The sequence below is a fragment of the Chenopodium album genome, chromosome 27 (assembly GCF_948465745.1).
Source record: "Chenopodium album chromosome 27, dcCheAlbu1.1, whole genome shotgun sequence".
NCBI classification, from domain to species: domain Eukaryota; kingdom Viridiplantae; phylum Streptophyta; class Magnoliopsida; order Caryophyllales; family Amaranthaceae; genus Chenopodium; species Chenopodium album.
The window spans coordinates 30,560,641-30,630,885 of record NC_137860.1 but is presented as its reverse complement, the minus strand read 5'-3'; the positions used below and the strand labels follow the sequence as shown (position 1 = coordinate 30,630,885).

General features: G+C 33.6%; 7 protein-coding genes and 1 non-coding gene across 9 annotated transcripts in view; 4 read left to right on the top strand and 4 right to left on the bottom strand.

The window, feature by feature from the left end:
• Positions 1-10,465, top strand: part of LOC145621477 (phosphatidylinositol 4-kinase alpha 1-like) — a 20,262-nt gene extending 9,797 nt beyond the window's left edge. The window contains exons 12-26 of one of the 2 annotated variants that reach the window (XM_081676212.1): positions 927-1,454; positions 1,550-1,909; positions 2,218-2,432; positions 3,098-3,278; positions 3,400-3,536; positions 3,654-3,804; positions 5,070-5,336; positions 6,483-6,560; positions 6,678-6,725; positions 7,683-7,855; positions 7,935-8,130; positions 8,730-8,870; positions 9,116-9,324; positions 9,738-9,899; positions 9,977-10,465. In XM_081676212.1, the coding sequence (XP_081532338.1) occupies positions 927-1,454; positions 1,550-1,909; positions 2,218-2,432; positions 3,098-3,278; positions 3,400-3,536; positions 3,654-3,804; positions 5,070-5,336; positions 6,483-6,560; positions 6,678-6,725; positions 7,683-7,855; positions 7,935-8,130; positions 8,730-8,870; positions 9,116-9,324; positions 9,738-9,899; positions 9,977-10,235 (3,105 nt within the window). In that variant the 3' untranslated portion in view covers positions 10,236-10,465. Of the gene's footprint in view, positions 1-926; positions 1,455-1,549; positions 1,910-2,217; positions 2,433-3,097; positions 3,282-3,399; positions 3,537-3,653; positions 3,805-5,069; positions 5,337-6,482; positions 6,561-6,677; positions 6,726-7,682; positions 7,856-7,934; positions 8,131-8,729; positions 8,871-9,115; positions 9,325-9,737; positions 9,900-9,976 lie in introns of both variants that reach the window. The other variant, XM_081676211.1, reaches the window with a different exon arrangement.
• A 3,961-nt stretch (positions 10,466-14,426) lies between these two features.
• Positions 14,427-18,235, bottom strand: LOC145620377 (polyol transporter 5-like). The gene is made up of 3 exons (XM_081675046.1): positions 18,059-18,235; positions 15,815-16,406; positions 14,427-15,533 (listed from the first exon to the last, which is right to left on the bottom strand). The coding sequence occupies exons 1-3, from the start codon at positions 18,186-18,188 to the stop codon at positions 14,654-14,656; spliced, it is 1,602 nt and encodes a 533-aa protein (XP_081531172.1). The 5' UTR covers positions 18,189-18,235; the 3' UTR covers positions 14,427-14,653.
• Positions 18,236-29,945: 11,710 nt separating this feature from the next.
• Positions 29,946-34,678, bottom strand: LOC145620984 (thioredoxin M3, chloroplastic-like). Its single transcript, XM_081675723.1, has 3 exons — positions 34,559-34,678; positions 32,069-32,311; positions 29,946-30,621 (listed from the first exon to the last, which is right to left on the bottom strand). Exons 2-3 carry the CDS (start codon positions 32,289-32,291, stop codon positions 30,302-30,304), a joined length of 543 nt encoding a protein of 180 aa, XP_081531849.1. The 5' UTR covers positions 32,292-32,311; positions 34,559-34,678; the 3' UTR covers positions 29,946-30,301.
• A 1,042-nt stretch (positions 34,679-35,720) lies between these two features.
• LOC145620036 (pseudouridine kinase-like) lies at positions 35,721-46,965 on the top strand. Its single transcript, XM_081674691.1, has 16 exons — positions 35,721-35,835; positions 36,495-36,597; positions 36,964-37,011; positions 37,422-37,519; positions 37,689-37,803; positions 38,013-38,095; positions 38,551-39,109; positions 39,803-39,857; positions 41,557-41,608; positions 41,743-41,801; positions 41,956-42,053; positions 44,270-44,321; positions 45,311-45,374; positions 45,652-45,747; positions 45,872-45,944; positions 46,179-46,965. The coding sequence occupies exons 1-16, from the start codon at positions 35,731-35,733 to the stop codon at positions 46,289-46,291; spliced, it is 1,773 nt and encodes a 590-aa protein (XP_081530817.1). The 5' UTR covers positions 35,721-35,730; the 3' UTR covers positions 46,292-46,965.
• Positions 46,966-47,322: 357 nt separating this feature from the next.
• Positions 47,323-49,126, top strand: LOC145618982 (phenylacetaldehyde reductase-like). Its single transcript, XM_081673587.1, has 6 exons — positions 47,323-47,452; positions 47,568-47,737; positions 48,051-48,248; positions 48,344-48,509; positions 48,641-48,827; positions 48,948-49,126. The coding sequence occupies exons 1-6, from the start codon at positions 47,323-47,325 to the stop codon at positions 49,090-49,092; spliced, it is 996 nt and encodes a 331-aa protein (XP_081529713.1). The 3' UTR covers positions 49,093-49,126.
• A 3,044-nt stretch (positions 49,127-52,170) lies between these two features.
• Positions 52,171-55,289, top strand: LOC145618983 (deSI-like protein At4g17486). The gene is made up of 4 exons (XM_081673588.1): positions 52,171-52,438; positions 53,273-53,540; positions 54,059-54,346; positions 54,752-55,289. Exons 2-4 carry the CDS (start codon positions 53,330-53,332, stop codon positions 54,991-54,993), a joined length of 741 nt encoding a protein of 246 aa, XP_081529714.1. The 5' UTR covers positions 52,171-52,438; positions 53,273-53,329; the 3' UTR covers positions 54,994-55,289.
• A 550-nt stretch (positions 55,290-55,839) lies between these two features.
• On the bottom strand, positions 55,840-61,063 carry LOC145618981 (dolichyl-diphosphooligosaccharide--protein glycosyltransferase 48 kDa subunit-like). The gene is made up of 13 exons (XM_081673586.1): positions 60,752-61,063; positions 60,528-60,664; positions 59,727-59,852; positions 59,003-59,056; positions 58,774-58,887; positions 58,588-58,643; positions 58,451-58,492; positions 57,465-57,540; positions 57,250-57,321; positions 57,025-57,150; positions 56,836-56,940; positions 56,366-56,449; positions 55,840-56,151 (listed from the first exon to the last, which is right to left on the bottom strand). The coding sequence occupies exons 1-13, from the start codon at positions 61,017-61,019 to the stop codon at positions 56,104-56,106; spliced, it is 1,308 nt and encodes a 435-aa protein (XP_081529712.1). The 5' UTR covers positions 61,020-61,063; the 3' UTR covers positions 55,840-56,103.
• Positions 61,064-64,535: 3,472 nt separating this feature from the next.
• Positions 64,536-64,691, bottom strand: LOC145621781 (small nucleolar RNA snoR83). The gene has a single exon (XR_014108578.1). It is a non-coding gene; the product is annotated as a small nucleolar RNA snoR83 (small nucleolar RNA).
• Between the last annotated feature and the right edge of the window lie 5,554 nt (positions 64,692-70,245).

Here is a 70,245-nt window from a genome sequence, read left to right as displayed (position 1 = left end):
CTGTCAGATAGGTGTTAATATAAAGTTTTATAAAACAATGTTTAAAATAATTTTCATTAATATTTAATTTTATAAAAATAAAGTGAAAGTAGTGCATTTGCATGTGTGCAATGTTGACAGTGTCAGATTTTCTGGGATGGATGGAGTATAAATTAGGGATCACATTACAACAAAGAAAGGAATAATAATATAGAAAGTCCGACTTGACATTTGGTTTGGTCCATCACTAAAAGCCGAAGCAATTCCCTCTAAAATTAGTGCCCCTTTTAACTTTGTCAAAAATGGGCTACATATTGTTTTTAATTTTTAATTTTTTTTCCAGCTAATAAACTTATGAAGTTCTGCTGGTTTCCTGGACATCTAATTTCCACCTATCCTCCACCCTTACAAAGGGAAAATTTATGCCAGCCCTAAGAGAGAAATAGGCAAACTATGGATTGGGTTTTGATGTTGTAAGACATCGTTGGACTGTCTTGCCATTTGAAACTCAACCTTGGGTACAATCAATTACTGTATATTTTTTCAATACCTTTTTCCTTCTCATGAGGCTTTGGCTTTGTGTGGGAAGGTGACCCTACAGTTGCGACAATGCTCTTACAATATAAAAGAACTGTTGTGGTGACATTGCTAGAGATAAATATCTTAATTAATCTAAAAATTATGCTCTTCTTGTCCTTGTAGCTTAAACCTTTTGTATATCTTTGCACAGGCAATGAGGCAAACATATGCATTATTGAATTGGTTAATCCTTTTTTAGTTTTTCTGAATGTTCTAAGCCCGTCGTATCTTTTAGCGCTGTGTTATTTTTCTGCTGTAGGTCAAGAGGGATTCAAGTCTCTATAATGCATCTTTGCTGATTCTTCTGTATTTGCTGAAAGGTCTTAATTCCAGATAACCTTTTGTTAAATTATTCCATAAATTTACAGGAAAAGCTTTGCAAACCAAATTCAGCTGAGAGAGCACAGCCTACTACGGATGTTGTTTCCTTATTAACCGAGATACGCATAGGCACTGGTAAAAACAACTGTTGGACTGGCGCAAGAACTGCAAATATTCCAGCAGTCATGGCTGCTGCAGCTGCAGCTTCTGGGGAAAATTTCATCTTGACAGAAGCCATTAGCCTGGAGGTGCTTAGTACTGGGGTTACCAGTGCTGCTGTGAAGTCCAAATTTGCTGGAGAAATTGCTGGAATGAGAAGACTATATAATAGCATTGGTGGATTTCAATCCGGTGCACAAACAGGCTTTGGTATAGGTTTTGGACTTCAAAGGTTGCGATCCAGTGTTTCTTCTCAGCCATCAGCTGAGAATGATTCATTCAATGAAATCCTGCTCCAAAAGTTTGTGCATCTGCTTCAGCAATTTGTCAACATTGCAGAGAAAGGTGGAACAGTGGAGAAAACAGCATTTCGTGAAGCATGTTCACAAGCAACTGCTTTGCTCCTCTCAAATTTGGTATGCTTGATACATTCATCATTTTGAGATGTTTACTGATTCTTTATGTGCTTAAGTAGTCCTCATTCTTCGTATATTGTGGGTCATCTCTTCAGGGTTCTGATTCAAAAACTAGTGCAGAGTACTTCTCGCAACTATTACGACTTCTATGCTGGTGTCCAGCCTACATTTGTACCCCTGATGCTATGGAAACTGCAGTTTTTGTGTGGACATGGTTGGTTTCAGCTGCGCCGCAATTAGGCTGTTTAGTCCTCGCAGAACTTGTGGATGCATGGTTATGGACAATTGATACAAAAAGAGGCCTTTTTGCATCTGATGCCAAGTGTTCTGGGCCGTCTGCTAGATTGCGACCTCACCTTTCTGCAGGAGAGCCAGAAGCTGCTCCTGAAAAAGATCCTGTGGAACAAATAATGGCTCATAGACTATGGCTTGGATTTTTAATTGATCGATTTGAGGTTGGAGTTTTTGCTTGACTTTGAAGTTTTTTTTTTTCCCTTTTTTTTGGGCATTTTAAAACTGCTTTATAGCTTTTTCCTGCACAAAGCATATACTGTTTGTGCCTTGCAGTGTAACAATCGTTGCACACATTGGTACTGTATTATTTTTTGTTGTGGTCAACCTTTGGAAACCTAGTGTTTTCTCCTGCGTATTACTTAGCAATGTCATTAAGTAGAAGATTCTGCAGCTTGGTCTGTACTGCCTGTATCAGTTTGATAAAGTTGGATACTCACAAATTTTCTTTGATACTTTATGAATCATGTAGGTAGTTCGACATAATAGTGTCGAACAGATGCTTCTCTTTGGTAGGATGTTTCAAGGAACTACCAAACTTCCCTGGAGGTTTTCACGGCATCCTGTTGCTATGGGTACATTTTTCACTCTAATGCTTCTTGGGCTAAAGTATTGTTCTTGCCAATCACAAGGTAATTTGCAGAACTTCAGAACAGGCCTTCAGCTGCTGGAAGATCGGATATATAGGTGATTTCCTTTCAGTGAATTTTCTCTTATGGTATTACTGAAGACAATTGTCTAAATTCCAGTTCATGTATTTGCCTATTTGGCTGTTTGAAAAGAAACCCCCGGTGTAGTTTTTTTGTACAAAGCAATCTTACTTCATACTTTTGGTCTTGTTGGCCCAAGCTTTAATTTTTTCTTTAATATTGTTTCTAAGGCCTAGAATTTCCAAAGGATCTTCATTTAGTCATGTGTTTTTACTGATTCTTGCACATCCCTGATATTTTTGAAACTATGCCTTAGTTGCTACACATAATGCCTGAAGTCATCAGATTTCTAGTGGAATAATTCTTGAAAGAAAAATGAAATGTCATGATGTGCCCAAAACTTCAGATGTAATTTAGTCATTAATCATCATTTCGTTTCTACGGTTATCAAGTCTTAAATGCATTACAAAAAGGGTAAAAATATGTTGGGGGGCTTTTTTCTTAAATGTCTAATATTGATGGTTGTTTGGTACAAATGTTTGGAGTGCTTTTATTGGAAGAATGTAGGTCAGGGTATTTGCAGGTGTATTTCGTCATTGAGTATCATTATTGCTTCTATATACGAGATTTCAATTTGCTTACAATAAGCTTTCTTCATTTGCAACAGAAATCATTCTTATACTTGAGAACATTTATGTGCAGGGCTTGTTTGGGCTGGTTTTCTTATGAGCCAGAATGGTACGACACGAAAAGTAAAAATTTTGCTCAAAGTGAGGCACAATCTGTTACTTCATTCGCCCAATTTCTTATGAATGAACGAATGGATAGTGTTCCATCAGATCCAAAAGGACAGGCACGTGAAAATGGGGGCTCTTTGGGTGAGGTGGTATGATTGCTGTTCTTAGCATATATTTCACTGAAAAGCTACTTATATGTTCTATGTAATATACATCATTGTGTATTCCATGTAATTTGAAATCTCATTTATTTTTTATTCCTTGCAGAGGGATCATTTTCATCCTGTTTGGGGTAGCCTGGAAAACTACGTTGTTGGGAGAGAAAAACGGAAGCATTTACTTCTGATGTTGTGCCAGCATGAAGCTGACAGACTTGAAGTTTGGGCGCAACCCACTAATTCAAAGTATTGTTTTTTTCTTAAGTTGTTCCATTTTGTTTGTAAGTTGCTTACTACGTTGATAGTTGAAGATCTGTTATTGCTTTCTGAATGGTTTTCTGTTGGTTTCATATGCATTTTTAGGGATTACACAACCCGGCCTAAAATTAGCTCCGAAAAATGGGTTGAGTATGCCCGGACTGCATTTTCAGTGGATCCTCGAATTGCTTTGTCACTAGCGTCACGGTTCCCTGCAAATCTCTCTTTGAAAGCTGAGATAAGTCAGCTGGTTCAGGTGTGTTCTTGTTTATTTAGTCATGTTTATTGCTCTGGATTTGAACTAGATTTTGAACCTTTGTCTTGCTAGTTGAGCGACATCTATATTTGGGTTACAGCATGGTCTAAGCATATTGAATGGTGGCTGCTTGATTGCTTTAGAAAGTGTTGATATAGCTGTATTGGCGGTTTCTGTGTAATGTACTTCCTCTGTTTTTTTTAATTGCACCATTTATGTGGGGCGCGGGATTTAAGAATAAGGGTAAAAGATGGACTATGTCAAAAATGCCCATGTGAAAAAAGACAATTGAGAGAGAGAAAAAGTGGGGTAATATTGGTTGTTATCACGTGTGAAAAAGGGTAGGTAAGGAATTTTGTGTGTGAATGCAATCAAAAAGTGGAAAAACATACCATATAGCCATATAGGGAAATGGTGCAATTAATATGCAACTTCCTGAAAAGGAATATGGTGCTATACTGCTATAAAAAAAACAGAGGAAGTAAAAGTTTTTGGTTCATGCGGCTTGACATTGGCATCTGTCCTATCAGTTGGTTTGGCCTTTATTGGCCTGTAACATATGCTTTACAATCTATTACAATTCAGTGACAAGCTAAATGCCAAATGGGCAAATGGTGTTATGGTATGGAAATTGTGTCACATATTGGCTGACTACAAAAATTATTGGTCTTCCAAGTTTGAAGCATATCTACGCTTCTAGTTCTATTTTACAAACACACATTATTTCAATGTTATATCTTCAATGAGATTATACATTAAGTTCTAGATTTTGCCAAAAACAGGATCCCCATCATGGGCTGTGTTTTTGGTTTTGTTTTGATAAGATGAGGTAAGTGAGGTCCTGTTTGGCACGCAATGGAATTGCTAAGGGAACTTTGATGTCTATGCACTGTATGGTAAAATTATAACCATGGGCTCTATGGTCTTGAGCTTTTGAGTCAATGATCGTGGTTTAAATTCTTTTACTGTATCAAAAAAAATGTTTGAACATGCTGAAATGGTATCATTTCAATTTTTCATCCCATATTTATTTGCACGATTTCCAATTTTGAATAGCATTTCCTCTGTTTCAAAAAAAAAAAAAACACTAAATTGTCACATTTTGACTAAAAATGTGAGCTTTTTGGATAAAGAGTTGCAATTTTTTTATGAAATTGAGGAAGTAGTAGGTTTTTTTTTTTGTTTTTTTTTTCTCCGTCTCTTTGTTTCTTTTTATGAGCTTTTTTGAGCTTGTTATTCATTGATTGTTGTGTATTCTGTTTCAGGCACATATATTGGAGCTCCGATGTATACCTGAAGCACTTTCATATTTTGTCACCCCAAAGGCAGTTGATGACAATTCGATGTTGCTACAACAATTGCCTCATTGGGCTGCTTGCTCAGTAACAAAAGCTCTCGACTTCCTAACCCCTGCATATAAGGGTCATCCACGTGTGATGGCCTATGTGCTGAGGGTTTTAGAATCTTATCCTCCTCAATGTGTGACATTTTTCATGCCTCAGCTAGTGCAGTCTCTCCGTTATGATGAGGGGGTGAGTTTTCTGTTCACCTTTATGCTGTCATACCCTCTATGTAAAATTGATCACTACCCATGTAAATGTGGCCTTTTATATCCAGTGCTCAACTATAATGTAGTTGTAAGTTCTACGGGACTTGGATTATTTGCTGCTGTGGGCCGTGTGAGCTTTGGTCTTAAGACATATTAAAGCGTCTGATGTCAGCGAAGAATCATATCTACACAAAGCCACTTCATGGACTATTGTTTAAATGAGCTATAACAAAAACAATAACAAAATCATAGCCTTATTTCCAAAACGATGGGTTTTGCTGCATAGATCTACAAATAATCATTCAGGATTATCCTCAAAGATCCTTGTTCTCCATTCAGTTTTGTGTAGTGCTACATTCTCCTGCTAACCTACTTTCATTGTCATTTTTAATTGATTGGATAGAGGAAGCTAAGAGTAAATATTGCATTACTGGTGTAGTATTTAGTCCACCTACATGCCTTCTTTTCTTTATAGACTGTAGAGCATAACTCGTAAGAGCAACTCCAATGGTTGTAGGTAGAATTTGCTTGCAATATTAAATAATTCTAATCTACTAGCTTGACCATTGGAGCTAAAAAATGCAATTAGCTTGGCCAAGCCTTTGCCAAGCTAATTGCTTGGGAAAAAAAAAAACTTGCCATTATTTTTTTAAATAAAATAAATAAAATGAAATATAAAAACTTAATTAAGGAGGTGGGGTTTATTTATGTACTAAGCTAATAGCTAGCCATTAAAGATCAAAGTAGCTAAAATGATAATTAGCTTATATCCTTATGTGGCATGGCAAGCTTATTGTCCAATTAGCTTGCCATTGGAATTGCTCTAATGTTTAAACTGGATTCATTTTTTTTTTTTTTTTCCTGGAATTTATAGCTAAACATTTGATTAAATTACAGCTTTGAACGATAATACCTTTCCAGACTCTTTGTGTTTTCGTTTTGTGTTGCATCTCTTTGGCTAATTGTGTGGCAAAGTTTTTCTGTTGGGTTTGATTTTGTTGTACCTTCTGTATTCTGTAATTCAGCCCTAAGTTTCCTGTGGTGAAATTGCTTGGTTATTCCTTTTATTCATTTGCTTAATATGTGTCTTTATTTATTTTATTAACTATTAAAAAATTATGCCTTGTAGAGGTTAGTTGAAGGATACTTGCTCAGAGCTGCTCAACGAAGTGATATTTTTGCTCACATCCTCATATGGCATTTACAGGTACTGGAAGTTGGAATATATGTGCCTGCAATAAACTTTGTACTTATTCTCTCCTATTATGAACACTAACTGTGTTTATGATGTTATGTTAACTAACTGAAGTATGCAATAATGTAGGGTGAGACGTGTGAACCAGAAGGGGGTAAAGAGGCTGACAGTCAGAAGGTTTTCCTGCTTCCTTCACCTTCTTTTTCCCATCATTTTATGATTTATAATCTTATGTATAGGCCTTTATACGGAGTATGTGTTAGTGTGTTTCTTACTGTATACTTACATTGGATAGGGCTTTTATCTCATCCCCTTTCCAATTACCTTAGTACTTTCTCAGCACCAACCACCAAGTATCAAGTGTTAGGTGTGTTGCCCTTTGACTATAGCTTTCTAGATTGCTTGATGCCCAAATTTTCTCTTAAGGTTTAGGCCTTGTTTAGTTCACCTTTAAAAGTAATTATTTACTTCGTATTATTCAGTATAAATAAGTTTGAATCAGAAAAATAAGTTTAATCATTATATGTAAGGTTTAGTCAGTTAAATTCAGTCTTAATTTGTAATCATTAGTTACATTAGGTGTAGAGAGAGGTAGAGAGGTTACATTAGTTGTATCATATTGGTTTTTACGGACTCCTAGTTAATTTTTGGAGTTGAGAGAGGTAGAGAGAAATAGATAAATGGGGCTTGGTGATACGAGAGAGATTGAGAGAATTAATTAGTTAATAAGGAAAGTGATGCATCTAAATTGAAACTTTCTTATTTATCAAGTGATGCTTCTAAAAAGAAATGAAGTATGTATATTGATTACTTATTTTTATTGGCTATGATGCTTCTTCATTGAGTGGAAAAATGTGTCATTGCTTAGGTATTCAACTCTTTGCCGTTTCTCTTTTTGATGCATTGTGTTTCACCATGTAGATACAATCTGTCTTGCTTATTTCTATCATTTGAACATGTCTCAACTGTTTTATTTCTTCTTCTTAATTGGAAAATCCTGTTCCCGTCATTGATTTTACAGCTCTCCTTTAATCATTCATTTTTTATTCGTAAGCATAGACATCTGATTAATTGGAGTTTAATTTTCTGATGGTTGCTAAGTTCAAGCTGACACATTTCTTGTCCTGTCGGCAGAATAGTGCATTTCTGGCCCTACTGCCACAAGTCAGGGAGAGAATTGTTGATAGTTTCAGCCCAAAAGCCCTAGATATTTTTAAGAGAGAATTTGATTTCTTTGATAAAGTCACATCTATATCTGGTAAACTCTTTCCACTTCCAAAGGAGGAGCGTCGTGCTGGTATACGAAGGTACTTGTGCATTGGCATTGATTAATTTGTGTTGAAAATTGTTGTCTGTTTTTATAACTGTTCTGTATTCTTGTAACAGGGAACTAGAATTAATTGAGATGCAGGGAGATGACCTCTACCTGCCTACTGCTCCCAACAAGCTTGTTAGGGGCATTCAGGTTGACAGTGGTATACCTTTGCAGTCAGCAGCAAAGGTGCCTATCATGATCACATTTAATGTGGTAGATAGAGAAGGGAGTCCAAATGACGTGAAGCCTCAAGCTTGTATTTTTAAGGTATGCTACCATTTTGTGGTTATCTTGGCTATTGGTTGGGTCCTGTTACCTATTCTTTCCTATATACGGGTTTAATTAGTCATCTAGATGAGTCTGAGTACTTCCTGTCATTAGAAGATGGAACGTGTGGATTTTTGAAATGAGCTGTGTCATTATTGGTATAAGTGCTTGTCACAAGAGCATTTGAGATCTTTTGGTTATTATGCATCAAGAAGTTGAGCCTGCCAAAAAAATAAGAATCATTCGTGTTTTCCAAAGGATCGTGGAAATATCATGGTTGCTGAATACAGAATATATTTAGATGCACTGTGCAGAAAATTTACAGTTTCCACCTGGTCTGATGATCTGAATTAGTAAATATAAATTTTCCCAGTAAAATAGTTCAAACGTTCATTTGCTAGTTTACATTTTTAGTTGTAAAACATCAAAATTTACTACTACTGATTTTTTTTTTTTTTGCAGTAAATAATCAGATTGTTAATGTGCCCAGACATTTGCTATTCAGTCATTCTTGATTATGATTGCTGTAGCTATTTTGCTCTTCCTGTATGTAGATTGAACGTTTGTGATAAATTTGTAAAATGGGCATTTTGTTTTAGGTTGGGGATGATTGCCGGCAAGATGTTCTTGCTTTACAAGTGATTGCTCTTCTTAAAGACATTTTCCAGGCTGCTGGACTGAATCTTTATCTTTTCCCCTATGGAGTTCTCCCAACTGGTCCTGAGAGAGGAATAATAGAGGTAAACTTGTCAGCACTGGTGCTTTACATTACTATATGGATTCCCATATAGTAGGTGGCATTTATTTTGATGCAAAAATATTGCTGTTCAATGTTGGCTCAAGTATCTTTTATTTTAATTTGTATAGATTTGACTGGTATAGATTTGCTCTTTCAATACATAGTTTTATACTTTGCTAGGACTTTCTTGAGCTATTCTATCAATTTGCTTGTTAAAACTATAATTGCAATTCGCAATCCTCGCAGGTTGTGCCTAATACGCGGAGTAGAAGCCAGATGGGTGAAATTAATGATGGTGGTTTGTATGAGATATTTCAGCAAGATTATGGGCCAGTTGGATCTCCCAGCTTTGAGGCTGCTCGGGAGAACTTCCTTGTTAGCAGTGCTGGTTATGCTGTAGCCAGTCTTCTACTTCAACCCAAAGATAGGCATAATGGAAACCTACTTTTTGACAGGTGTGTTCACTAGGCTTGATTAATAGTAGTTGTTTTTACTGCTTCCTCATTTACTGTTTATTGTTTGACTGTGGCCTTTTGGTTCCATTTAAGGTAATTCTCTTAAACTTATTGCCTTGTTGGCGTGAGCTGGGGGAAAGTATTTTACTTCTCAGATATTTGGACATCTTAAATGTTATGGAGTAAATTATGTTTTGAGAACTGAGAACTAGTCCGAACTCTCATACTCTTTCAAATAGGGTATATTCATTATGGAAAATGATATTGGTTGCTGTTGAGATTAGTTGAATTTTATCTTGCAAGTTTTCTACAAAATCATGCTACTACTGTGATGACTAGTTTTGCTCGGATATATGCGTATTATGTACCATAAGTAGCAATATTAATGCTAATTTCTGATTTTGCTGTCACAGTGCTGGAAGGCTTGTTCACATTGATTTTGGTTTCATCCTTGAAACGTCTCCTGGAGGGAACATGCGCTTTGAGAGTGCTCATTTTAAGCTTAGTCATGAGATGACTCAATTGCTTGATCCTTCAGGGACTATGAGAAGTGAAACTTGGCATACTTTTGTAGGGTAAGTAAACAGACAATCTTCCTAGTTAATTAATTTATCATCTGAACATTACTAACCTTGCATTGTTTTTGTTACAGATTGTGTGTTAAGGGCTATCTTGCTGCTCGTCGCCATATGGATGGGATTATAAGCACTGTAGCTATGATGGCAGACAGTGGATTACCTTGCTTCAGCAGGGGTGAGCCCATTGGAAATCTACGGAAAAGATTTCATCCTGAGATGAGTGAACGTGAAGCAGCGAATTTCATGATCCGTGTATGTACCGATGCGTATAACAAGTGGACAACTGCAGGCTATGATCTGATACAATATTTGCAGCAGGGTATAGAAAAGTAGTACTCCCACTGTATATTAAAGGTAAAAGGTGTATATTATTTATTTGAGGCATTGTCACCTAATGTGGCATATCTGCAATTTTTTTTCGAGGTATTGTAATGTGAGAATAGGGGTTTGTTTAATTAGCAAATATAGAAGTTTTTAGTGTGAGGTTCGGTTCGGTTCCTGTGGATGTATGTAAAGGAATAGCATAATTTTGCAAATATCAATGAAAATGCCCATTATTTTGTGTAACATGACTTTCCTATTTTCTTCACATCAAATAATTTGTCACATGAGCTGTGTGATTTTGGCTCCTTACAAGTTTGTTTATTTTGCCTTCCCGTTTTTTTTTTTTTTTTTTTTTTTTTTTTTTTTTTTTTTTTTTTTTTTTGAGCACATTTATGATCCTCAACTTAGTAATTGACGTCGTTTGTAAAGGAATGTGTTTCAGTCACATTAGCAGAATTGTTACAGTGATGCACTTCATATTATTGCCTATAACCACATTGACATAGCGCCATATGCACCCCTAGAGAGTACTCATTAGCCACACCGCCCGCACCACTCCAATTCTCTGCATTCTTATAGCTTCTCCGCCGTTTTATCTATACATATATGCTTACGTACTTGATAATGGTCATGTCAAAGGTAAGCCCCATTGCCCCAATTTCTGGCTCACACTACGCCGTCGGTTTGTGTTTATCCGCATTCAACCAAAAACAGAAGGATCCCCGTTACCACAGTAACACAAATAAAGGTGTGAGGCCCTCATCATTTGCACCACAAAATAAACCTAAATCATTAAATCCTTAACTTCGCATTCAAAGAACACAACTATAACCACATAACATGCGTTAGAAAATGACTACTAAAAATACACATAATTTTCACACTTTATCTTTATGAACTTGTCCATTTTCTCTTGTTCTTCACTCGTGGCAAGACTTCTGTAAGTTATTTGTCATCAAAATAATAACTTTTTTAAAAGCCCAAATAATTTGGGATGTCCTTACTCTCTTCAACTTTGGCCTGCCATATCTTTCCCTAATTAGTGGTGGGCTCATAATATCGGGATAGTGAAGTGAAGTGTGTTGGTTGATAGTGATTGAAAATGTAGTACTACCTTTGATTAACGTTACGTGAATTACTTGGTGATAAAACTTTAAAATCTCGATTGAAAATTACTCCCAAAGCATGCGAATGTGATCTCTTATGTACATGTGGTGTAACGGTAACCTTGCTATTATTTTCATGTGTTCCTTATTTCATGGAGCTTTTTGATCCCACCACTATTGTTGGTTTGAATTGAATTTTATATGAAGAGGAATGAAAGGAATTGCTGTTTTTGATTTGTTTTATTTTGTAAACATTAGGTGTGTAAACATTAGGTTGGATGTGGAATCATGTAAAACTCATGGTATATCCGGATGTATCTAAAAGAAAACAAGTCAGATGATGTACAAAGAATATATTGGACGCCACATGAAAATTCTCAAACTATCTTGGTGAACAATTGCGACAAGTTACTTAAAAAGTAGAAGTGCAAATAATGTTTGGTGTTAAGGACTTAGACTGCAATGTATTCTAATATTTCGTCATAATGGTCAGCAATAATTTCCACATGAATAGGGCAGCAAACAATATGAGTCAATTTAAGGTTGATAGTTTGAGGATTTAATTAAGCTATCTCGAGCCTTTAAAATTTTGTGCTCATTTGCATTTTGAGAATAAATTAGAGCTTTGATCGAACTTTAATTTGTCAGGGATTATCTAAATAAACGAGTCTTGATTTGCTTAAAATTAATGACGAAATCTTTATGCTTATACATAACGAAATAATTTGTACACTTCACAAACATGTATGAGTATAGGATGAACAACAATATGTACTAAATAATTTTTAATTTGGTAGAAGTTTGTTCGAGTTTAAAAGAGCTTCGATTAAGTCATGACTAGACATGAACAAGCTCGTATAAACAAAATTAAACGAGTTTTTCACGAACATTATTGAGTCGAACGTAATTATGATGTACGAACTTTGCTATTTTACTTAACATACTTAAAATTGTTGTTTTAGCTTGCTTATGCACTTAAAAAACGAGTTTTGACCAAATTTGTTCACTAGTAATTTGTGAACATATCATTTCTTTTACATCCCTACATAAGAATTAATTAGCTTGTGTATATTATGTCAACTTTTGGCTGCCAAAAAACCCATACATAATTAACAACTGTTTCAAGACCGATAGTTAAACGTCCTTTTTTTTACTCACAAATTGTTAATAAAAACGCATTTTTATAAACTTTGATCAGTGTTTGAGTTGATTTAACTAATTTTTCCTTCATATCCCCTATAATCTTCTCCTTAAATTAATGTCTTGAGACATGAAAGTGTCAAAATTCAAACATATGTCTAATAATCTTTCTTGAAACATATAGAAATATCGATTGGAGATGAAATTCATACAGTATTTATAAAACATCAAGTTAACTAGAAGTATACATTAATCAAATGATTTTATTATGAATTGACCAAATCTATTTTTAAGTTAAACTAGTCACAATAGAAATTTTTTATGTATCAATCCAAGTTGGAAGATACCTAGTACTTTGAAATCTTCCCATTCTAGTTGCTTTCAATAATTATAATACATGGCTTATGGAGTGATGACCTAGTATTAGACCAAAAATAAATACTTCGTATACCATTTCCGCTTTATATTATTTGCAACGATTAGACTTTTGTTCTTTACTATATGTCAAATCGTTACAAATAATGTGAAACAAAGGTAATATAAATAAATAGATAAAATTAAAAATAAAAATAAATAATTGAGGATGGTAGCCCCATGTGCAATGTGCATACACCGACTAGTCGACTACTACATGGCTACACCAAAACGCATCGTTACGATGATGATATGAGGAAATGGAGTCAATTCATGATGCCAATTTCATCCCCAATTATTGGAGTTGTTTACTTTTAAATTGCACCTATTTTTGTCATCTACTATCAACTACCACTATTCTATATATTAACCGCTGTATCATTATTGCATCAGTGAATCTTCTTGGCTCATGCAGTCAGACTTCACAGCTGGCTACACCCATCATTCTTCATTTCTTAGTCTTCCTTGCCAAAACAAATTAATTCATGAGTAAATGGTCAAAACTCGGAATATATAATACTCCATCAGTTTCAATCATTAATATCTCCATATAATTATACATTTTTTATTTTTTTTTATGAAAAAAGTCTTAATGGACATTAAATTTCATTAAAAATAGTCATACGGCATCTACAATTGACAATTAACGACAATAAAAACGAATTTAATAAAACCAAATAAGAATTAATCGGAGAAAGACTAAGAATCCAAATACATAAATATAACAATTCGGCACATTCTTGGTTCGTGAGAAAGTGTATCCGTTGAGTGGATCTGTTGCCGCTTCGCAATTTTGTGAGAAAGTGTATTCTTGTGTTGATTCCGTAACCCGAATTCGAGCAATAATCAATAGTAGCCTCGCACAATCAGAGACCAAATTAAACACAAATAAAACCTTGTCTTTCGGAGGAGTGCGAAGATTCTTGTCTTTCGAAGGAGATCGAAAAACCTTTGTCTTTCGAAGGAGATAAACCTTTTCTTTCGAGGAAGACATTATTATAACCTAACAAACAAAAACTTAAAAGAATTAAATATTGAGGCTTTCAACCGGTAAAATCCGATGGAAGCCCCTTCAAACTTGACAATAGGGGCTAAAGTTTAGGAGAGAGAAGAGAGAGAGGAGGCTAGGGTTTTTTTTTTAACTTCAATGAGAAACTTCATTTCTTCTTATAATTATACATTTATGAGAAGTTACATTAAGTTAAAATTTTGAATATATATAATGGAATGGATTTAAGTATTTAACAAGTTTAAATATAGTTACACGTTATCTTCGTTTTATATTATTTGTAATGATTGGACTGTTTTTACTCACATTTTTTTATCAAATCGTTGTAAATAATACGGAGTATAGAACAGAGGTAGCATTTCTTATGTACATATCAGACATATTATAATGATTGTCAAAGTAAATTTCGTACATAGTGCCAACATTTAAGGTGTAATCATAATATTGAAACTATAGAAGTACGGAGTACAAAATATATCAATAATGCATTTTTGCTTTGTGACCTTTTGGCCCCATTTCATGTTACAAGTATTTTTTCAAATACATTGTGCTCTTGGTGGCATAGAGAATCATACTCTCAAGGGTATATGCTACATGTGACACACTTTATGTATACATAATAGCTTAATTCCATGCACTCTTGGAGCAATATGAAAATTAAGACTAATTACTCAATAAAGCCGAAAAGGTTGTTACATGACATACTTTAATTACTTCAACTATACTTGTACAATTTTTCGTAAAACTAAAATCTAATTTTATTGACTGTTAGCTGATTTGGTAGTAGTCTCTCCCATTTGTAATTGACTCTTGCTATTCTCATCTTGTGTGGAATTTTCATCATCTGATGACTTCTTACCATGCAACGAGTCTCTCCAACTAAAACCCTCAAACAACACATGCATATCTTCGAGTGTACGCCCTTGAGTCTCAGGAAGAAACGTGAAAAAGAATAGCCAAGCAATGGTAGCAAACCCTCCGAAAAGGAAGAACGCGCCACCTGTCGTAATTGCCTTGGTCAAGGACAAAAATGTCATTGAAATTACACCACTCACAACCCTATTAACAGCCACACCCATACTTGTACCTTGAGCCCTTAACCTCAATGGGAAAATCTCTGAGCTATAGACCCATGTAATTGGGCCTAACCCAATTGAAAACGACGCGACAAAGGCACAAACCATGGTTATACACAAGGCTATAGCCCATGTAATCTTCTCGTGTGAGCGGTCAATAATGGTTAAAGACCCGGCTAAGGTTATTAGGGACAAGACCATACCCCCAACACTAGTCAATAATAAGGGCCTTCTTCCGTACTTGTCTAAGTTAAATGTTGAAACTAATATGAATAAGGTCTTAACAACTCCAACTGCTACTGTAGCACGTAACTTGTTAATATCACTTGTAATTCCAGCCTTCTCAAAGATTCTTGGGCTGTACAACACGACGGCGTCTATGCCTGACGCTTGCTGGAAGAAATGGATTCCGACACCGGCAATTAACACACGCCTCACCGCGGGTGTGGCATGAATCAAGAGCTCTTTCCAAACTCCTTGACCAGAATTGTTCTTTGACTTATCTACCGTAACAATGTCTTGGTCACACTCTGGTGGGATCCCTGCTGCCTCCTTAATTTCACTGAATTACAAACAAAAATGTATTATAATATATTATAAATTATAAATACGTTAAAAGAATAATTCTTACTATAAAATTAAATTCAATGTTCAATGTTTTAAATTAATAATTCACTTTTAATCAGCGAGTTACTTTAATTTGAAAAATAGACCATATTACATTTGATTAAACCTTTTAGAGAGGACTGAAGTCGTGACAAAAAATATTTATTTTTTAAGTAAATACAAAATAAATACTGTATGACTTTTGGTTTTGTAAAACAAATACTTGTATATATTTACCTGAGCCTTAGTTGAGCCTCTTCGGGCGAGTCCGAAGTACGGTTAAGCACCTTCTTAGCCTCACCAAGCCTACCTTGCATAACAAGCCACCTCGGCGACTCAGGCATAGCAAGCACACCAACAGCCAAGAAAATACTCGGGATCGCCCCGATCCCAAGCATAAACCTCCAGCTCAAATGAGTAGGAAGCTTAGCAAAGGCGAGGTTAGAAACATACCCAAGCAAAATGCCACCATTAATAAACACTTCAGGAAAAGACGTTAAAAACCCTCTACAAGAAGCAGGTGAAACCTCGGCAGTGTAAACAGGTGCAATCATAAGTGCATAACCAACACCGATACCGGCCACGAACCGGCCTACCATAAGGAAGGCGTAGTTGGTGGCGAAACCCATGAGTAGGGCACCGGCAAAGAAGATGGTACCGGCGAAGACGATGGTGTATCGACGGCCTATGTAGTCGGAGGTTCGGCCCGCGGCGAAGGAGCCGAAGAGGCAGTAGATGTTTAAGGTTCCTATAAGGACTTCAATTTGTACGTCGGTAATTTTCCAGTCTTTTTGGATGTAGAGTGCTGCTCCACTCATTACTCCAATGTCTGTTTAGGAAGTTATTCATGCAAAATGAGAGATTAATTAGTTTATTAATGAAATAAGTAATTAATTAATACGGTAAATGGAAATAGTAAGTAACTCGCTACTCGTCTTAGCCTTAGTTGAGATCTCCGAATTGTAATTAGTTTGTTTTATTGTATAGTGGTGGAGGTGATGTCAAATTTCAATAGCTAAACTCAAGATATTTACCTAGAATTTTAATAATTTAGACCATATCACGTCTCACTTCAATCGACATATATGATGTACATATAAGAATAATGAAATTTGAATTGACTAATTGTATCCATTGTCTAATTCTTATTATTGATCTAAACTTATTTTTACTTATCGAAACTAATACAACTAATAATCTTTATTAAGAGGAAAATCGACAAAAAAAAAAAAAAAAAAATTGGATTTATGAAGTAAGCATAAAGAGTGCTTAGAAATAATTTAATGCTTACAAATATTGATGGGTAAAGTTATAACTTCTAAGGATAACAAAGCAAATATATAAGTATTTTAATATAAAAAAAGGTAACTTTTTACTTTTATATAATGGAAATTGTAATGCTTTTTATTTTTAATAACCTTATACTACTCCATCCAGTTGGGGATTATTTATTTATTATATATTTGCAAGAAAAGGTCAAATTGAGGAAGATCTCAAATATCATGAAGTAATGGGCAAACTCAAAATATCAACCAAGTTGTGAATACTACGTGCCACCCTTAATAAATTTTATCTTATAAAATAATAATTGAGTAGTCGTGTTTTGTATAGTAAGTAGGACTAACTAGCAAGAAATCAGGAAACATACGACGGTCCACACTTCATAAATATGCCATATCCACTTTGAAAATTTTATTATGTCACCAAAAAAAAAGAAAATTTAAAGACTTGTTCATTGTATGTATGGTACGCTAGCTAGCTAGATCATAATATCATTATCAATTATCAATGTATATGCAGTTATTGACCATACATATTGTCGGAATCTTTGTAATATTATTATAAACAGTTGTAATTGTCGATCGTGGATGACAACTAGAGTAGTTTAGTTGGTTAAACTTTACAATTTTATATAAAAATGACTTTTAAAGTAAAATTAAAGTAAAAGTAAAATTATTTAAACAGTTTTAAGGATGAAGACTATAATCTTTTCATAAAATTAGTGTGAATGTATAAATGATTTCACTCAAAAGTTACTCACGCTTTAAGTTAATTAATAACATTAAAATATTCGACACAAAGAAAATAACAATATAATACATGTACGTTAGGATGGATAATATACAAAATGTCTTCTTTGTTTTTAGTGTTTTACTAAAGGTGAAATCCAAGATTATTATATCAAATAAAGTAATTTATATACTTCATAGCTTCTTTTAATTGAGATTATTTTCTAATTGGTTATTTCAATGTTTAGGATGAACACCATTTCCAAATTATACCTTTATGCTATAAGGCTGCTTAAGAGAGTTTGTTACATGTTATTACATACGTAATTCAAAAACAAAACCCGAGTACTAGCTACTAATAGGGAATACTCTATCTCCATTTTGACGAGAACACATTATTATTATTATTATTACCATCGGTTATTTAAAAGAAAACGGAAAAAGTAAAGAAGAAAGAAAGAAAAATGATTACCATAGCCAAGTAAAACAGAAGTCATAGAAGCCAAAGTAGCACAAGCAAATGCAAACTTGTTTCTCTTAGGAGGCTTCTTAATAGGATCAAACTCAGCTATTACTTTACTTCCTTCCATCATGTCTTTCATTTTTTTTTTCCTCAAACTTAGAGAGAGAAAGAAGAGAGAGAAAAGAAAGAAAGAGTTATTCTTTTTTTGGTTGAAATTGTATAAGAGAGTTTGAGGAAACTTCACTTAAATAGAAGAAATAATTATTGATGAGTAGACCACCTGGTTTTGCTTACATCACAACTAAGCTAGCTAAGACCAAATGGTCCAACTATAACGTAAACTGATGAACCATTACGCTATTAAGACATGTCAGTGACTCACTGATGAGTTGTGAGACTTGTGACAATGCAAGAGTCTTATATAATTAAGATAACTCAATTATTAACCTAATGCAAGTTGACCATTGGCTTGCAATTCCAAATTTTGTGTAATAATTTTCGGAATATGGCTATTTTTATGATTATAAAATGGTATAATGATGTGTACATGTATGGATACCAAATTTTGATTATGTATACAACATTTGCTTTTGAAAGTTCGACTCAATTAACATTTACATTAAAATTTATTTTAGCTGCAATTTGAACTTCATTAATTTAATTTGTCAAAGTATTGAATAATTTATCAGTACTTATAATATGAACCCTTTATCCCGATTTACTTATCTAGAACTCATTAAAACTTATAAACTCCTATCCGAGATATTTATTACGAGTATAAAACAAATTAAATATGAATAAGATGATGAGCAAAACTAGATCTCATTTATTACTCATAAAAAATAGATACAAAATACGGATATTACTTAGCATAACCGACCTTCTTTAGATAAGATTTTTTTTTATCTTACACTCGAGTGTAATTTGCATTATCTAACTCGAACACTTAAATAGAGAAAACAACGTGAGCACGAGGGTATAGAAAAACCACCCCTATATATGACAAAACGTTTCTCTAGGGACATTAAACCTTATTAGGTGACCTGCAACAACATATTTAAGGGTGATAATTCACTGAATTCTGTGTCAATTACGCCAATACTAATTCAATATTAGGTTAATTTAATCTTTGTGCATTGTTTGACTTGCTTTCATCTTACTAAAATTACTCCAATTAGTATAATTAATTTGATGCTTAATAAAGTTAAAAGTTGTCATTTATACTAAGATTTAAGCATAACTTGTTTGTATTTGTCCTAAGATTCTATATAGATTGGTCACATGCACATCGATCTACTATCTCTGAATCTTTCGGTCCTATAGTGCTGTTTATGCTTCGACAAGTTTTTGTTGCCAGCCATGCTTAAAATTAAATTTATTACGGAGTACACAATCTTATAACTTTATACGACTACACGAGTATGTATCAACGCTTGCTTAGATGTGGTATAATTACAATATTGCATTAAATTGAATATTATCTACATTATTTATATAAATTTAATTCTTTGTAAATATAGAAAAATAAAATATTAATAAATATTCGCAAGTTGGATATTATAAGAGGACCTAAAAATTGAATTTTAATTTAAAAAAACATATTCATGACTGCACAAGTCCAAAATACAAAGGGTAACTTATAACTTTATAAGTTATAACCAAGTATTTTAATTAATGTTTATATTATTTATGTACTTATAAATTTTAATGATCGACTTGCAAAATTTCTTTTGGGACGAAGGCATGTTCCCGAATTTGAAGTATATTGCATGTTACTAAAAGTTATAAATGGATAACCTTTCGTATTTTTAATTATGAGATGCTTCATCCTATCACAAATTGATCGATAATTCATATGTGAAGAGTAACTCATCAAACTCGTAAGTTGATAATCTTCATAATTAAGAATATTGTGGAACAACTCATATGTGCTGTACATTATGAAATAAAGTGGTCAGATTCAGTTGATAACAAGGAAGTTTAAGCCCTAAAGCGGAGCTACAAATGCTAACAATGACAATGACCTAATATAACTTTGTAAATGTAGGGTCTAAAAAAATTGGTTTAAAGACGTACATACATATTTATTAACAAAAAGTCAAAAATACTTTACTAAATTATCAATGTTAAATTACTTTGAAATTAAAGGTTAAATCATTGATTAACAAGTTGTCACTATATATATAGTAGACAAAAAATTACTTTGTATAGCTAAACATCAAATTTTGGGACTTCTTTTACTTATGAGTCATGTACGATCACCCATTCTGCACATGCTTAATCAGAAGTTAGAAGAACCAGTGTTCAAGCTTTGCCGGTGCATAACAAGACTTTGATTATTCAAATTAAGGCAAATAGCAGCAAGCTGGTGAAACATTAATTGTAATGGTACATTAATATGAGATTTTGACAGTTTAAAGTCAAGTTAGTCGATAGCATTATAGCAAAGTAACGAAATTATATGGCCACTTGTAAGTTTAATTTTTTTATTTTTTTTTATTTTTTTTTATTTATTTTTTTTTTTTTTGGGGGGGGGGGGGGGGTGAAGGAGAGGGGTTAAGCCCCACTTGTAAGTTTATGAAACAATGATAACGAGGTTATGTAAAATTATATCATTTATGGTTTTACTTGAGACTTTGACCACCATTTTTATAATGTAAAAGATAATCATATGTTTTTTTGTGTTCCACCCAGTTTACCCTATGGGCTATTCGGATTCGGAGATCAGTTATGGATGATTAGGTTCCAATTCCCTCCCAATTGTTATTGTGGGGATTGAACACAGGCCCTCCCTACCAAGTATAGCCCCAATCACCAATACACCAACAACCAATTCGCAAAAAGATAATCATATATTCATATGTTATCCTAAACTTTCTAAATTTATATAATATTGTTAGAAAATACTTGTAAAATCATTTTATTTTAACTGAGATTTAGGGCCTGTTCACATTTACTTAATTTCACTTCAGTTCAGCTCCAATTAGTTCAATTCAGTTCAGCTCCTAATTTCCCTCTCTCATAAAATATTCATTTCACCTAAATTCAGTTCAGTTTAGCTCAGCTCCAATCAGTTGAGTTCAGCTTAGTTCAATAAATGTGAACAGGCCCTTACTCATTTTTGGTTAAAAATTGTTGCTTATTGCATTTTATCTGTTATCGTTAGACTTTGTTTAAACCCATTGTATATTTGTATCCCATTCGTGAATATCCCCTATTAGAAAAAAGAGGAGAGATGATTATAACGTAGAGGATTACTCATACTACTACTAATTGATTTTAGTATGGAATCTCCTTAGCCTTGTTTATGGACTAAACTTTCCTCCTCCTTGTCTTATTAATCATCTGATACATAAGAAAATTGTTCTAACTTTTCAATCAAAGGTCTTATTAATACCAACGGTTTTTCGTTTATTTTCTCAAATTTAATACACAACTTATGTTGGAGAGTCAAGGATGGTGTGCTAAATTGCTAATGGATCAGAGACACACGATTTGTTTTTCTAGTGTCATTATGTAATAAAAAAAAATAAAATAAAATAAAATAAAATATTGATGACAAGTTGCATAATTTGTATTCTTTACGAATCATTGCTTTCAAATTACTTAATACAAACAAACTGATCGGATTTTCTATGATTCTATCACATCTAAATTACCAAAGTACTATATTACTCCGTATTGTCTATTGTGTCGTTTAATCACAAACTGAAACACAATCATAGTAATGTTCCTTGTTCGTTTTTATAATATAATCTTACTTTTGTAATATTATTGTTGAGATTTCTTACGTAACTCGATTTCTTTTTGTAGTGTTAATTAGAGAGCCACAAGAATGGGTGATGAAAATCAATCCCAGAGATAATATATGGGGTTGTTAGAATAACAACCCACTTGTAACTGATTATTCCAGCTGGCAAAGTTGGTTGTTAGAAGATTCTCTGTATATAAGCTTCTCCTCCCTTGTAATTAAGACTCTGACTTAATACTTCAATACACAAATTAATTTCCGATTTCTCTCTCTATATTTCATATTTTCTCTCTCTAGTTCATCTGATTCTAGGTTAACAGAATCAGCTTCATATGGTATCAGAGCTACAGTAGATCGATTTTCTTCATAATTCTTGCTTGATTTTGTTCGAATTACTGAACAAATTGAGCTATTTTTCGGTGATTTTCACTGTTTTTCGGACAATCTTTCGAACCTGATTCTTCGATTGTTCGTCTTTCTTTTTCAATGGCGGCTCAATCTGCTTCTACATTGAATTCTGGATATACTGATAAGTTTTTTCTTGGAGCTGGTGATCAACCTGATCAACAGCTTGGAGGTCATAAGTTCAATGGCGAGAATTTTCTCACCTGGAATCGCTCGATTCGTTTAGCGCTTGGTGCTAAGAACAAACTCTGCTTCATTGATGGAAGTTGTAGGAGACCTGCTTCAGATTCTGATGATCTTCAGAAGTGGATCCGCAATGATTATATGGTTCAGTCATGGTTGCTTAATTCAATGGACAAAATCATTTCTGAAGGATTTCTTCTTCAACAATCTGCTTCTCAATTGTATGAAGAAATTATTGAGAGGTATGGTCAATCTAATGCGCCTCAATTGTTTGATTTACATAAGAAATTGATGTCTATTGAACAAGATTCTGATTCGATTGTTCAATATTACTCTAAATTGAAGAGAGTTTGGGATGAGATTCAATTGTTAGAAGGTTTTCCTGATTGTGATTGTGGTGCATTAGCTAAGTGTACTTGTGGAATTCTCAAGAAAATTCTGATTGCAGATCAGAAGCAGAAATTGATTCAGTTTCTTGCTGGTCTTAATCGAGATTATGATAGTGCTAAGACTAATATCATTAGTATGGATCCTTTGCCTAATGTGAATCGAGCATATTATATGTTGCTTCAGATTGAGAGACAGCACAAATTGAATGATAAACCTGATTTATCAGTTCAGACTAGTGCATTTGTTTCTTTCAAACAGAATCAGCAGAACTCTACTTCTTTTCAGTCTAATCTCAGGAGAGATGCTAAACGTTTCAAGACAGATAAATTTGATAGAAAATGTGATCATTGCAAGAGGCCTGGTCATACTGTTGATCAGTGTTTCAAACTGCATGGTTATCCTGACTGGTTTGTTTCCATGAGGAGCAAGCAATCTGGTTCTGTTCCTAAGGTGGCTGCGAATGTTTCTGAGGTTTCTTCTCAATTTGATAATCCTCTTGAGTTTGATGAATCTGAGTCTAAGGTGAATGATGATGTTCTGGATCCTTCTTTGGTTAATGCTGTATGCAAGGGTTTGATGAAGATGATCAAAGGCAAGCAGGTTCCTCAACCAGATGGTTTTGATGCTTCACTAAACTTTGCAGGTATAATTTCTGCATCGAATGTTCATTCTACTTTGAGTTGTTTTGGTAGATCAGATTGGATTGTTGATACAGGTGCTACTGATCATATGGTTTGTGATAAGTGTTTGCTTAATTCTTGTGTGAAATTGCTGAAACCTGTTTCTGTTGGTTTGCCTGATGGTCATGTTAAACTGGTGGATTATATGGGAACTGTGGAGTTGTGTCCTGGTATTGTTCTGAGGAATGTGTTGTTGATACCTGATTTTAAGCATAATTTGCTTTCTGTGGCCAAAGTGTTGGAACAGAATAATTTGGAGGCCATTTTTAAACAGGATTCTTACATTTTTCAGGACTCTACAACTAGTCAAGTTAAGGCTGTTGGCATCAAGATTGGTGGTCTTTACAAGTTCAGTAGTATTTCTTGTCTTCCTGTTAATAACTCAACTAAGGATTTGCCTAGTTGTTCCTTTCATACACTTTCCAATGTACCTCAGCTTAGTACTATTCATGCTAGGCTTGGACATATATCTGTTCATAGGTTATCAAAATTGCCCATTCCTATGATTTTTGATTCTAATAAAATTTCTGATTTCTGCTGTGAATCTTGTATTTTTGCCAAATCTCATAAATCTCCTTTTCCCATTTCTTCTTCTCATGCCTCTTCTGCTTTCTCATTGATCCATGTGGATCTTTGGGGTCCTTATAGACAACCTACTCTTACTGGTGCACATTATTTTTTGACCATTCTTGATGATTTTTCAAGAACTACTTGGACTCATTTGGTTTCTTCTAAGACACAAGTTCCTGTAATCATGGAATATTTTTTGGCATATGTTGAGAATCAGTTTCATACCTCTGTCAAAATTCTTAGGAGTGATAATGGGACAGAAATTGTTCAAGATACTTGTTCTGTTCTGTTTGCTAGTAAGGGCATTATTCACCATAAGAGTTTACCTGGTGTTCCCCAGCAGAATGGGAGGGTTGAACGCAAGCATAGACATTTGCTTGAAACAGCTAGGGCAATAAGGTTTCATGCAGGGTTGCCAATAAAGTTTTGGGGTGACTGTTTACTTGCTGCTACTTACTTGATAAACTTGATGCCTACTGCTATTTTGGGTTGGAAGACTCCTTTTGAGTGGTTGATGAATAAGCCTCCAGATTATGCTCATCTTCGGATTATTGGGTGTTTATGCTATGCTGCTTGTAAATCTGCTGATAAATTTGCAACTCGAGCTAAGAAGTGTGTTTTGCTTGGGTACCCTTATGGTCAAAAGGGGTACAAACTTTATGATCTCACTGATCACAAAGTAATTTTGAGTAGGGATGTCATTTTTTGTGAGGATGTTTTTCCTTTTAAGAATGGCTTTGATTCTCCTACTATTCTGCGATCTGATTCAGATTGTTCTGATAATCCTCTGGTGAATCCTGCTGTTGCTCCACCTGATATTCCACATTTTCATGTTCCGCATATCAATCCTTCCCCTATTAATACTTCTGAAAGTTCTCATACTTCTTCTACTGATTCTATTTCTGATCCACATAATATAGAAACTGTTCCAGTTTCTAGTTCTTCTGATTCTTCAGTGAATACTCCTGTTCCTGTTCCTGTCAGGAAGTCTACTAGGCCTAGTAAATTGCCTAGTAAGTTTCAAGGATTTGAACTTTCCAAAGCAATTATTCCTGCTCCTGCTGATTCTTCTCAATCTTCTAGTTTCAATGTGTATACTTGTCCTGAGTTGTCTCATTATTCTTCTGATCATCTTGCTTCTCTTGCAAATGTTCTTTCTTCTGTTGAGCCTGCTTCTTACAATCAGGCAAAACATGATCCTCGATGGGTAGAGGCAATGGACAATGAGTTAGATGCTTTGGAAAGAAATGCTACTTGGGAAATTGTAGATTTGCCTCTTGGTGTGAAACCCATTGGTTGTAAATGGGTTTATAAAACCAAGTTTAATCCCGATGGTACTATTGAAAGGTGCAAAGGGAGATTAGTTGCTAGAGGTGATAAACAGGTCAAGGGAAAAGATTTTAAACATACTTTCAGCCCAGTTGCCAAGTTTACAACTGTGAGGTTGATAATTGCTCTTGCCGCTGCTTGTAATCTAGAACTGCATCAGCTGGACATAAATAACGCTTTTCTTCATGGTTATGTTGATGAAGATCTGTATATGTTGCCTCCTCCAGGTTACAATAAGGCTAAGCCTGGTCAAGTGTTAAAATTGAGAAGATCTCTATATGGGTTGAGACAAGCTTCAAGGCAGTGGAATTTTGAGTTAACCAAATTTTTGATCAGTCTTGGTTTTACTCAGTCTAAATATGACTATTCTATGTTTGTCTCTTTTGCTGGATCAGAATTTATGGTGGTCGTGGCTTATGTAGATGACCTTCTTATTGCTGGTACTTCTTTGTCTTCTATTCAACAACTGAAAGACAAATTACATTTGAAGTTCACTATTAAAGACCTTGGTCCTCTTAAATACTTTTTGGGTATTGAGGTGACTAGGGATGCAGCTGGGATTCTTCTAAATCAGAGGAAATATGTTCTTGATTTATTGGAGAATACTTCTATGATGGATTGTAAGTCAGCTGATTTTCCTCTTCCTAAGGGTCTTAAGCTACATAAAACTGGTGGTGACAGACTTCAGGATCCTGAAGTCTATAGAAGAATAATTGGCAAACTTCTATACTTGAACATGACCAGACCTGATATTTCATATGCTGTACAGCATCTTAGTCAGTTTCTTCAAGATCCCAGGATTCCACATTTTCAGGCTGCTCAGCATGTTCTAAGGTATCTTAAGGGTACTATGCATCATGGCCTATTCTATTCAGCTAATAATGCTTTGAATCTTTTTGGTTATTGTGATGCTGATTGGGGTACATGTGCCTATTCAGCTAGATCCTTGACTGGTTTTTGTGTGTTCCTTGGTTCTTCTCTTATTTCTTGGAAAACCAAGAAACAAAAAGTGGTATCTAAGAGTTCCACAGAGTCTGAATATCGCAGCATGAGTCACACAACTAGTGAATTGGAGTGGATTGCAAATATGCTTTCTGATTTACATGTTAAGCCTCCTCTGCCAATTCCTCTGTATTGTGACAATATTTCAGCGCAATACATTGCTGAAAATCCTTGTATGCATGAAAGGACTAAGCACTTCAAGATTGATGCTCACTATGTTAGAGAAAACGTTGAATCTGGTTTTATAACTACTCAGCATGTAAGCTCCCAGAATCAACTAGCTGATTTGTTCACTAAACCTCTTGGTGCTGATCAGCACAGAAGTTTATCTCTCAAGCTTGGACTAGTTGTTCCTGATCCTCCACCTATTCCAGCTTGAGGGGGGGATGATAATATATGGGGTTGTTAGAATAACAACCCACTTGTAACTGATTATTCCAGCTGGCAAAGTTGGTTGTTAGAAGATTCTCTGTATATAAGCTTCTCCTCCCTTGTAATTAAGACTCTGACTTAATACTTCAATACACAAATTAATTTCCGATTTCTCTCTCTATATTTCATATTTTCTCTCTCTAGTTCATCTGATTCTAGGTTAACAGAATCAGCTTCATACAGATCCCTTGAAATCGAGATGCCAGGAAAACTCTAACCACCTAAACTATCCCTCATAGATAAGTTATCATCTAACTCTTTACAAGCTACCGATTGATGATATTTGTGTTGGTCAAATAATAAGACTTCTATAGAGAGATCGATAAAACTAAAATGTATGAGTATGATCATAAGATCATGGTAGAACAAATTTACATAATACTTTTGTAAAAAATATTCAGTATGTATTGTAACATATTCCTATGTATGTACTAGTATGTGAAATGAGTTTTTTTTTTTTTTTTTTTTTTTTTGACACAGAAATGAGTTTAGGCAGGATTCTACATCTATTAATGCTGTTTAGGTAAAACTTTCCAATTTGAAGTATATTAACAACATGCAACATTGCTGATCTACCTTACCGAAAGGAAGTAGGAAAATTAGGACGACGACAAAGTCAAAGACCTTAAACACAAACTTTTTAGTTTTTTTTGAATAAACCTTGAAACAAACATCATCACGCAATTTTTTTTATTGATTAGCTAGCTAATCATGCCGAAAATTAATTTATCTATATATAATACTACTAGATGAAGCCTGTGCGATGCACGGGTCGATTTATTATATTTTTTTTAAAAAAATATTTTTTTCAATATTTTATGTGATTACATTTGTTATTTTACTAGTTGTACGTAATATATCATTTTCTCCGTATTTGTTTTAAAATATTAGATAAAATTTCTAATCTCAAAAGATAATATTTCGTATTTAATTAATGTAACCATTAAAATCTCATTGGTCAATTATGATTATGTGGCACTTGAATTATAATCCTATTGTAGCGTTTTATTTATTGGATATAACTAATAAATAATCCTACGTGGCATGTTAACTAATCGTGGCATAATCCTATTGTAGCGTTTTAAAAATATTAATCCTATGTGGCGCTCTAATAATTTTTTAAAAATAAAAATCCTACGTGGCGCTCTAAAATCTAGGGAAAAAACTCTCCTTTATATATATATATATATATATATATATATATATATATATATATATATATATATATATATATATATATATATATATATATAAACTGATAAATCATGCGTTTTGAAAAAAATACTTCCTCCGTTATTTATTTTATTGCACCATTAGGACTTTTACACTATTCACTTACTTTTCTTTGACCATCATTTGAGATTTATTCATCAGGAAAAATATAATCATGTGAGATCTAGTTAGATTTGTCTCGAAATCTTCGTTTCAAATATCAAATTTTTATAATTTTTACAAAAATATAATTATAGATAATAATAGCTAAAGTAATGCATTGACAAGCGTCGAATCACTCATGGTGCAATAAAAAAAGAACGAGAAAGTATATACGGAGTAACAATTAATTTGGAACGTAGGGACTACGGAGCAGTAATTGAACGAAAAATGAAGACCGATGCTTTCAGTAATGCCAAGGATTAACACTAGTCAACAATCAACAATACAATACTCCCATTTTGACTGAAAAGTCAACAAAATAGTACTGTGTCAAATTTAGAAATTAATTGCGGTGACCTAAGCTTAAGCCATACTTGGACTACTGGCTTCAATACAAAAAGATTTATGAGATCAGTTATTGAATTAAGTGTACCAAAAAAAAAAAAAAAAATTAAAAATAGATATTAAAATATTCATGGATTTAGGTAAACATGGCCCTTAAAGTCCTTAGTTGAGAATTTCTCAAATTGGTAATTTGGCACAAAGGAAGAGAGGTATAAAGTACTCCAACCATATTATTAAACTTTAACAAAAAAAATTGTATTTGATAAGTATAATACTTAAAAAAAAACGAAGGAAATACATGAATAAAAATAAATTTCAAACTTCTTATGACTAAATTAAAGTATCAGAATATTGTGAGACTTTGATACCTATTCAAAGTATGGTTTGTTTTATTAGCTCGACTCAATCAATTAGATTATGGACAATAACATAATGACTATAAATCTATAGCCCATCACGTCGTTATTTATTAATTCTTACTCTTATTAGTGTGTATTAATGTGTGTCGTGTGAACAATGTCGATTTAGGTCAAATTAATAAGTGATCCACATGATATCTTAATACTCTTGATTTTCTACAAATTTCTGAATAGTCAAAAAATCTTGATCTACCAAAACGGCTACTGACGTCAAGAATTGGCCGTTCTAATATCATAAAGGTCTTGTTGGAAAAATATGGACAACACACAAAATTAATGATTAATGAATATTCAATCTAGCTGTTAAAAATAATAATAAAAAAAAATTAATTAAAGTATGTTTAAGATAAGATTCAACGCATAATTTTATTCCTCTATATAATATCTACGTAGTAGTCCAGTATGTTGCCAGGATGGCAGAGATCTAGAAGATTAATCAATGGCTAATTTATTTAATTATTTTTTTAATGTTAGTTAATGGCTAATTAGCATCAAGATAATTGGAAGTTATAATAATGGAAAGGTAGCTTTTCTATCATTATATTATTCATAATACACTCATGTTTAGAACTTTAATTCCATTAAAAATGTACCTTCTAAATTAAATCATAAAATTGGTGTTTTTGTGACCTAGCTAGGACAAAAAGAAATTTTATTTAATGGCAAAAGAGCATGTAATGTTGATTGCTTAACAAATGATTTCTACCTTTGGGTATTAAATTACTTTTATGCTATTAGATATTTTAACTACTTTAGAGTATTAAACTACTTTTAGCCTTTCAGATATTTATAAATTTTAACTACCTTAGCCTACTGAACAACTAACATAAGACCCAATTCTCCTTAAAAATAAATTAATACAGGAAACAAGGAAAAAATTATTCTAATAATCTCATCTTTGGCCGATACGCGGATAATAATCCTACCTATCGATTATAATATGCAAGTAATTGTGGGAAAGGTGATTTACAGCTTATTTTTCACAGAATAAATAAATAAATAAATATATTCAATACATGAAGGAACAAATTTATACAGTCTACTTCCATCAAAAAATAAAAAAATTATTGAGTCTACCAAGACTGGAATAATATTCACAGTATGAAGGAATTGGCCCAATTGGGCATGAACAAATTGACAACTTTAATCCCACATCGCTACACTAATCATGTGAACATTTAAGTCTTTTATACAATGGGTGTATAATATACAACAATCTTGGTAACTCGCTCACTCCTTTGCAAAGTCGACTTTTATACGATTAAATGCGTGTTGTATACATTATACAATACACCTATTGTATAATGTATACAGGTTAATGCCTAAAATTTCATGAACATCACCAAAAGGATGTTCAAATTTTCTTCAGAAGTTAAGAAGCCAACATTTTCTCAATGGCAGCCACGTAGAATTCCTTTGGCATGGTGCCGATGACACTATCGTGTTTCTTTCCATTTTTGAACAGAAGAACCACTGGAACAGCTTTAATATCATGTTCTTCTGCAATTTCCAAATCATTGTCCGTGTTGAGTATGAAGCAATCGAGTCTCCCCTTGTATTCCACAGCAATTTCATCGATAACTCGGTGAACCATCTGACAGGGCCCGCACCAACTTGCGTAGAACTCAACAAGAACTGGAGATTCATTTTTCAAAACTAGTTTGTCCCATGACTTCTGTGTTACTGTTGTAGCTGCACCACATACATTCGAATGAACAAACATGAAATGTCAACCACATCAGTGTATGCAACAAGTCTAGGGTTGGCATGAGCTTCACAGCATACAACGCAGCAAACCATTGGAAGCAAATGTGCAAAGAAACAATTCAGCATGGCGAACCATGAAATTGTCCACTAAATGCCTACCATTCTACCAATTTATGTCGGTCAATTTTAAATCGAGTTCAGCAGAAATATTACTATATTTTAAATCTTAACACTTGCTGACAAACCTTAGCCTACTTACAGTGAAGTAGAGATAAACTCATGAGAATGAAGCTCTCAAACAAGGTCTAACAGATGAAGCCAGTCAAAGAGGTTTTATTTACATAGCACATCCAGTTAATCTTTAGTTGGAATAATGTGCCAAAAGCAGCATTTATGTTAATCTGTGCATGTACTTTCAGTCGATTACTCAGAAAACTCACTTGAGTCCAAATGTGGTAGGAACTTCTTGAGGCTTCATCTTCAAAAATGGGTCGTTAAATTCAGATACCTATTAACTCCATTCAAGAAAAAAGCTTTTTGGCTAAGCCAGCATTCAACTTGGGGTTAAACTAGGTTACATTTGGGGTTTGTGGACAGCTAGCTTAGTATGGAAACAAATTGATTTCGGGTCAGCTCAATTTCGAGTCACACCAACACCAAGCTATTCAGTTTCATAAATGGGTCAGGTCAGTTTTGCCAGGCCCCTATATCACTTTCTGCTTTGGTGTTGAAATTTTTAAGCATCAATCAATCCATTAAATTCTACATAATCTTGCTCTGCATGCCTAGAGGCAAACTGCTCAGCAAGAACAAACAATTGTGAATTGTTGCCCATGGCTCCTAGGCTAAGAGGCACCTAAGAACTAAGATTGACATATGTTGAGATAAGACTACAGCAGGTATCCTAATTCTACCAAGGTCCAAAGACTACAAACACCGGTTGACAGCATTGAACTCTATAAAGTCAGAAGCACAGACGATACTAAGACCTTATAGCTTTCCTTTAAATTAAGGGTGTGACAAATATAAATATACTGTGAACAAATGAACAAAAATTCATCGGTTTCCAAATATTGCACTCAGCTCAGATAAGCCTAATATGTTACTGCAAGCCCAATGTAATATTCCAAGCATCCCAGATAAATGTCCTTAGTCCTCAGCTGCCTAATTTTTTGGTCCAAGTTTTAACCATTGATTTGCTATATACAACATATGTTGTATTAATAACATTAACTCTGAATAATGACACGTTTAAAGATAAAATTACAGCAATGGGCCAATGGCCAACTGTGATCTTTAAACTCCACAAAAAGACAACAAAGGCATCCAAGTGGGGTGCAGGGAGTAGCTAAAAGCTTTAACTTGTAGTCGAATTAAGGATGATATAGGAAAACATAGCAGTAGATGAGAGATATATGGAATAAGTACTTACTCTTGGGGTGGCGGGCACAGACTACTGGAGGACGTCGTGTAGCTCTGAGAGGCCCTATGTGATTTCGCTGGTGATTTCGACGGTGTAGAGAGAGGAAAGACAAGGCTGGCAGGAGACACGCTCCCTGACTTTCATGTGCGATTGGAAACCTGCTCTTTTGTAGCTGGATACCTTTGCAGGAATCTGAATATGGCATAAAGGCTATAGAGGCTGCTGATGCCATTTAGAAAAAGCTGATCAATCCTGAAAAATACGGTTAATTGTTATTCCAGATTAAAGTCTGCAATAGTATCAAAAAACGAAACGACAAAAATAGCACAAATCATAGATCAAACCTTACTTATGACTATATGAGGCATCAATTTTAAACTTGCCAAAAAAAGTTACACTAGATCACAGTAAAAATAATTGACACAGATATTATCAAATAATCCAAGAATTCTTTTTAACCTGAAAATCCAAAATTTTCTTCTATAGTTCTGACTCTGAGCTTTAAGTCATCAAAATTGTATTTGTATTTCTAAAGCTCATCAGCCTCATTATCAACATACTCGAATCCAAGTATTAGTCTAGGAAACATAATTAGGTTTTTCCCAGGTCACAAAAACCAACCTAGTTTTCAAACATATATAGACCATTCATCACTTCTTTGTTGCACATTTGCACTAATAAATGATGTATTCCAGTAACAGCTTCAACAATGCAGACATACAAGCTACTGCCCCACGCCTTTTTATTCAAAGTTCATGACTAGTTCCCACTTCCCAGACATCGAAGCCTTCCGTATCACTTTGGGATCAACGACACACTCATACAACTTATTTGGTCCCAAACTCCCATCCCAATAACCAAATGTCCAAATTTCCTTCAAACTCCTACCACAGAAACAGGGTTTTATTCACTCACACCCCTAATTTCAAAGTTGATTCCTAACTATTCAAGGCTCTATGGAAGTTTTACTGACTATCAAGCTCAAGAGCAAGGTGCCTAGTACTAAGTTAACTACACATCTTTGCACACACACACACACACACACACACACACAAAAAAAAAAAAAAAAAAAAAAAAAAAAAAAAAAAAAAATCACCATAGCTTCATCCTTTGAGGATATCCAGTGAATTAAAATCATTTGTGACCCTATGTTTCCAAGAGTCCTTAACCATCCTTTATTTTTCCATTAATGTTCAGCAACTATATCCCTTTAATTTCCTCACTGCTTTCAGATTCAGATTGTTCTTTATGAATGGTTTTTCAATCCACATTATATCCTGAAGTGTTTTTAGAAAATTACTTAAAGCACTGGATCTAAACAAAAGCCTCATACACTAATGCTAGAATATACATCCAATGACAAGAAGATTTGCAATCATAACTTCAAACCTTCCCGTAAAAGTCATAATTCCCTCACTAATAATATCATTGATAAGTACACATACCTAGAATGAGGAAATGAGCACATTGAGCCAAATGTTCAACATAAATTAACCATATATGCAGCTCTTCCTGCTACCCCAGATAAACACCCATAGAGGTATCTTCCTCCTTTAGATAAATAAGCGTAATGGCTTCAAATAATCCTATAGAACCATTTACCTCAAGAAACCCCTCAGAATTACCCCCACCCTTCCCCCAAAGGCCCCCATAAATACACTTGCACATTCAAAATAACAAGAACCACATCACAACCCCGACTGACTCAATCAAACATAACTTGTGGAGGTGATCCACAACGACAAGAAAAAGACCAACCATCCATTCTAGTATCTTCAGGGATTTCATGGGCAATCAGTTCACCCCAAATACATTGCTCCTAATCAGGGCCATGAACCATAATCTAAGTAATATTGCTACTCAATCTCTTAAACAGGCAACAATGTTTAAAAAATCTTCAAAAAATCTAAACACCCATTCTAATCTTCAGACCAATGCCAATAATTGATCTGAAATTCCCTACATTTTACACAGAGTCGCGATTCACGACTCGTTTCTATACAACTAGATCTTGAGGATCTTAAGGCAAACAACACATAATTAACTTCAATTGATCAGCTAAATTAGCTATCTCAGTTTTGTCAATCACCCATTTTCTCTAACCTCCAGGTTCAATAATTAACCAGTAATTCCAAATATCCAAGATCAAGAAATCTTAAAATGAGTATAAAATGAAATCAACCACTTCAAAATTTCCACTCTTTTCTCCAAATCAACGAGTAAAATAAGAAAAATCCAGAATTTACTGCTATATATGAACAATTCCAAGATCAAACCCAACAAATCACCTAAATTCTAAAAAAACAAACCAATCACACAACGTATTAGTCAAGAAATTTGCACAAAATCTTAATCAACAACCCTAAACTTCATCAAAATTTTGAAATAAGAGTTCATTATATACATGCATAATTAATCACGAAAAATGGTATGACAGCACACTAAATTAACGATTAAACGTGGATCATAAGTAATCAACAGAAGAAAATAATAACTTACCGTTGATGCTGCAGACAACTGGAGTTTGGTGTTGCTGGTGACTGATAATTTGTCTTTAAAAAAAAAAATTGATTTTGCATTAATCAGTAATACTGTAATTCAGTACAGGGTAAATACAAGTTTCTCAAAGGGTTAGATTTGTCTTTTCAGCCAATAAAATGAAAAATAATATATTTTCTCTATTTTCTCATTTACCAATTGGTGCAGTAGTGATTAAAACTGTAAGTAGGGACTAGTGGACTACCGGACTAGGAGGGGTCACGTGTTCGTAACAATTATCGGGAGGGAACTGAAACCTAATCTCAAAACTGATTTCGAATTCGAATTAACTTAAAGGGGGTGTTTGGCAAGTGGGAATTGAGGGTGGGATTGTGAATTTTAATCCCAATTGAGAAAATAAGCCATGTTTGTTTGGTGGAATGAGAATAAAATGGGGTTTGGGAATGGGATTATTTAGGGGTGAATTCCCACCATTTTATTAGAGCAACTCCAATGGTTGTAGCTAGGGACTTGCTTGCAATTTCAATAATTCCCTAGCTACTAGCTTGACCATTGGAGCTAGAAAATTCAATTAGCTTGGCCAAGCAAATTAGCTTTGCCAAGCTAATTTGCTTGAGAATTAAACTTTCCAAAATAAAATGTTCATTGCACCAATTAAGCTATTTCCATGTATTTTTTATCCAACACCTACTACTAAGCTAATAGCTAGCCATTGGAGCAAAAAGTAGCTAAAATGATAATTAGCTTAAAAACTTATGTGGCATGGCAAGCTAATTGTCAAATTAGCTTGTCATTGGAGTTGCTCTTACCTAGAGAGGGTAGGTAATAAATGGATGGAAATGAGAATTGGGGAAAAATGACATTTATGCCATTAATGAAAGAATGAAATAATAATTTAAGTAAGGGTATTTTGGTAAAATTGTTATTTATTCTCTATATATTCCCACCCACCATCCAAACAAGGTATTGACATATTTTCATTTATTCCCATCAATTAATTCTTAATCTCATTCCCACCTTTTAATCCCCAAACTTCCATTCCCACAATCCAAACGCCCCGAAAGGGTAAACTGGGTTGGAAAAAAATAATCAAATAAATTATCTGTTTAATATAACCGGGTTGTAAAAGACACTAAAGAGTACTCCATTGTTAATAGAAGGGGGAAGAAGAGATGAAGAAATCAAAGACAATGCCAGTTATAATCGGAGGGATGGTGTTTGATATTCATGCTACTGCTTCAATTCCTGCTACTGCCAAAACTACCACACCTGGCAAGGTTTGTTGTTGTTGTTGTTGTTTTTTTATTTATTTATTTATTTATTTATTTATTATTATTATTATTTAAATTCTAATTATGGAATTGGGTTTTGAAATTTCATTTTTTCTGAATTGTATAATGTGTGAATTTTTTCTAATTATTATAAAAATAAGTTAGTTTTGTCAGAAATTTGTGATAATTGCTTGAGTTGCCACAATTTTCAGGCTTTAATTTTGGTGGGGTTGGGATGATTTATTGGGTAATGAAGTATAATGATTATAAATCTCTTGTTTATCTTTTCCAGTTTTGGATGATTTAGGTGATATATATTTGGAACGAATATTAGTTTTTACAATTCATAAATCATGCTTTAAGCTGATGAGTTTGCTGATTCTTAAAACTAATTGATTGTATGAATTGTGAAAGCTGAACTTCACTGCAAAGGCTGGATTGTATTAATTGTTAGTAATTAATTTTTTGTTTATAATATGGACTATCAAGAATGAGCACTTTGAGTAGCTGAATTGTGAATAAGAAAGACTGTTGTCGATTCGTAGTCGAATTCAACTGCCTTAATATGTATCTTGTTAGTAAGAGGAATTATTAGTGTTTTTGAAATTGGTTGAACTGAAGTGAATGAAAGGCGAGTTCTTAAGTATATTTTAAATTATGTGCAGATTGAATTTATGCTTGGAGGTGTAGCAAGAAATATTGCCGAGTGCCTGCTAAAGCTCGGAACAGAATCGTTCATGATCAGTGCTCTGGGATGTGACCTGGCAGGTGCTTTTTCTATTTGTATGATGTTGCAACTTGATGATTTCAATTGTGCTATAATCTGATGGCATTTCTTGCATTATGCTAAATGACTGTATGCAGTTGGTTGTGTTTTTTTTAACAACAGAGGCCAAGTTTCTACAAAATTTTGGCTCTACCAAATCTCAAATTGACCATATATGCTGTCTAATTATCTTTAAAGAGCACAAAATTTAGTACTTAGTTCCAATGGCACTTCTGCTTGTCAAAAAGCTAGATTATAGCTTGTTAGTGTGTTAATGGGTCATGATTTATCATATTAATTAATCAAGTTCTTATAGAATCTAATATGTCAGATTATGCCAAAAATGACATTGTTTATTTGCTAAACAGGAGACTTGTTGTTGGAACAATGGAGATCTGCAGGGTTACCGACGGAAGGTAAGATTCTAAGCATCAAATATGTACCTTATCATAGTATTAGAGATTTAGAGATGCTACTAGTGCCTTTCATAGTCTCATGAGGCTGTTGTCATGGGCAGGGTTTTGAAAAATAGCCTTTCTCTTGGCCCTTGTTTCGAAATTTGTTGGCTGAAATACTACTTTGCGACAAACAAGTAGCGGGCAATTCTTGCAATACATTTGAATTTTTTATTACATTAGAAAGTAGTGAAGCCACGTGGTATTCAACACTCTTCAGAAAATTATGTCTGCCTGTGTCACAGCCATTGGGCATAATCACTAATCTTCATCACCTATATAGAAGCATCCTTGGAAACCTAGGATGTATAGTTTTTTTTATTCCAACTTACTCCTTGACCCCTTGTACTATGTATGATCTCATTGAATAGGTATACAACGAGGCCTGGACATTACAACTGCTTCTGTATGCAACATGTTTGACGTTAATGGAGATTTGACATCAGGTGTTGCTAGTGTTGAATCAATTGTGAGTGAGAGTATTCATCATTTGTACCTTGATATATGTATGTCCTGTTCTGACATGGCTTTGCTAAGTTACATTATTAACTATGCCCTTGAAGTACTCTATTTTCTATTTGGAACTTTGCTATATCAAGGGTCTTATGGGCTAAAGCGTCTTAACACATAAAATTCAGGAAAGGTGTGTTACTCCTCAGTGGATCCAGCAATTCAAGTCCATTGTACATTCTGCTCCCTTGATGATGGTTGATGCTAATTTGAACCCTGACGCTCTGGAGGCTTCTTGTAGAAGTAAGTCTACCTTTCTCCTTTGCATCATCTTATTTGAACTTATGGCAGGGTAGTGAGCTTCTAAATATTTTTTTTATTTTGGATTCTTGACTACTTAAGGTTAAGGCAGTGTACATCCTCACCTCCCGACCCTTCTTTAGCATGATTTATCCTCGATGGTTGTTTCAGCATCTTATTTACCTCAAGCTTATGTGAACTCTACATTTCAGTGGCTGCTGATTTTGATGTTCCAGTATGGTTTGAGCCTGTTTCAGTTGCAAAATCCAAAAGAGTTGCTGCGATTGCTAACTATGTGAGTATAAAATATCTTTTGTCTAATACAGTTAGTTGACATTGAATAGGACGCTGTATGATATGGAATTTAAACCAGATACAAATATACTGCTTGATTAAAATAGTGGTGGACATCAAAACTCTAGATCTTAGTCGTCTAACTTTGAAATGATGCTTCTTAAATCAATATGCTACTGAAACAAGATGTGGTCACTAATTAAAGGATCTTATAATTTCTGTCATGCTACCCTCTGCCAAGGAATGTCTTTTTCTTATATTGCTTCTTCAATGCCGACTTTATCAATTGGGACTAAGGATTTGTTGTTGTTGTTTTTTGTTTCTTCAATGTTGGCAATAATTGTGTGTATTCTTTGATTATAACCAGAATTTTGTCCCATGGTAATCAGTTGTCCTACAAATTACATACGTTCATGTTCTAGTACCTTGATTTGAACAGGTTTATCCTTTTTACAGATTACTTTTGCTTCTCCCAATGAGCATGAACTAGTTGCAATGGCAAATTCTTTGTCTAACGAAAATCGATTTAGCCCTATCCAGAGGGATCAAAACAAGACTTCCGTAGAGTCCTTGTTCAAGGAGCTAAAACCTGCAATTATAGTTTTGCTGCAAAAAGGTATCAAGTATGTGCTAGTGACGCTTGGACCTGATGGTGCATTCCTATGTTCTGGAAGTGGGCCTTCAGGTTTAAGAGAATGCTTGAAGAGCACAAAAATTTTTAATGGAAAGAGAGAAATATTTGATATGGTGAACAGTAGATGCTCTACACATCAATACTTTTGGTCTACGCCTTATAAAGGAGGTTCTCGGCTATTTGCAATGCATTTTCCTGCACTTCCTGCAACAGTTGGGAGAGTTAGTGGTGCTGGAGATTGTTTAGTTGGTGGGGTGCTTGCATCATTATGTGCAGGTTTGGATGTCATGCAGAGTGTAGCTGTTGGTGTTGCTGCTGCTAAGGTAGCCATTGAAGTGAAAGCCAATGTGCCCGATATCTACAATTTAACAGCAGTTGCAGGTACGAGCCACTGACGAACTAACCTGTCCATCTAACTCCCACCACCCTGAACTCAATTTTTCTGTTTTGTAGAGTGACATATAGAGGAAGTCTGGGGGTCCCTCTGACCACTTCTTTCTTTTTTTTACTCACCAATTTTAGATTTGTCAAACATGAAGTCAGAAATATATAAAGATAAACAGAATTTTTTGCAACTTTTCTCTTAGATCGTAGAAATTTTGGTTTAAGACTTTTTCTTCTTTTCCCTAGTTCCTCTTTCTAAGATGGCTGGGGTTCTCTGTTCTCATGTTATATTTGACCTTTGTTTATTAATCTTGCTCTCGGCATTAATGTTTTTAATAACTAGGTTACATTCTGATTTTGTCTTTCAAGCTTGTTCTGAACATTAAATATGAAACTTATTAACTTATTACAATGGCTTTTTGTGTGGGCTAAAATTTTCTGATTTTATGAGGAATGTATTATCTTTTTATCAGTAGTCATACGATCACAGTTTCAAATGAATAGTCTTACATGACCAAATTAACTAAACACAAGTTCTCGTGTAATCTTGCATCTTGAAGTTTTTGTGGAAAATTATAAATGATGATCTTACACTGATTTTTTCTATTTTTCTGTTGCCTTAATTATTATTGTGCCTTTGTGAAAACGTTGATGCATATCTCTGTAACTGGTGTATATCTGCTAATACAGATGATGCAGGTGCAGTATACAAAGCTGCTAAAGTTGTGTTCCAGGAATCGATGCTGTGAAACTCTCAGAGATGAGTGATCCATTGTTTAACGAGTTCCAACAGATTTGAGATAGAAAATTTCAATGTTGCAAGCCACTTAAGTCTTTTGGCATGAGATCAGGGCATGGATTTGGTAAAACCTCCATGCAGGTAGGTACTAGGGCTGGGAAAGGTTTGGTTAATGTACATGAGATTTTGATACATTAGGATTATGAGTTATGACAATTTTACTGGGCTAATTTAAGTGGTCTGTTAATTTGGGACGGCCTTAGATGTGGCCTATTGTTTAGGTCCGAAGGGAGTGTGATATACTGTTGCTTTTCTTCCTTTCCCCATTCGCTTAAGCTTGTAATTACAGTGTAACTGTGTAAGGTAACCGGGAGAAAAATTCATAAGCGGTTTACAAAACTTGCAATCTAATCAATGTACTTCTATTTTTGATGGAATCTTGCCTTGTAATATAGCATGGCACAACTTTGTCAGAATTGTCACCCAATTCATCATTGGGAATGCCTGGTAGTCTGAGACTTCTCAAAGCCTCAAAGGTCATGCTATATTGATGTTGATATTGTATGCTTCGTGTTATGATGGTTTAAATTTTCTACTATCGCTGATCATCATTTAATTCCAAAAAAAACCGAAGCTAAAAAGAAGAGTTGCATACATCATTATATATTCTCATACGGGCAAATTATTATCTACCTATTAAATTTTGAAGTATGTACTTCCAAAGCACAAATCAACAAATTTTACCCTTGTCTTTCTCCTTAGATTCCGTGATATTTTGAAAATTTGTAAAAAAAAAAAAGTGCATCTAAATGACCTCTCAATTCCCTTAAATAAATGACCTCTCAATTAAAAAGAATACAAATACCGCATAGTACCCTCTTTACGTGTATTCAATAATACAAAGTGTATATGTATCATGTATGTACATACTTTTACAACTTTTCATGCTTCCCCTCCCTAAAAATTATAATTTCCAATTAAAAGTGATCCCTGATACTCTTAAACCTAATTGATAATCATTGTCTACTACAATAATTCAAAAACTTTATGAATATGATAACTATCTACTTCGTATCTTGTAAACACTTTTTTATACCCGGCAATCACACGTTAACATAATAAACATTTTTCATACTTAGGTCTGTTCTGATTGATTGAACTGAGCTGAACTAAACAAAATATTTTATGTGAGAAGGAAATTAAGAACTGACTGAACCGCAAATAATTTAAAGAGAACAGGCCCTTAATCAGTCACAACACTTATTTGAATTCTCGCTAATTACGAAATATGAATACGCTCAATTTTCACTAGAATACTTTTTTTTTTTTAAAGAATTTTCACTAGAATACTTTGAGGGTAGGAAACCTCTTTTTTTTTTTTTTTTTTTTTTTTTTTTTTTTTTTTTTTGAGTACTCATTAAACACGTACTTGTACAAGTTTAGAGTTTTAGTTAGTTTTAGACAGCCTAAAAGTAAGATGCTACTCATAAATAATCATCCTAAGTTTTTTTTTAATTTTAATTTTTTTTTTTAAAGAAAATCATCCTTAATTTTTGTTAAAACATACTGTAATAAAAAAAAATAAATAAAAATAAAAAAAAAACCTTTTTCTTCAGTCAAAATTAGAAGGAAGTGACAAACATAATTTTACAAGTTAAATCCCTACAATTCCTTCGTTAATTCCAAACAATTTTGATTTTTGAAGCATTTTCATCAATTCGATAATGGCGTTCCCTGGATCAGTCAACCCACTCGAGGTTTCTCTCTCTTCTTTATATCATTGTTGGCGATTTTTAATCTAGGGTTTCATATTTTTGTTAACTTTTTGGAAAATCATTCAGAAAAATGTATCATGATTTAGCATTGAAATTCTATAAATGGTTAATTGTAGGTTGGTTTGCGATTGCTACTCAGTCCAACTGGTTCGAATGTGGTTGTTCGAACTGCATGGTATGATATTATGTTATATGATTTCCCAGAATTTTGATCAATTTAATAAAGTTTGTAAATTTGTTATTTTTGTGAAATTTTTATATAATTAGTTTGGATTTGCATAAAATTTTGATTTCATTTTGTTGGGTTATGTTTATATTGCTGATTTCAGCTGTTCAGTGGGGGTGGTATTGCCTGTTTATACTACTTTTAAAGCAATTGAAAGGGAAGATCCTGAAGAACAACGAAAGTGTCTTATTTACTGGGCAGGTTAGCAATATTATATCTCTTGCTTATTGTTTTTTCATTTTTTTAAAAAATTTAATTTCAAGTGATGTTGTGTTTGGTAAGGAATTTTGGTTTCTATTGTTTACGACTTTGTTTTCCATTGTTTAGTTCGTATTATTGTTTAGTTTCATGTGATAATGTATTAGTTTTCGACCTTGTTTTCCATTATTTAGTTCATGTTATTGAAATTTAGAGTGGAAGCTAAGAACATCTCCGATAGTTATATAAACAATGTATACAACATGGGTTGCCATATTGTATTTTTAAACTACAATGCTTTCAAGCTACAAGCTTTTACAATAGTTGGCTATAAGGAATACCTTGTAGAGTTGTAGGTTGGCTTAACCCTTCCCGCTTATGGAGTGTTGCTTTTTTTTTTCATTTAATTTTTCCAAGCTTGTAGCTTTATTGAGTTACAACCACTTGTGGGCTAATGTTTGGTTCTCCAATGGTTGTGCTACTACTACCTTAACAAAAATTGCAATCAACTTTACACCAATCATTGCAATCTGGACAATTTATGTGTTAGTTGTAGCTACAAGTTTATTGTTGGAGAGGATATAAATTAACTTGCAAGCAAATTTAGCTCAATAAAGCTTCAAGCTATGGGGGAAAAAAAAAGGAATTGAAGGAATACATGCAAGCTTAATGGTGTTGTGGCCAGTCATTGGGAGTTCTTGTAGCTTGAAGGTTTGTAGTTTGAAAATTTGACGTGGCAAGCCAAAGTGCCAAACGACATCATTTTATAATATCTTCAATGGTGTAGTATGGGACTTGATTGCAAATGTGCAATTATCCGAAGTTTTAAGCTACTAACTTATTTGTTACAATTAAAATCATAAAGTAAATTACAGGACTCATTTTAGTAGCTTCAAACCTTTCGTGGCATGGCAAACATATTTGGCAATTAGAATTAGAGATATTCTTATAGCTCACCAGAAGTTGCTCTTTGTTCATTGCCAATGAGAAACTAATTGTCAATTTAGCTTGTCATGACACCTAGGATTTCAAATTATTTTTCTTTCTACTAGTTTGTATCCCAGTGATAAGCTACTAGCTTGCTTTTTAGATGAGTCCTACTTGTCAATGATGGTTGACCACCATGATTACTCTTTTTGCCAACTTTTTGTCAATAAATTAGCTTGCCCTAAACAAATTTCCAGTTTCAGCTCCAATGGCTAATAGCTTGGGACTTTTAAAAATTGCAGGCAAATTCCTAGGTTGCTCTCATAAGGCATGCGGAACATAAGTTTATTTAAAAATTAGTTTTTGGGAAGAGGCTTTTCCTTAATCAAATATCACATTGATGGTGTGATTTGTTTCTCTTGGTATTGGTGTATTGGTGTATTGGTTTATTGGACTGCCTTTTTATCATTTGTTTAGAAAATTTTGAAATTTTGAGCATTAATCAACCAATAACTTACTTCAAAATGTACCATGGGTGCTTCTGTTACCTGAATCTTCTTCCCTATCTCACTGTTGGTTAAGTCTCTGCTGGATTTAGCTCTTTGTTTTCCGACTATCATTCTTCAATACGTTGATTAGTACTAAATTAAATTATGGTCCTGTTTAATTTACATCTTGAATCTTAAAGCAATTTAGATGGCTGGATATGGTCAATGGCTCAATGTTGCAAGTTAATCATGTAGGTAAACTGGTCACCTAATTGTGATAACTGATAAGTGGACTGAGTCCTTGTTAGCTTCTTGTTACCCTCTTATGATAGTTTTGATTTGTGAAGCTGTTAAGGAGACTAATTTAATTGTATCTCACCTACAGTTGTATTGCAAGGATCTTTAACTTGCAGTTGTCTCTGTTACTCTTAAGTGAAACAAATAGTTGTGAACATGTGCGCTTGTCAACTTATCTTTTAAACAAAGATCGCTAAATAATTCTAGAAAATTGCTTGCTAAAAGGACAAATGATTGGAGCTATCATGGTTCATTTCTAGGGAATAATAATAAGCACTGCTGAGTTAGAAACATAAATTGACTTCAAAGAAACATGGTTATTTACCACGTGATTTATTCTACTCCTAATGTCAAGCTTGTAGGGGATTTAAACTCTTTGGCATTTTAATTCTAAGAAAATTGCTGATCACTTTTCTACTTTAGACTTTTGTAGCTTCCTTAGTTTGTCCCATTGTCTACAGCATTTTTTATCTTTATTTATTAACAACAGCTCTTCTGTATATGCAGCATATGGGTCATTTACTGTTGCTGAAATGATCACTGACAAGCTCGTCTATTGGTACCTTTCTTATCCTTTACTTGGTATTTCGTAACTATTAAGCTCTCAGCAGATTCCTCCTGATTAGATTTGCAAAGATCAAGAACTTCTCTCGTCCTTTTTTTTTTCTTCCCGTGCTTTCATGTGTCATGCTATCATTGTTGTTTTTTGTCTAATTTTTGTATATGAGATGTTGAAGAATGAAAGGATTTGGCAATTCTTGGAGTACTTGCATAGTTGCATTAAATATCTAATAAAGATTTCAGATATTCTTCAATCTCTTGCCAAAGTGGGTCCCATCTCCCCCAGAATTTAATATCATACTTGATCACAAAGATATGCTTGAGTGGAGTCATGCTCACTTGAAGGCCGGGCTAGTGTCTAGGGAGAGATAGAAAAATGGGATAAGAACACCCACTAGGCCACCACCATCACCACCACGCACAACACAATATAAGTATAAAAAAAAAAAGGGAGGAAATGAAAAGGTGAATCTCCCTTAGGTGATCTCTTGAAACACATGGATGATGTATAGTGTATAGTTCGTGATGAACTTCTAGTGTGTCAGTGTTGCAAGATGGTTTTATAATGATCCTTTTCTTATATCAATTTGTGATTTACAAAGTCAATTGGGGGGTTGGGATTGTATTTTTAATTGGGGAAAATGATTCAGAAATTTTTTATGATAAATAAGGTTTTTACCTTGATGCTTTTACACTGTGTTAATTATTTAGAAATTGATTTTCCCTCAACCTCAATATACATTGCAGAAGTAATTTTTTTACCCAACCAAATTACAATCCTTCAACCAAGCTGTCACCTTATTGGTGAAGAGAGCTTGAATACATATATATAGATTAGATGTGTTAGGTCATTTGGGTAGATTCTTTATGGTTTTTCATTATCTGCTGACTTTTGCCTTTTGCACTTCATTTGTATGTACAAGTATTCACTCTTACTTCTCAATTTAGATTTTTGAAAACTGAAAGTTCGTTGTCGCTTATTGTCAGGTTCCCCCTATACTACCATATGAAGTTTGCTTTTCTTGTTTGGCTTCAACTTCCATCAACCAATGTAAGCTTCATGTCATGGCATTTTACTTGCTTCACATGTGCGTATTCACTTTATTGAGGAAAGAAATATATATGTATTGCCTCAGTTTTAACAAACTTTTCCGTGCTCTAGGTTCCACCTCCAACCACCAAGCCAAGAGCTTGTTGGTGGTTGTGTGGACTGCAAGTAGATATTTTGAGGAAATGGGGTGGGGGTTGGTGGTGTCTATTAGGGCCAGTTGGATTTCACTCATTTAAGTGCTATGCAAGTTGTTCTTATTATCTGTTTTCTATGACAGGGAGCAACACAGCTGTACATGAACCACCTGCGTCCTTTTCTCTTGAGACATCAAGTTAAACTTGATCAAATTGTGGGACTTCTGTATGGTGAAATGGTAAGTTAATTTTATTAGACATAATACGTTCTTCTTTACAGCAAACAGAAACGGACTCATTTGGCTAGCTTACTACTTACCAAATGTTGAGTAACTGTTACTAACAAGTTTTATGGACTTGCAGGCTAAATTTGTATCCGTGCACCAAGCAGAACTCCAATTTTTAAAGAAAATCCTTGTCAACATTTTTGAACCAGGTGCGTGATTGGGCATTCTTCCTTTTATTTTCTAATATCCACTTCCATTGGGCATTATTAGACAGTACTACATATTTCATTTTATATTATAATAAGAACAATATTCAATTTATCAGTGCGTTACTGGTTTTCACTCTCTTCTACTTGAATTTTGTCTTTCCATTATGTGTTCTCCAAGTTAGTACTATGCATTTATCTTTTACCTTCTCACTCTCTTCTTTGGTTCTTGAGCAGTGAATCAGATTCTCAAAAGAACCCCACACCCTAATGGAGGCGGTGTTGCTGCAATTGAAGGTCCTGCTGAACGAGAACAAGAAGAGGATGTACCTTCAGAACATGAAACTTGAATTGTCTCAATGCAGTGAACAACTTTCTTTTATTTATTACTTTTTAAAATCTTCTGCTGCTGATTACGGAGTACTAAATAGAGAACGCAAAAATTAGGGAATTTTATCTGGTTTAGTTTCAAATCTAGTTTCCTGCTGTTCTGTAAATAGATGTATAGGAAGTATAGGTGTAGAGTGTGTTTGAATTAATTTTTTGTTACAGCTTATGAGAAACTGATTCTTCATACTAGATTACTAGTACTACTATCCCTGATTCTCTGCAAAACCGAAACTTGTTAATAAAGGAGCTACATGCTTTTACTCCTCTAATGGCCTGTTTGGTTGACAGTAATAAATGATGGTAATGAGGATGAATTAGAATAAGTATTAATGTCTAAGAAACATCAAAGTATATTTCCATGGTAGTGTTAGTTCACCTCAAATTATCCATTTTTCTTCACAAATTTTTGTGACTGTTTAGTACCATTTAGGAGTGATATAGAGTGATAACAGACATTCATGAAGAACACTAGTTTGGGATGAGATTGCATTATTATGGATATTTGGATGTCACTTTGCTTGTCAAACTAAACTAAATTTCATAATCATTGATGCTATTTATAACGGACTGCCAAATGGGTCGTAACGACTTAAACATACTTTTAAGTCCTATGGTTTCGAAAGTAAACGAGGATATTGTTTAAAATTGAGGTAGTTGGCTGAGCAGTAACAAAACGATGAAGCACAAAGCATCTTGATTCTTGAGTTCCCACAACCCTTAAACAAAGACTGATGATAGAGGAATTATATACTTCGTATAAAGAATTTGTTAAACAAATGTATTATTTAACCACTATACTAGTAGTTTCGGTCTACCAGCACTCAATTCAGTCATTGGTTTGTATGATAAAAGCTCAGACTAACAGTTCTCTTAATTGTTTCGATATAAAGTAAGAGAAATTAGTTAAATAAACAAGTAATAAGGAGTTGAAAATCAAGCAATCAAACCTTAAAACTCGCAAGCAAGACAAGGAGTACGTAAATTGATCTGAATGGAAAAAGTTATGAATGGAGAAGGAAAGAGAGTTTGTGTGACTGGTGCTTCAGGTTTTATTGCTTCTTGGATTGTCAAGCTTTTGCTCCAACGAGGTTATCAAGTCAATGCCACTGTTCGTAACCTAAGTATGTTTCTCCTCTTTCTGGCTATGTGTGTGTTTTATTTACTTGAATTTTCATTGTAGCGTTAAGCTCATATATCCTCCTGTTATTTTTGGTTCTTATGTTATTGAACATACAGATGATCCGACACAAAAGGAGCACTTGCTTGCAATGGATGGTGCTGAAAAGAGGCTTCACTTGTTTGAAGCAGATCTCTTGGAAGAAGGTTCCTTCGATTCTGCTATTAATGGATGTGATGGTGTTTTCCACACTGCAACTCCGCTTATACTCTTTTCAACAAATCCTGAGGTTCCTAGTTCAACTAGTCCCTTTAAACCCTTCTGTTTCCTAGATTCAGAACAGATCCACCAATTTCACTAGTTGTTCGCTGTTAGTTTAAATGCTGTGATTACATAACACAGAAGTCCACTTTTGCTCTGTTAGTTTAGGTTATAACTGATACAGGGCTGGTTCTAAACTGGCTCATTTGTATGTAATTATGTAAAGTGTTGCACATTTCGAGTATTTATGTACAATACTTAGTGTCACATGAGATGTTGTACTCCCGGTAAGTTGTAATAATCAGACATCTGCTTCATCTTTGTATTTTCGGATATTTCAGGAAGAAGTGATTGAACCTGCTGTGAAGGGAACACTTAATGTTCTTGCCTCATGTGTAAAAACCCGTTCATCTGTCAAGCGAGTGATTTTCACATCTTCAACTGCAGCAGTTGTACACAATGGAAGAACTCTAACCAATGAGACAGTGGTTGATGAAACATGGTTTTCGTCTCCAGAAGGCTGCAAGGGCAGAAAAGGGGTAGGCATAATTTTGTTCCTTTTCAAGTTACATGGGTATATAATTAGCTAGGAGCTGAGGTTATACGATTGTACTTTCATAATCGTCGTATGCAGGAGTGTTACAGTCTCTCAAAAACCTTAGCTGAGGATGCTGCGTGGAAATTCGCCAAAGTGAATGGCATCAATCTGATTTCAGTAAACCCTGCTGGTGTAATAGGCCCATTGTTGCAGCCAACAGTTAATGCTACAACATTTTACTATATTATTAACTTGATTAACGGTATGATCAATAACTAGTTCCTTAGCTCTCTTACAAAGTATTAAGTATCGCGTCCTGGTGCTTATTTGGTGCATGTTGTGAGACCTTTGATTAAAACATCAGACTGTTTCTAATTATTGAGCTGATTTTAGGGTCAGAAACCTATCCAAATTCAAGTTTTGGGTGGGTTCATGTAAAAGATGTAGCCGAAGCACATATTCGTGCCTTTGAGATCCCTTCTGCAAATGGAAGGTACATACTGAGTGAAACTGTTGCACATTTCTCAGAAATTGTCAAAATATTGCATGAGCTTTACCCGAGTCTCAAACTTCCTGACAAGTAAGTACATGCTTTCCTTGATTTATTTTTCTGAATCTGTTGTCTGAACGTCTTTGGTTATAGTTCATATTGTAACTATTATGTACTTGTTCTATGATACCTTTCAAATCTTTTTTCTAGGTGCGATGATGACCAGCCACTTGCGGCGAGTTACAAGATTTCGCAGGACAAAGCCAAGACCTTAGGCATTGAGTTCATTCCCTTAAAAGTTGCTCTCAGGGAAACTGTTGAGTGCTTAAAGGAGAAGTTCAACATTAGTGTTTGATATTTTTTCTTCCTTTCTTTTGTTTTTCTACAAACTTGTTTGATACTATATATTCTTAACTCTATGTTTAGTTTCTGCAACTATGAAGAAAATGCTTGTATGTTGTGATTTATAGAATTACTGTCTGGTGGCTATGAATCTATGATCATCTACTATGATGTCTATAAACATGTTGCCTGAAGCATTTTTCTCCTAGCAATTATTACTACTATATTGAACCATTGGAAAGTAGGAACATATTTTATTGATTCTTGTAATTTATATAGCATAGTGATTATCACGTAGCTTTCTCATACTACTCACTATTTTTCATATTAAAATACTACAAATTATACTCCCTTTGTTCCTTAAGATTTTCCCTATGTAATCAATGAGAATTAAATCTTTTCATGTTACAAGTCGAATTCTGGCATCAACATGGTTCTATCCTTTTGCGGCTGAAGTAATTGTTTTTCTTTCTTTCTTTACTTCGACTTTACAAGATTTTCCTGTATCCATTACAGACAAATTGATCTTCCAAAAAGCTTGTATAGCTAGCGTTTGTAAATTTAGTTTATTGAGCTCAAACCTCTCTCAATAGTCTCATTAGAGTTTAAATTAGTTAAACTTCTTTTTTCGCGCACATCTATCATAACCAAACACGTCTAACAATAAAGGTTTGGCGACTTACTATGAATGTTTATTAAATACTTCTTGATAATTTTCCTTCTAATTTCTTCTATTTTATAAATACTTTTAATTCTAGCTGTACGTTCATCGTATTCTATTCAAATTCTTACAAGATGTAAAGCTATGTTATATTAGCTAATTAGCCAAAAATGAATAATTTCATATTAATGATATTAATAGCTTTATAGCTCCATTATTTGTTTTCGTTTTTTAGTGGATAATATGAAAACTCAAATTTTTGACAATAATTTAGTTGCATAATGATTTGCAACTTTCTTTTGCACCTAACATTATTAATTTATTATTAACATACTATAATGAGTATATATATATATATATATATATATATATATATATATATATATATATACTACCTCCGTTACAGGTTATGTGCAACGATTAGACATTTTCCCTCTCTGCTTTATGTCAAATCGTTGCACATAACCTGTAACGGAGGTAGTATATATATATATATTGAGCCCACTCTAATAGTTTAAGCAAGAGCGACATTATAGGAAAGTGAAATCAATCATGAAAAGCATAATCAAGTAAAATCAAAGAGAATTAGAAGCAAATCAGACAAAAAAGCTTAAGCTCCAATGCTTTTTGTCCTTACCAATTACCATTGCTTGCTTTTGCTGCCGACTTTAATTATTACTAACTCTGTATTTACTCAAATCCTATGTCATTTACCAAGTTTGAAGATTGACCAACTTCTTGTTGAAATTCCCTAGGGAATTGCACACTTAAAAATTCTGATAAATTAATAGGTAAAGATCTGCAAAAGATTTCAGATTAACTATTTTAATTCAATACTGTAAATAATACGGAGTAGAGGGTTATATACGCCTGGGTGTACCGTACACCCATGAGTATGTGTGTCTCATTTTGATGATTGTTTTTTCCTTTTATCATCAAACTAGGTTAGATCCCGTGCCATGCACGGTAATTTCAATAATTATCATTAATTTAATACAATTATTTTACTATTAAAAAATAATACTCGTATCAAATTGCAAAATAGGATGAAAGTTCTATAAAATTTTTTTGAATCTTTAAAGAAAACAGAGGAAGAAATGCATGCACGATTAATAAAAATAACCATGGATTACATTACAAAGCTATAGATAATATTACATTATTGTATTATATGACTTTGTTCCCATCATAAAATAAATAAATATATAAATCTTTGTTGAATGTGTAAAAATGAATGTATTTGCCAAATAGGAAAAAAAATATATATTATTGTAAAGTAAGTATTAAATTAAATAGTCCTCAAAAAAAAAAAAGTATTAAATAAATACTTCTCTAAAAAGCTTTGAAAAAAAAAATTAAAAAAAAAAAGACCTTTTGGAGGGAAAATTTTTAATCAGGTTATGACAAGTGTCATTTTCGGTTTCGCCTTTAGTATAGGTATATTGATAAAGAGCAAAAACTAACCTTAAGTTAGTTGGGTGTATGGTACACCCGGGCATATATAACAAATTCTAGTTCTTTAATGGTCATTTTTTATTTATTTTTTTTGTGTTTGTGGTAAGATGAAGGTTCGTATTAAAGAAAATATTCTACAAGTGAGCTTGGTATAACAGTATAAATCAAATTTAAGCCACACTCTTAGCTCCAAAATGCTTGCTCATACATAACTAATAGAGTACAAAATACTTTGTGACCAATAAAATTTCGTTGGTATAGTAGTTGACTAGTTGTGGTTTCTAAAATTTTCCAACAAGTTGATTATTGATTATCTATAATTAAGTGATGAAAGCTACATTTCTTGTAGCGGAGAAACACTTCATTGTTTTCAATTAAATAAAATACTTAGAGAAGAATGCGACCATACACAAGTCTTATAAGGTTTCATTTCATAATACAATTAGAACATCAATTAGAGAAACTTAAGCCTATAACATATGTTTCTTTGTCTCTTAAATAATTACGCTAGAATAATAATAATTATTTAAAAATTATTTTAGATAAACAGAAAATGACACGATTATATAAGAAAACTCCAACATAAAATGAGACAAACGGTAAGAAGCCGAATAAGTAGGAAAATAAGTAAAATTCCATGAGATAAAGAAGTTCTACTATTAGAAGTTTCCATCACACTACAGTTAATTATCTATTAACATTTTAGGAAGAGGACATTATTTTGTCCAAGGAATCATCCAAGGAAGATAGTTAGGAAAAATCCATATAAATGTGCTGTAGTAGAATAAAAATAATATAGAGGGGTTTTCTTTTGTATTTTTCTTATCTTATCATACTATATAAATTGAAACATTATATTAAGACATACACATGTATCATATTATTTTCTCATGGGGTTGTTTCCTTTTTCCTAGTTGAGGGGACCTTTCTTTAATAAAGAAGATTAAAGAGATGAAATTCTTGGGCAGAAGCTAAAAACAGCCTTTTTTTTTTTTTTTTTTTTTGTAATTTTTTTTTATGATTTTAATTTTATATAGTCATTTTTGTCAGGAAAAATGGGTGGGTTTTAATTCACAGGAACTTTCACTCTCAGGTGCTTATTAATTAAGCTCTGAAAATCCCAAAAAAATAAGGGGAAAAAAACAGGGAGTTTATAAAAGATACAAAAATGGCGGGTTTGCACTAGGTTGGTGAACCGGGTATTTCTCTGCAACTTTGATGGTGGTTCTTCCTTGATTAAAAGGTAAATATGGGTCTCTCTAATTTTTTATTTTTTCAAATGGGTATTTGTTGAAATTGCTTTTCTTGTTCAAATTTCAATGATATCATGGAAAATGAATATTTTTATTCATGTTATGTTAATTTCTGGGGGTTTGAAAATGGGTTCATCTTGAATTTGAGTGTTTTTTTTTTTTTGGCAAAGATTAATTCTATTTACTGGCATTGTTCATGCTTTGTAGAAAATTAGATGCAGTATGCTGAATTTTTGGGGGGTAATTTCAAGAACATTTCTTTTTTTATTCTTGCAAATTTTTTTCTGGGATTTTTGAAGCTGATATGCTTTTGTTAGAGCTGCATATTGCTTTCTGGGATCTGAAATTGGTTTCCCAATAATAATATCTCTGGGATCTGCTGGTTATTTGGGTTAATCTGCTGATTCAAGATGTAGCATTGTAATTTGTACAAAATCATGTTTTTTCATGAAAAATGAGGAAGCTTTTGTGTTATTCTTGTATATTTTATTGTCTGAAGCAGATGATGCATATGCATTGTGTTTAAAAATCTTGTTTCTCAGGATCTGTATGATTTGCAAGTATACTGAAATCTTTGATGATATGATAGATTGATAAACAGATTGCTGAAAATAAGAAGTATCTTTAGTGCAACATGATTGTGCAAGTAGCAATTAAATGAATAAGTAATTATTTAGTGAATTGATGCAAGCTTTGTTTTGTAAGTCAATAAGCTGGAGAAAAAACCCAATTGCTCTTAATGCCTGTCTGCTTGATCTGTGTTAGATAGTGCCTCTGTCGTCTGCGTGTGCGTGTTTTTGATTGTGCAGCTGTGATGCCTGCAGGTTGTAACTACTCATCAAGGAATTCCTCGTTTCATAGGCTCTCACCCTCATAGAAATATGAAACGAGAATCCAAAAATGGCTCTTCGAGTGGTAAATCTAGTCGTAGTAGAGGAAAATTTGCCTCTCGTTTTTGTATGTTCCCCAAGATAAAGTCAGCTGATACCGGTCCAGGCTTTGCTCCAGTCTACCTAAATGTTTATGATTTAACACCAATCAATGGCTACATGTATTGGGCAGGAGTTGGTATATATCACACTGGTGTTGAAGGTTAGCTTTTCTTCTACTATAATGGAACTTTATTGATTGATCTTTTTATAGACTTGTATCGATTTATGATTTTGTGAAACCAGTTTGATAGATTTTGTTACTTGTTAGTGAACATATTCATCTTAGGATAATTGTAAATTTAGCGAGTTTCTTGCTAATAAAGCTGATGTTAATAGAGCTCACCTTTCAATGTTTCAATCTTAGAATAGAGCTATTAAAGCTGATGTAATACAGTAATAGAGCTCAGAGGCCTTAGGTACAATATCCAAGTGTGTCAAATCTAAGCAAAAGAAAGGGGAAGTCTCCTATAGTTGCTTCATGATTTTGAGAGATTTATTTCAGGAATATAAGCAAAAGAAAGAGATTTATGTAGGAAGAAATTGCACTTGTAGTGATCATTAAACTGTCTTTCCCAGATGATTAGCAGTTAGCACAGGTAGCGCAGATTTGCTTGCTGATGTATAGTCATTTACTTTTGAATAGTTAGATGCTGAAATTTGATCTCTTTTGTTTGACAGTTAATGGCTCGGAATATGCTTTTGGTGCTCATGACTTCCCCACAAGTGGTGTATTTGAGGTTGAACCTCGGCAATGCCCTGGTTTCAAGTTTAGAAAAGCGATATTCATGGGAACAACATCTCTAGAGCCTAGTGAAGTCAGAGATTTCATGGAGCAACAATCACGAAATTATCATGGTGATACCTATCACTTGATCGTCAAGAATTGCAACCATTTCTGCGACGATATCTGTCACAAATTAACAGGAAAGAAGATCCCTAAATGGGTTAATCGACTTGCTAGAATAGGTATGTAGATTTGTACCTAGCCTTTTTTTTTTTTTTTTTCCGTCCCCCCATCTCCCTACCACGACTATCTGACATAAGTTTTCTTGGATAAATGCATCTTTTTAATTGGCATATTGATTGATATGAAGAATGATAGTCTCACTATAACAAATAAATCTAAAATGTTGTTCTAGACTATGGCATAACCAATATAAATCCAAAATTTGTACATATAATATCATTAGAAATAAGATAATCGATATTCTGTAGCTTTACCTGTAGCATTAGTCAGTACTTCTTAATCCTGTGATTTGGAGAGATCGCCCCTGCATTGTGTTTATGGGATCTTTATTTCAACGCAATCGTTTTGATCTCTCATTTGTGATGGGATTAGCGTTTATCAATCTAATACTTTTATAATGATAGGTTCAGTCTGCAACTGCATACTTCCTGAAAGTCTCAAGGCATCTACAATTCCGGAACCCCATCTCGAAGTATATGAAAACGAAAAGAAGCACCTACGACCCTTTAGCTGCTTTTCATCCTTCTCAATGTCTCAGAAGGAGGAATCAATTTCTTCCTTATTTTTACATTCACACTACTTGGGATGTCTACCATCTTGGGAGTCAAGAAGGACAAAACCTGGGATTTTTGAAGAGGAAGACTGACACGTACCTTTTTTGTACGACTACTTCGAGAATTTAGAGGCATTAGTGAATAGTATCATTTACGTTGATTGTGCATAGATCTTAGGGGGTGAGTGTACATGTGCTTTCTCGCCATTTTGATTCCATTACAGTAGCTGCTCTAGAGGGCGTAATTGTTGTCCCTGCAAATGTGTGTTTCGGTGTTAGTGCTTTTTAATGCATAAATCAAGCTTTTGTTCTTGCATATCAGTTCAATTATTTTAAGCTCGAACATCAATCTTATTCGTGTAAAGGACTGTTCTGAATTGGTTGGATCCTGTACCTGAGAATTTGATCAGTTGCTATTTATAATTTTCTAAGGCTTGTTTGTTGGGGGAAAAAAAAAACGCAGTGGTAGTATTTCTAAGCTTCAGCAATTAAATGTTTAAGTTTTTCGACATTGAGGAGTCAGCTAAGTTAACCGCGAATATTAGTTAAGAAAGAAGAATTCAGGCCAGGCCTTTGTCTCTACAAAATATAAGCTTATGTTATCAAATCTTTAACAGTCTCTTGATTATCATCTTCTAGATGCATTTAACAGACAGTTTGGACCCCTTGGCTGCTACCTGCTAGACATTGTATATAAAGCAATGGTACTACTCGACACGTTCATATGAGAAAAATTAAGCTAAGCAAATTTGATCCCTACCAAAAACAATATACTTTACTCCAAACTGCATATAGTTTATGAGATAAGTTAAAACGGGTACTTTGTCAGTTATAAAGCTCCACCATATCGTTATTTAACAACCATCAGATGATGACTATCAGTAGTTAAAAAGTTCAGGTATGATGCCTTGAAGCCACCTACACTACACTGCCGCCATGCGCAATACTACAAACAGTTTTTTAAACTCCCTTTTTAGCAATACTTCTCATCATATTTTGTAACAATGAGTACAGCCTTGAATTAGAATTTCTCGGGTAAAAAATAAGATAAAATTTTCTACAGAGGTAATTTCTTTCTAAAATTGATTTCTACATCTTGTCTGAAAATTGTGCATGCATTGTGTGCACTACTAGGTTTTACAATTAAGAACAGAACTTGGGATGAACCAATGTATATAGCCAGCCAAAACTATCATGCTACTCTTACTTGCTATAGAGATGAACAAGCGTGAAGACGAAGAAGCCAGCCATCTGCATTCAGGAAAGGATAATGAGATTAATCTACAACAAACCTCATACTTCATTTAATATAAGCCAAATAAAATCTCACAGAAAAGAGAACCAAAAGCAAAAAAAAAAAAAATGACAATAATATACAGTAGCACTAAAAAATGCACTGATAAAAAATATTTTAGCCAAAAACAGGAACGGTATGCAGGTGGTCATCATTGGGTTAATGCTGTACCATTGAAAAGCATGATCCGTAATAGGGATATGCAGCAGTTATAAATCTTTCAAATTCGTTGTGTCTGAAATGTCGTACGGGAATCTGCAATCAAGAGAGAAAAAATTAAACTATGGTGAAGTGGACAGCTGTCAAGTGTCAATAACATAACAAGAGCTTAGCAGAAAGATATGATTATGCTGTCACAGATTGATAATAATCAAAAAAGAATACAGACTATATTATGAAACGGAGGAAGTACTATGAGTGGCACTAATAAACGTCTGAATGTCTTGATAGAGTTTCAATACTTTGACATACTAAAACAAACTACCTTAACCTGATGCAAGATCAAATTTCAACCCGCAATTAGCTAGGACTTCACAGGAACTTACAAATATTATGATAATATAGCTTTGAGTATATAAAAAAGTTTTCTCCAGCTGTTCATAGCTTAGCACACAATGAAATCTATACTAATAATCTCATACCTGCTTTGCTAGAGACAAGCTTGTATATCCGAGCCTCTGGTACTCAACTTTGAACTGGAAAACACCATATACATCTGGCACCTTAAATGAAGTATAATAAAGACCCTGTAGAACAGTGGAGAGTTGGTGACTTTTTACCAAGGAAAAGATAAGTAAATACACAAACTAATAGGATATGTAGATAAGCACCTTCTTATCAGTTGATAAACTCTTTAACACATAAGGGCTCATCATGTAGAATTGCACTTGAACATCATCAGCTACGTACGGTTCCCAGTTCACTCCAGACCATTCATAAATCTCAACAGAATATTCCTTCACGGATTCAAGCAGTAACAGAAAAACAAGCTCAGTTGATTGCATTTTGTAGAATAGATTGAGGAACAGGTAAAATGTGAAGCAAAAATAAATTACCAGGTCATCAGTGATCCTATATATTGAAGGTTCATCTGTTTGTCCTGTCTTGTGGTGTCTTACATTTACAGCCTGTAAAATCAAGTGTCTGGTCAGTGATCTGCTCCCAAAGCTTACATGTGTAATATCTTCGACTCAAAAGAAACATCATTAACTTTCTATAGTGGAGATAACATTAATATAAGAACATAAAAAGCCAGAAAAAGGTAGCACACCTTGAGATGACCTCTTTCATGGAAAATCCATTTGCTAAGTTCAGTCACAAACTGCTCATTACCGGATTTGTCAAATCTGTTACAACAAGAAGCATTTCCACTTATTATACAAATGACAGAAACAAGTTAATTCAAAATCATATTCCAAGGTATTAAGCAGGTATGAATTGATCAGAAGATATGCTAGCACATATGTCAAACAATATCAACCCAGAAAGGTATACAGTAAACACAGTGAAGAAAATAAAGGAAGCCAAGACCTGAGCATCTAGTCATAAATATTACGGAGTATATTTTAAGAGCAAATTCAGTTCCTATCATTGACATGCATGAGATAGATAGTGAGATACATGAATTATGAATGTGTAAGCAAATACAAATGATTGTCCAATAATCTTTCAAAGGCAATGTCAGCATATCACACAGAACCACTGAGAAGGTTGTTGCATTACATATTCCACTTGCAATTCAAGGCCCAAATATTCAGAAACATCCTGATAAAAATATAAATGGTCCTCACAGAAACCATCCACTTTATGAAAGAGGAAGTACTTACAAAGACATGCAAGGATTTGGATCCACTTACGGGGCCAACAATAAGAAAATTTGCAACAAGCCCAAACTTGGCTAAAATAAACAACATACGTACTAACTATTGAAAGCAACCACAAAAATCACTAATGCATCTTGGACAACAATGGATCTTATAATTCTTATATAGGGTGATCAGTTCTTATGTATTCTTACTAGAGCTAATTTGCTTTAGATTCTCCTAGTAACTTTCCCTTTGAGAAAGTAAAGCTCTAGTTTCACCATCATTACTGGAAACCTTAGAGAAGAAAAGTAGAAAAAAAAAAGGTTAAAAATTGCAAATGCCCAGTGGAGCAACTGGTTGAAGAAATGACAAGAATAACAAGACAGCTGTTTTGTTATCTCCACATAAAATGCTATTAAGCCAGAAAAATCCAAGTCGAAGCGCTATTTACCTAGTCGAGCTACCAGCCTTTTGCACTCCTGATCTCAAAAATCTGAACAAAGAAACAGAATTTCAGTAGTTAACAAAAAAATATACAGACCTTCAACAGCTAAATGAACAATATGTTACAGAAGCAAACAAGTTTACCGGTCACTGAAAAGTTTAAGTGAGCCTGATATCAGAATACGAGCATTGTTTCTTGCCTAACAAGAACAAATGAAAAACAGCTATCAATGTTCATGACAAATTTTCGAGCACGACTTGCAATAACTAGCCTTTACTTACATAGATTATCTATTAGGAAAATCAGAGGAAACAAGAGCAGTAAAATACCTGCACAACTGAAACCAATGATATTCTGGGTCCAGTAAATGTTGGGGGACTTGATAACTTGGACAAAGGATTTGCCGAATAGGCAGATGGTGAAGCGGAGAGAACTTGCACCACCTATCAGAGTTGCAGAGACACAATAAAATAAGACAATAACTTGAAACATAATCGATTGATGACCAAATGCCAAACGCATCTTTCAACATTACAAGGTCAATAAAGCATTACTTACATGGCTGTTAGAAGGATTTACTGAATGACCAGTCCCCTGGAAAAGTACTGCAGCCTGGAGCATGTTCATGTTAGAATCACCAACCACTCATCAATAAAATTAACTCCAGAATTCCAGATCGCTTATGAAAGCAAAAATTTTCATAGAAACTCATGAAACAAGTATAGTTTCAAGCAACATAAACTACAAGCAACAGTCCTGAAAAAAGTTTGTCAGGAGACCTAGACAGAACATACATGTTAATTAATGAACATTACTGTTAGACGTTATTTAAGTAAAAAACAAAGAAGCAATGCACTATAATAAGACATGAATAGAGATATAACTAATATAAGCTGCACAATCATACAGACACCTCAGATCACTAATAGTGTGTTTGGATAACATTAGAGGAAGGAAAAGAAGGGGAGGGAGGAGAAGGGGAGGGAGGAGAAGAGGAGGGGAGGGGAGGAAAAGGGAGGGGAGAGAAGAAATGAAGAATGGTGAGTTTTCCTTCCAAATCTCTCCATTGTTAGAGGGATCATTTTCCTACAATTTAATCCCTCCATTTTTCTCCCCTCCAATTCCCTTACTTCTTCATTTGTTATCCAAATGAAAGATATCACATCTCTCCATTTCCCTCCCCTTCTTTTCCTTGCATTTCCTTCTATCCAAACACACCGTAAAAGCATATGTGACAGATACTTCAAAATGTTAAACAGATTACAATAATGGATTGACTTGCCTCAATTTTCTTGCTCCCTAATATGACATCTGATCCAATAAATTCGTCACTGGCAATCAGTGTATGGTCACCTTCAAATTCTGACAATGCATAGCCTGTGTGATCAATAACCATTGCTGCAGGGTCCTAGAGCCATACAGAAATCAAATCAGGAAGAAAGCGATAACTTGCTCGAAGAAAGTTCGTCAACTTGCATGTATGATAAAAATGGGAATAGAAAATGTCAAATTAAGCTCTAACTCGTACAAAATCAGTTTTTGAAAAAACGAATTATTTGGCAATTCCGTTGAGAAGAAAAGAATACTCTGCACCCAAATGATTCGCTGAATTCATACTATGTTTACTCATTCTCTTTTCCTTGAATATAAACAGAACTAACTATACGAGTTGAATTAACACTAATTTGCTGAACTCATACTATGTTTACTCATTCTCTTTTTCCCTCGAATAAACAGAACTAACTATACGGGTTTGAAACAACACTATCCAAATTGTCTAGGGCCACCACAAGACAAATGTACCATAGTATATTATATTTATTTTATTTTTTTGACAGGAAGAAGAATGTACCATACTATATTAGACAAAACAAATCGAACTATACACAGAACATAGAAATGTAGATGTAGATTGCAATTGATGAAAGAAATTATGATAAATTGATAATAAATCATAAAAGTAGTTCAACTAACAGCAATATGTGACAATTTTAAAATACTAAAAGCTAATCACACACTTACAGCAGGTAATTAAAACAGATTTATCAGAAAAAATGGAAATTAATTAAGAAAATAATCTCACATCATCGAATTCAACACCACATTCTGTCGCAATCTCACGAATCAAATCAGACGAATTCACATCAACAGCAACAATCAAATCACGTCCAGAATCAACGAATTCAAGCACCGCTGCCTGATTAATCGAACCTCCAAATCCTTCAAAAAATCACAAAAGATCAACCAAAAATCCAAAAAAAATCACAAAAATTCCAAAACAAAATTGAAAGTTGAAGAGGAGATTACGATCGATGTAAGGAGCGAAGATGATGAGACCGTCGTACAAAAACTGTCCGTAACGCTGTAAAGCAAGTTTAGGATCATCTGCGAGCTTGAAATCGAGCTGATAATTACGTGAAAGAAGGGAATCGAAGAACAAAGAGTGAGAAGTTTTAATGGCAAAATCATCGAGAAGAACTAGAATTCGACGATTTGTAGGGTTTTCTGGGGAGAATGAAAGAGAATGAGTTAGATTCAGAAGAAGAATTGTTAGGAGTGTGAGTATTTTCGCCATTTTTGGAGCTCCAAAATAAGGGTTTTAGGATCTCACGAATATACACACTAGTTATTGACTGTGGTTAACGTTTACTTTTCCTCAAATGAAGTTTTAGGGTCTATTTACTCCGGCTTAATTTCAATTCAGCTTCAATTAGTTTAACTCACTTCGATTCAACCCTAATCAGTTTAGCTCTATACGGTTTAGTTCAGTTTCAATTAGTTTATATATGTTCAGTTCAGTTTAATTTAGCTCAGTTCAGCTCTAATTAGTGAATGTGAACATGCCCTTAGTCATGGTTGGTTTGAAATTTTCCACTTGTAAATTGTGATAATGTGATTGTAATTTGCAATTCCTCCGTCTCTAATTTATTTATTGTTTTCACCCCGTTGTTAATTTTTGGGTCAAATTTTGAAAACTTTAACCATTAATTTCTATTATTTGGCAAAACATAATATAGTCATGTAAGAATGTAAAATTATTATTATTATTATTATTATTATTATTATTATTATTATTATTATTATTATTATTATTATTACTTTTTTTAAAATGTAAGAATGTAAGATCTTGTTTGATTCCTCTCATTATGTTACTTTAACTAGCGTTAAAATTATAAAAAGTTGATACACCAAAAGGTTGAAATATTCATGAACAAATTATTTAAAAACAACTTTTCCAGTTATCAATGTGGTTAAAAATAAAGAAACGAGAGCGATACATCAAGCCAGCCCCCACAGGCCACAACATAAACCGCGGTCCCATCCATCTCTTTTCTCCCTCCCATAATACGACAACAACATTTGCTGCCACCACTCACCACCAATAATTAACTCTAGCTCGCATCACAGCCACAAAACTCCCATTCATCTGCTAGCCCGCAATAATTGCACCTCCATTGCACCAGCCCTATCTCTACCTCTCACCACCAACACCACTACTCACCACCCGCACCATAACTCTCAACATTGACCACCCTAACAATCACAAAACCACCATTGATGTCCAACAATTGGCCAAAAATCAGAGCAAAGAAAGAAATTCAGTGTCGAATTCAGCCCTTATAACCCCTAATTGTACATACTTCGTATCTCAAATCTTTGAGGCAAATTCTCCTTTTTTAAATTATAATTCAGGTAGATTTTCTTTAATTAATGTTTTTGTAATGGTTTTCGATTGAAACCCTTATTCAACTGATAATTTTTATCCCAAAAATCGATGATTGAAACCTTTTTAATTTTTATTGTATTTACCGACCAGAGCCATAACCATTGAAATAGATGAAACTGGCAAATTTTGTCAATTAATGAAAGAGATGAACAATGCCAATTTTGTACTTGAAAATGAAAAAATAAATAAAGTCCAAACTTGCCAAATTATGTTATTTGATGCTAAAGTTTTAAACAATGACCCACCACTTTTAAGGTTTATATCAAAATAATCTCCACCCAGACACTCCAAGTCAAACATTCCACTAACTTCACTTTACAATGACCCGTGCACTATTTCCATGAATAACATAATATTCACTAACATCACTTTACAATGAATAATTCAATAAAAATAGTCCATCTTTGTAGCACTCCATTTTTTCGTGATTTTCGGTTTTGATTGTTAGCTTTTCTGTTTGCTTATTTGATTGATGTGTGTCCGGAGTCCATTGATTGGTGTATGATGGTTGATTATCCGGTGAAAGACTGTTAGGAAAAACTTCGACTTAAGATACAGTTAATGGCAGCTAGTTTTTTTTTTCAATTATAAGGAACCTAATTTAGTTCAATTCAGCTCCTAATTCAGCTCAGTCAATGAGAACTAGCCCTAAGACTCGTGTTGCTATTTTTTAATGTAAGGCAACGAGGACTTGAGGAGGGTGTTAAAGAATCTATTTTGCCTGTTTGTTTGTTCGCATGATTTTTTTCTAATTTTATTATGAATTTGATTTTTAAAATTTATGGTTGTATGATTAATAGTTATGGTAAGTACTTTATTTTTCTTGTACTAAAAACAAAAATGTTGCATGAAGATTTTTCCACGTATGTCAAAATATATGTAAATTGTTAAAGTGATTATTTCAAGTTAGAAGTGAAAGTTCAAGTTAGGTTACCAGTGAAAGTTAAAAAATTGTTATACTACTATACTAGTATACATATTGGGTCATTGGTGTACAGTGCACCAAATCTCTCGTGAAACAAATACCGTATGTGTATTATACACCTGAATGTATATAACAAAACTTAAAACAAAGCATATTAAGGGCCTATTCTCTTAGGTTGAAGTTCACTTCAGCTGAGTTCAGTTTTTAATTTCCTTCTCTTATAAAATATTCATTTCATTTCAATTCAGCTAATTTCAGTCAATGAGAACAGACCCTAATTCATGTTGTATTTTTCAAACCGCACACACCATATTATTAAGTATTAACCCGTCCAAACTCCAAACCAAACCATATTTTTTTTTAGAATTTTCAGTTTCTAAAACCAAAACCAAACCGCATTTATCAATTACTCCGTATTAAACGCAAGTACTAAATGCAGTACAAAATAACCTAAATGTAGAAATTAATTAATGATAAGAAAATAATAAAAGACTGAAATACCCTTTTTCAAAATGAAATAACTGGTTTGTCATTTCACCGGACTTTTATTTTTTACATTTTCCCTTTTGCAATTCATTTCATTCGCTATTTTTTTCCATTTCATTCACCATTTCAATCGCCATTTTTTTTACAATTCATTTCATTTCATCATTTCCCTCAAAATTTTTTCAATCTAAGCTCTAGAGACGAAGAAGTCGTTCACGGTCGGCTATGATTTCCAAGGGTACTAGTAAACACATGGTTTCCGGGGGGTATCATTTACCCCCGACTATGATTTCCGGGGGGTACTGAAGACCCCCGGCTATGATTTCCGGGGGGTACTAAAGACCCCCGGAAATCTTATCCGGGGGTAATAGAGACCCCCCGAAAATCGTAGCCGGGGGGTGCTGGAGACCACCGGAAATCATAGCCGGGGGGTCCTGTTGACCCCCGGAAATCGTAGCTGGGGGTACTGTTGACCCCTGGCAACACAACCAGCACCGTGATACATGCCCATGAATAAAATGTTCCGTCCATGAATTTGTATAGTACTGAATATTTAATAGGATAAAAGGTTGAATACGTTAGAATATGGTTGTAAATTAAACGGTAGGATGTTTATATAGACATATAGTTGGGAGTGTAAAGGATTTAATTTTAATCCTTTAAAAAAAAAGTGTAAAGGATTAAATCAAATTAAGGGCAAATTTGGAATATAATCTTTTTTAATAAAATAACTTATTCTGCATTTAGGTAAAATTGTACCTGCATTTAGTACTCCCCGTATTAAATTACAACCTTATACTCTATACTCTCGAATGTTGTACTCCGTAATTAGTACTGTAGATACAAAGCTTTTATCGGATCTCAAATTAACTTGTTCAATTAGGAGTTGTTTATATTATATCTCAAATAAAATCAATCAATTTGATTAAAATTAAGATGGAAAAGTAAAAAAAAAATGTCGGAAAAGTTACTAATGAAACGCCTTCATTGAATAAAGAATGGCGTTATCAGCGAAACTTTCCGTTCAAAAAAGAATTGATATAGGCCTCCCATGAATCAGCTAAGCACTGAAAATTGAAGATTAATTCAATCTTCAGCTTACCTGGGATTATGAAGGCACCCAATTTTTCTTCTAAATTAAGAAGATAAATCAAAATAATAACTGAAACCCAGAAATTTTGACAAAATAAGTAAATGCAGAATAATGAAAAACAATTGCATTCGGCGGATTACAAATGGAATGAGAAAGTATTTATAAAGCTGCCGGAAATAATTTACATTAAAGAACCCTAGAATTGACAGTATTTGTTGGACTTTTGTGTTGGGCCTAATTCCCACTTAGTTTGGGCTTTGTAATCTTAAAACAGCTAGCCCATATTCAATTTGCTTTTTTTTTTTAAAAAAATAATTTTTTATTTAAAGGTTTTGTTAACCTTTAAATAATCAATAACCTATGTTACTAGGACTCGATTCCCATGTTTGGCATAAGTATGTGTTAAGTGTCTGACTAGATTATGATGTGAATTTTTTTGAAGATCTTGAAAGTGTTCTGACTTCTTATTCATGTTCGACGGTTGAGGGACTGATACAAACATTTAAAGTGGAATGAAGAGTTCTAGTAACATTGTCAGTAATATTCAATTTTAATTAGCAAAAGTAGAATGCCCTACTTTCAAATTTCAATAATCAATCTTGGGCTCATGTTTAGATAGATGGGAATTGGGAACATTGTAGCCAATCGTTAATCTCTTTTAGTGCCATTTGAAGTTAAGCATGTACTCTTATGGTGTTAGCATGGACCTAGACTGAAGCTAAGTGATTCACTAATTCTATATTTGCTAATGGACCGTTTGTCCCATAATTAACGCACAATTTGAAGAATAAAATCCCCTTGACTTTTTATTTTGTTTTACGGTGTAATTTTTATAATTCTGCGTAATTTGGGATAAAAAAAACGAAGCATTAATGTTGATCCAAAATTGAGAAAAAATCCCATTCAATGGAAAAAAAAAATTTAATTTTGGAAAAAAAAACAATTTTTAAATAATAAAAATATTAGAAAACTTTTAAAAAATTATTAATTAAATAGTGTTTTTTTGGAATTCGAATTTTTTAACATGATCTATGGAGTATTGAAGCTCATCGGTTGCACATTATTTATAGAAACTTCTCATAAATTAATCCAATTTCTTGATCAACAATCCACAAGAATCCTAGTGGAATAATTGTAACCGAATTCGTTTAGTAGTGCCCTTAACCCTTTATAAATATAACAATACCAAAAAAATTCATTATTCATCAAATAGCAATAATCAATGGGCAACAAAATAACAAGTTTCATCAAATATTGGCTTAAACCCCAACAAAAACTAACCTCATCAAACCAAAACCCTTCACCACAACCCTTACCAGACGATGTACTAGCCTTAATCCTAGGCAAACTCGACATCGTAAGCCTCTGCCGTTGCACAGCCGCCTCGAAGCCGGAATTCTCTAACATCCTACCCCATCTACGCACCCTCTCCACCCCTTTACCCCCTTCTTTTTACCTCCCTGAAAGGGCAACACTATGGTACGGTAAAGTCATCTTATTTTTACTCCAAAAGTCTGTTTTTTATTTAATAAAAGTAACCAAGTATTTGTCTTTGCCCTTATTTACATCCACGGTATTATCGACATTATCCTTATATTGTTGGACTTACATTCCAAGAATTTCTCCCTCTGGCCGGCGGTTTATTAACAAGCTAAAAGGGCTCGAGTTCGTTGAACTCGAGCTTCCACCCCCATTGTCGTCGTCTGATTACCTTACAAACCCTAATCTTTGGTTTAGGTGGGACGGCGGGTTGAAAGCCGGAGGAAAAAGTCACTTTCTTTTTGTAATAGGTGACAAACACGACGAAAATATTGACAATAATAGGTTGTTTTGTCCTAAGGAAGAATTTTTTCGAAAGTTTGGGGTGGCTATTCGTCACACAACGTATCACTTGTTTACGGGTATTTTGTTACAATCGAATGGACTGTTCGAGTTTGTACTAAGTGTTTTATTTAAGGATAAGATGAAGTGGTTTTCAAAGGATGATGAGTCGGAACACTATGAAAAATTGCATTATGTGAGCAAAGATGCAGGGAAAAACGGGAGAATGTGGGGTGTACCGGAGGATAATGACTCGAAAACTACGAATTTGGTAGGAATGGCTTGCTATGTTCCTACAACAATTACGGTGACAAATAATCATAACTCTATTATGAAGAATTGTAACGATGATTCAGTTGATATAAAAAATGTTTGGCTTTTGTTCGTGGCGCATGATGATGGTAATGGTACGACCGAGGAAATTATAAAAGATTGTATTAGTGAATTTGGAAAAGATGTTGATGATCCTAGGAAGGAGCTTGCAGAAGCTGTGAAGAAAATATTGGCGGATGATAATAGACGTGATTGGGATGATTCCGAGTTTTGGCTACCATATAATTAGAGTATGTTATTACTCATTAGACAATATTACAATGTAGTATGGTTGGTTTGTGAACATGTTAATGATTGGACATACTTGAGTACTTGACTCTTGCTAATTACAAATTTAATGTTTAGGAGTTTTAGTTTGATTACAAGTTTTGATTACCAAGAATTTAAGCTAAAGTATTATTATTCAAGTAAATTGGAATTAGGATGCTTGTACAAATGTTCTGAATTAAAGATTACTTATTTTATTGACCTATTAATCGATTATGTGTAGTATTACTAATATACTCTGTAGAAGTATGGTTTAAGTTCATTCGCTAAGTGATCGAAAGGTAAAAATGCCAGCGGGAAAATTTGCATCTCACAGGATCAAACCCCACTAAAGGCACTTTATAGCTGTAGGAGGTAAGGGGCTGCTCGAGAGAGTGTACGACATGACAAGGTACGAGGCTAGATAAACGTAACTACAAGGCAACACCATATATATATATAAGGCGTCAATGTGCTTAGGACTAGTGTACCTTAGAGATCGGAGTGACAATTACCTTTACCCTCTTTATTGAACACAAAGGCAAGGCTACAAATGCTAACAATGATCGTGACTTAGCAAATTTTGTAAAATTTAGCCCTAAGCTCATTGTTTTAAGGCAAGTTGTCAAAAAAAAAAAAAACTGCTTTGTTTTTACTCCAATCTTTAAACTAATACTCCGTACGTAATGGATTTAAAACACCTTGATTAACTTTTAGAATCCGGGTGTTGACTTGTATTTCCTACCAAAATCAAAGAATAATTCATTGATCAACAAGTATTCTTTCCAACATAGTGAAAAAATTAATTTGTGTAACGAAATACTACGTATCAAATTTGGACGTATTTCAGGAAAAAAAAAAAAAAAATCATTTTAAGTGTTTTTTTTTTTTATTTTTTTATTTTTTTATTTTTTTTTTTATGGTTAAATAATCAACAAAATAAGAATGTAAGACTTTGATGTTTCCTTTTCATTCCAATTCCAATCCTAAAACCGTTTATGTAAACATCCCACAAGATTCGAACAGGTAACCTCATATATGTCAATATTAGCTCATGTCATTTATATGAGATCACATTCTTACCATCTTAGCCAATAGTAACTCAAGTCATTTATACACACATAAATTACTATATATATATATATATATATATATATATATATATATATATATATATATATATATATATATATATATATATATATATATATATATATATATATATATGTTTAAGTAAACACATAAATAATTATACAGCGTAGAGAAAAATTAATAAAAACTAATAGATTCAACAAAATTAAGACAATGTTAAGTCTTTTTTTTTTTTTACCAAGATTATGTCATTATACGGAGTATATATATATATATATATATATACATATATACATATATATATACATATATATATATATACATACATATATATATATATACATACATATATATATATATACATATACATATATATATATATACATATATATATATATATACATATATATATATATATATATATATATATATAAAAGTAGTAATCCGGTGCAACGCTCGGACTACACACTAATTGCTAATAAAATCAAACAAACAAAAAGTGTTTATGTTGAGGTCTCATTATCTCAACAAAATCCAAATGTGAGAATTCTATTAAGCACGTGCATATAAACATCATGACACGTGGAATTTAACTAGAAACATCTCAAGTGGAAACCAATTAAATTTTGACAAATGGCATTCTCGCTTTACTTGCAAAAATAAAACACACAAAAGAGGAATAAAAAAAAAAAAAAGGAGTATAATTTGGTAATCTGGTATAGGCCGGTGAAAATTGAGGCCGAAATAAAAGGTAGGCCACATCATGTGGTCTACGTTGTTTGTTTACAACTACAAACTTACATATTACTTCGTACATTTTTACATAACAGCTTTCTTTTTATGGATAACAACTATATTTTGAGTTTTTCTTGCATTTTCTTCCCTTAGTTAGGAAGGCTTTATAAGTTTATAATTTCCCTTTTTATTTTTGGGTCCAGTTTATGACTTTAAAATTCAATTGTAAATTTGTGCTATATTATTATACGGAGTAATATAAATCATGCTATCCCTACATAAAATATAAAAAATTTAAAAAAACTCCATGTTGAGTTTTCTTTAGCATCATTAGGTCTAATATAAACCTTCCCTCAAAAAAAAGGTCTAATATGAACCTCATTGAAACTTAATCATGTAATGTGCTAGCTCATGTGTCAAGTGATAGCTATTGCCAGGCCTATATTAATTTCAAGTTAAAGATGGTACCAAGACTATCGACATATTCTCAATTTTGTTTGCTATAATTTTTAGACTGACCTATTTAGATCTAGGTATCCCTTGTATGTTTATAGAATAATCATAATACAACTCACCATATATAGAGTAGTCTAAGACTGACATTCGTAGTATTTATTAAGAGATGAATATTGCGTTAAAATTCTCTATGCGTACAAAAGGTGATCTGATTAAGAATAAGAGCGAGCTGAGATAATGAAAAATTTTGTAATACTAAGCAAGAAACTACTCCATAATGTATTAAAATGAATCGTGTACATTATTGAAAACCTTTTTTTTCCTAAAGTGTATTATCTTTTTATTTGATGAATACTCTACAATTAGATACTCCACAATTAATAAGATGTGTGTATATATAAGTATAAATATATAAAATACCCAAATAAAAAAAAAAAAAAAGAAAAAAGAAAAAAGAAAAAAAAAGGTGAATATATTATCTAGAACTAACAATAAATCTTACTAAGCACACTAATGTAGCACCATTTTTTTTTTTTTGTTAAAAATGGCTTTAAAGGGGGAATAAAGTTGTAATTAAAAAGATAAAATTTTGACTTGCTTCCCAAGTATATGGTTCTGTTTCAAAAACTATATAAGTACAACAAACAAAGCTGTATGCGTGACTTCACAAATTAAAGCTATCTAATTAACATTATTCAAAGCATCTTATCTTTTGAATTATTGTTTTCTCTCGTTTGATGCAGGACAAATATTTTTCTACTCGAGCAAGAATAATAATACTCCAAAAGCAAGCCAGGTTAGCTCATTTTCATTTCACTTAAGATTTATTATTGTTTTCATTTTATAAATTAAATCACTGTTAATTAGCTAGTCATTAGAGATTTAGA

What these genes read in the sequence shown, in the direction of transcription:
- LOC145618983 (XM_081673588.1), top strand. Translation starts at nt 53,330, where the DNA reads ATGAAACGAGAATCCAAAAATGGCTCTTCGAGTGGTAAATCTAGTCGT. An exon ending in ATATCACACTGGTGTTGAAG is followed by an intron (nt 53,541 to 54,058) that starts GTTAGCTTTTCT and finishes TTTGTTTGACAG; the next exon opens with TTAATGGCTCGGAATATGCT. An exon ending in TAATCGACTTGCTAGAATAG is followed by an intron (nt 54,347 to 54,751) that starts GTATGTAGATTT and finishes TTATAATGATAG; the next exon opens with GTTCAGTCTGCAACTGCATA.
- LOC145620036 (XM_081674691.1), top strand. Translation starts at nt 35,731, where the DNA reads ATGAAGAAATCAAAGACAATGCCAGTTATAATCGGAGGGATGGTGTTT. An exon ending in AAACTACCACACCTGGCAAG is followed by an intron (nt 35,836 to 36,494) that starts GTTTGTTGTTGT and finishes AATTATGTGCAG; the next exon opens with ATTGAATTTATGCTTGGAGG. An exon ending in TGCAGGGTTACCGACGGAAG is followed by an intron (nt 37,012 to 37,421) that starts GTAAGATTCTAA and finishes CTCATTGAATAG; the next exon opens with GTATACAACGAGGCCTGGAC.
- LOC145620984 (XM_081675723.1), bottom strand. Translation starts at nt 32,291, where the DNA reads ATGGCATCAGCAGCCTCTATAGCCTTTATGCCATATTCAGATTCCTGC. An exon ending in CTGTGCCCGCCACCCCAAGA is followed by an intron (nt 30,622 to 32,068) that starts GTAAGTACTTAT and finishes TATGTGGTGCAG; the next exon opens with CTACAACAGTAACACAGAAG.
- LOC145618982 (XM_081673587.1), top strand. Translation starts at nt 47,323, where the DNA reads ATGGAAAAAGTTATGAATGGAGAAGGAAAGAGAGTTTGTGTGACTGGT. An exon ending in TCTTTTCAACAAATCCTGAG is followed by an intron (nt 47,738 to 48,050) that starts GTTCCTAGTTCA and finishes CGGATATTTCAG; the next exon opens with GAAGAAGTGATTGAACCTGC. An exon ending in GCTGCAAGGGCAGAAAAGGG is followed by an intron (nt 48,249 to 48,343) that starts GTAGGCATAATT and finishes CGTCGTATGCAG; the next exon opens with GAGTGTTACAGTCTCTCAAA.
- LOC145618981 (XM_081673586.1), bottom strand. Translation starts at nt 61,019, where the DNA reads ATGGCGAAAATACTCACACTCCTAACAATTCTTCTTCTGAATCTAACT. An exon ending in ATAGGATCACTGATGACCTG is followed by an intron (nt 57,151 to 57,249) that starts GTAATTTATTTT and finishes GAATCCGTGAAG; the next exon opens with GAATATTCTGTTGAGATTTA. An exon ending in ACGGATCATGCTTTTCAATG is followed by an intron (nt 56,152 to 56,365) that starts GTACAGCATTAA and finishes TCCTGAATGCAG; the next exon opens with ATGGCTGGCTTCTTCGTCTT.
- LOC145620377 (XM_081675046.1), bottom strand. Translation starts at nt 18,188, where the DNA reads ATGAAAGACATGATGGAAGGAAGTAAAGTAATAGCTGAGTTTGATCCT. An exon ending in TTCTGTTTTACTTGGCTATG is followed by an intron (nt 16,407 to 18,058) that starts GTAATCATTTTT and finishes CTTCCTAAACAG; the next exon opens with ACATTGGAGTAATGAGTGGA. An exon ending in GAGGCTCAACTAAGGCTCAG is followed by an intron (nt 15,534 to 15,814) that starts GTAAATATATAC and finishes TTTGTAATTCAG; the next exon opens with TGAAATTAAGGAGGCAGCAG.